At 36.8% G+C, this 72,089-nt stretch overlaps 1 protein-coding gene across 4 annotated transcripts; it reads left to right on the top strand.

The window, feature by feature from the left end:
* Positions 1 to 28,740: 28,740 nt before the first annotated feature.
* On the top strand, positions 28,741 to 54,055 carry CPSF6 (cleavage and polyadenylation specific factor 6). Of its 4 annotated transcripts, none has more exons than XM_063075828.1 (11): positions 28,741 to 28,869; positions 36,355 to 36,564; positions 38,144 to 38,247; positions 41,591 to 41,736; positions 42,646 to 42,819; positions 42,949 to 43,059; positions 43,502 to 44,006; positions 44,343 to 44,458; positions 44,934 to 45,087; positions 46,981 to 47,170; positions 53,895 to 54,055. In XM_063075828.1, exons 1-10 carry the CDS (start codon positions 28,810 to 28,812, stop codon positions 47,165 to 47,167), a joined length of 1,767 nt encoding a protein of 588 aa, XP_062931898.1. In that variant the 5' UTR covers positions 28,741 to 28,809; the 3' UTR covers positions 47,168 to 47,170; positions 53,895 to 54,055. The 4 variants fall into 4 exon arrangements, with proteins under 4 accessions (XP_062931898.1, XP_062931897.1, XP_062931900.1 ...); XM_063075827.1 differs by having other exon boundaries at positions 46,978 to 47,170; XM_063075830.1 differs by lacking the exon at positions 42,949 to 43,059.
* Positions 54,056 to 72,089: the final 18,034 nt, after the last annotated feature.

Raw genomic sequence — 72,089 nt, 5'->3', positions numbered from 1 at the left:
GGACCTGGGTATTATCAGCAGTGTCCTCTAACCAGTTGAGCTAACCAGCCAGCCCTATATAGCATTTAATAGAGTTTTAAGTACAGATACTCCACTATTACCTAATGGAAAAATTATCAGGAATAACATAATAGATTGGTAGTTGCCTCACGTTCTTCTCGGAATTAAACGGGCATAACTTTAAAAAATATAAATGAATCATAGAGTTGATTTTTCCTGTTTGTTTTTAATTTACTTCTCCTCTGCCTGTATCCCTGGACAAGAATAGCTCTAGGTTAAGCTGCCTGAGCATAGTATTAACTCCCAGGTATAGGTTCTTATGTAAAAGCTGCATTTTAACATTTTAGCAAGAGTCAGTACCTATATACTTACAAATCTATCTCCTAGTAAACCAGGCAACTATATTGAGGGGCCTAAAGCAGGACTGTGTTCTTTCTTGACTCACACTTTCTTTTTTCTTTCTTTTTTTTAATGGTAAAAAAACCCCACATAATCTTAAATTTGCTATCTTATTTTTAAGTGTACAGTTCGGTAGCATTAAGTGTAGTGACACTGTTGTGCAACAGATCTCTTAAACTTTTTCATCTTGCAACACTGAAATTCTACACCCATTAGTCTCCCCCTTATCCCTAGACCTTGGTAATCACCTTGCTACTTTCTGTTGCTATGATTTTGAGCACTTTAGATACTTTGTATGAGTAGAGTCATACAGTATTTGTCCCTTTGTGACTGACTTATTTTGCTTAGCATAATGCCCTTGAGGCTCATCTGTTGTTCTTACGCTTTCTTTTTAACTACTCTTTAAATGATAGAAAACCACTGGACGACCTGGGTGCATTCCCCCGTGCTGGCACATGAACTAGGAATGGCTTTAACATTGCTCAAAACTGAATTTTCATGGGACTATTATATGGCTTTTTCTATATCTGTTGTTGAGTAATCAGTAAAAACTTATTTAGGGCTGGCCTCTGGCTCACTCGAGAGAGTGTGGTGCTAATAACACCAAGGCCATGGGTTCGGATCCTTATATTGGTATGGCCGGTTAGCTCACTTGGGAGAGCGTGGCGCTGACAACACCAAGTCAAGGGTTAAGATCCCTTACCAGTCATCTTTAAAAAAAAAAAAAAAGTTAAAAATCTATGCTAAGTCACCTTGTGCATGTTCTAGAATAAAAAACTTGGGGGTCTTGAATTTGTTCACTTATTGAAGGCCCAGAGCCCTTAAGAACAATCTTAACTTGGTTATAGGTACTCCCTCAGTGTATCTTTGAAATGAGAAAGGTGTGGCAAATTGTATGTTACAAGAATGGTTGTAACAATGTGTCTGGTCTCACATGCTCTTCTGAACCTTGTCACTTCCCCATCAACACCTGGAGTCCATATCTCCTCTCCTTGAACCTGGGCAGACCTTTGTGTATGTCTCAATGAATAGGATGTAGTGGAAGTATATTAGTTTGCTTTCTGTAGCTGATAACAGAATACCTGAAACTGGGTAATATATAAAGAAAATGAAATTTATTTCTTACAGTTTTGGAGGCTGGGAAGTCCAAGGTTCAGAGAACACATGTGGTGAGGGCCTTCTTCTGGGTGGTGATGCCACAGCTATGCGGGGTATCACACGACAAGAATCACAAGAGCTCTCTCTTGTGCTCCTTATAAAGCCACCAGTCCACACCCATGATAATTCACTATTCCATGAAATGATTAATCCATTCATGAGGGCACAGTCCTCACAATCCAATCACCTCTCAAAGGCCCCACTGTTCAAATATCATAATCAGATTTCCCACTCTCTTAACTCCATTACAATGGGGATCAAGTTTCCAACACATGAATTTGGGGGGACACATTTGACCCATATCAAGAAGTGAAAGAGCATGACTTCCAAGATAGGTCATAAAAGGTAATATGATTTCCACCTGATTCTCTCTCTCTCAGGACATATGCCTGTAGAGTCCTGAGTCACCTTGTAAGAAGTCCAGCTACCCTGAAGCCATGCCGCTGGAGAGATCACATGCAGACACTATATAGAGATAGAGTTGCCCAAGGAGCACAGCAGTTTCAGCCCCTGCTGACTGAGTCTTCCCAGCCTGGCAGTAGACATGTGAGTGAGCAAGTCTTCAGTTGATTCCAGCCCCAGCCACTGCTTGACTGTAACTGCATGAGAAAAGCTGAGCAAGAACTGGCCAGGTGAGCCCAGTCAGCTCCCATGACCAGGAGAGTTAATAATAACCATCATTGTTGTCTTCAGCCAGTAGGTTTTGGCGTGGTTTGCCAGGCAGCCATAGATAATGGGAACAGAAGTCTAGTCATCCATCCTGAAGAAGGTTTTGGTTAGATGCCTCACTTTTCATAAAAGCTTGTAAAAAAACAAAAAAGATCTCATTTAATAATTAAAGTATACATTGTGACCCTAAAGCAACAACATAGAACTATGACCCTTTAGGCCTTTGAAAGACAATATAAACTCCAGTGATCTATGTCCAACCCTTATTAAAGGTCTGGTTCAGAGAGGTGATCTCAAGAGAGAATTGTTTGAAGGACTTGCACTCCTCTGGATCTTTTAGATGTATTCTTTGATTTAATCAAAATTTTAGAAATTTTCAGTCTTGAAACTTTCTTCATATTTCCTTGGTCTCTGATAAAAATGTTTTCAGAGGTATCAAGATGGCAGTGGCTGCAGCGGTTGGCACGGAGTAGCTGAGGTGGAAAAGGCGGCCACTGGGCCTCAGGCAGCTGGGAAACTTGTGGACCTTCCTCTTGCCATCTCTTAAGGGAGGACCGCTGCTGGTGGCCGGTCGTGGGGGCTGACCGCCACTTTGCCCTCAGCAGGAGAGGCTGCCTCATTTACAGACAACAGCTTTGAAGTATGGAGCAAGAAAAGAACTGTTTCTTAGCTGCAAAAGCGAGTCTCTAAACAGGGAACACGGCGCCAGGGCTGCTGTGGATGCAGACAGGATCTCGGAGGCCGGGGCCGCGCTGAAGGTGGCCAGCTGCCCTATTCATGATTCGAGGTTTTAGGCCAGCATAAAAGAAGATTCCTGGGAGCGCCCAAGCTGCGCCGCGGGACCGAGCAAGCAGCCCGAGGCGGCAGCGGCCGAGAATGGGGAAGGCAACAAACCAGAGGCAGAGAGTGAGCGCCCGACCTGGCACAGCCCTGTGAGTAACCCCTAGCCTGGCCCTGCTTGGGGGGCTGACGCCCACCCGGCTTCCACCTGCATCACCAGGCCACTCACCACCCCGGGGCTGCCTCCATTTTCTCAGGTGGTGGGGACTCTGGCCTGGCTCAGCCAAGCCTGTCCTCCTTGCCCGGCTCGGCTCCTCACTGAGCCTCCCCACTTGCATGCCCCGGCGTGGGGCTTCCCGGGGCCTGCGGGCTGGCCTCCCTTCCCACTCCCTCTGCGGTTCTCTGGCAGGGCTGGTGGCGTGGGGCATCCCTGGCCAGTGTCAGGAGGGCAAGGAAGTACAGGTGGGGCTGACTGTCACTCTACCACACCCTGGACTCCGGCCCCAGTAAACTTTCTGTTACTGGGAGGCAGATACCATCTCTGCAGCCATCAGTTTGGAAAAACGCCTAACCAATTTCTGGTCGGGAATAGTGTGGTAGGAGAGTTCACAAGTCCGCTTAAACCTGCCGGAGAGCTGTCTGCAGGCGGGCACTGGACTCGTCCGTGCCAAGGGGATACAAAGGTGAACCGTGTGCTGCGGGCTCCTCCCCCAAGGAGCTCACGCTTTGGTGTGGGAGATAAGACAAGTACACAAATAACGGTGATACCAGGAGGAAGGTGATAAGTCCTGAGAAAGATCTACACAGTGTTACAAAGGCACCCAGAGCGACCGGTCGTCTGTGCCTACCAGAAACCTGGTAGACTTCCTGGGCGAGGCGGTGCCGAGCAGGGTCTTGAAGGCCCAGCTGATAGACGAGGGTTGCAGAAGACACGCCCCAGCCCAGCACAGTGCGCACAGAGTGGGGAGACATGCGGCCAGGGAGGCGGAGACTCGACAGAAACCACACACCCTGTGTGGTCACCACTGCACGATCCAACAGCCCGGGCCAGAGCAAACGGAACAGGGAGAAGTCCTGCACGGGAAGTGAAAGCTCAACAGAGATCACACACCTTGTGGTACTTGATCCACCAGCCCAGCAGAGTCCAAGCTGACAAGAAAGGTGGCTCCCCGGAGAGGCCCAAGACCCGAGGCAACCATACACACAAGGCACTAAAGGCCAACTGAGGAGTCACGGAGGTAGCCATACCAAATTGGCAACCACAGCAACATCTTAGTCAGTCAGTAGTCTCAAACTGGTGGACTGTGAAACCCCCTGCCACAATGAATAAACACCAAAAAAAAAGATACCAGAAATACAAAAAATCAAGAAAGTACACCACCAAAAGTTAATAAATCTCAAACTCTAGATCCTATAGAACAAGAAGCTCTTGAAATGACTGACAAGGAATTTCGAGTGATAATTCTAAGGAAACTGAATGAGATACAAGAAAACTCAGCTAGACATCATGATGAAATGAGGAAAAGTATACAGGATCTGAAAGAGGAAATGTACAAGGAAATCAATGTCCTGAAAAAAAATGTAGCAGAACTTGCTGAACTGAAGAAGTTATTCAGCGAAATAAAAAACACAATGGAGAGTTTAACCAGCAGGCTTGTCGAAGTTGAAGAGAGAACCTCTGAACTTGAAGATGGGCTGTTTGAAATAACACAAGCAGACAAAAGGAAAGAAAAAAGAATCAAAGGCATTGAAGAAAATCTGAGAGAGATATCAGACAACCTTAAGCTCTCAAATATCCGAGTCATGGGTATTCCAGAAGGGGAGGAAAAAGGAGATTGCATTGAAAACATATTCAACAAAATAGTGGCAGAAAACTTCCCAGGTATAGGAAAAATCACAGATCTTCAGATCCAGGAAGCTCAACGATCTCCAAACGTATTCAACCCAAAAAGGCCTTCTCCAAGACATGTTATAGTCAAACTGGCAAAACTCAAAGACAAAGACAGAATCTTAAAAGCTGCAAGAGAGAAGCGTCAAATCACCTATAAGGGAGCCCCAATCAGGCTAACATCAGACTTTTCATCACAAACCCTAAAAGCTAGAAAGGAATGAGATGATATATTCAAAATACTAAAAGACAAAGATTGCCAGCCAAGAAACCTTTACCCTGCAAGGCTATCCTTCTGAAATGAAGGGCAAATAGTATATTTCTCAGACAAACAAAAACTGCGGGAGTTCACTACCATACGACCTCCCTTACAAGAAATCCTCAAGGGAGTACGGGGTTTGGTTCCTGAAAAATTACTACCATTGCCATAAAAACCCAAGAAAAATCAAAACCCACTAGTATAATAAAAATGGCATTCATGAAGAGAAAACAATCAAACAAAAATGCTATCTACAACCTAAGGAACCAACAAACACAGAAACCAATCAGTAAATCAGAAAGCAAGGAACAAAAGACACCTAAGACAACCAAACAACCAATAAAATGCTAGGAATAAATCAACACCTTTCAATAACAACTCTTGGGCTGAGCCCGTGGCGCACTCGGTAGCGTGCTGCGCTAGCAGCGCGGCGACGCTCCCGCCGCCGCAGGTTCAGATCCTATATAAGGATGAGCGGTGCACTCCCTGGCTGAGCACCGGTCACGGAAAAAAAAAAAAAAAAAAAAAATAACAACTCTTAATGTAAAAGGCTTAAATTCCCCAACCAAAAGACACAGACTGGCTGACTGGATCAAAAAGGAGGACCCAACTATATGCTGCCTACAAGAGACCCACCTTACCCATAAAGATTCACACAGACTAAGAGTGAAAGGATGGAAAAAGATTTACCATGCAAACAGAAAAGAAAAACGAGCTGGAGTAGCTATTCTTATATCTGACAAAATAGACTTTAAACTAAAACCATAAAAAGAGACAATAAGGGACACAACTTAATGATAAAAGGACTGATCCATCAAGAAGACATAACAATCATAAATATGTACGCACCCAATGTTGGAGCAGCCAGATTTATAAAACAAACTCTATTAGACCTAAAGAAGGAAATAGACACTAATACCATAATAGCAGGGGACCTAAACACCCCACTGTCAATATTAGACAGATCAACTAGGCAAAGAATCAGCAGAGAAACACAAGATCTAAACAATACTCTAGACCAATTGGAATTGGCAGATATCTACAGAACATTCCATCCAACAACCTCAGAATATTCATTCTTCTCATCAGCACACGGATCATTCTCCAGGATAGATCACATATTAGGTCACCAATCAAGTCTCAATAAATTCAAAAAAATTGGATATATCCCATGTATTTTCTCAGACCATAATGGATTAAAACTAGAAATCAATAACAAACGAAACTCTGGAAACTATACAAACACATGGAAATTAAACAGCATTCTACTTAATGACATATGGGTCCAAGAAGAAATCAAGCAGGAAATCAAAAAATTTATTGAAACTAATGAAAACAATGATACATCATACCAAAACCTGTGGGATACTGCAAAAGCAGTATTGAGGGGAAAATTTATTGCATTAAACGCTCACTTCAGAAGAATAGAAAGATGGCAAGTGAACGACCTAACACTTCACCTTAAAGAACTAGAAAAACAAGAACAATCCAAGCCTAAAGTTAGCAGATGGAAAGAAATCATTAAGATCAGAGCAGAACTGAATGAAATTGAAACCCAAAAAACAATTCAAAAGATCAATGAATCAAAAAGTTGGTTTTTTGAAAAGATAAATAAAATTGACAAACCATTAGCATAGCTAACAAAAAAAAGAAGAGAGAAGATTCAAATAACAAAAATTAGAAAGAAAAAGGTGATATTACAACTGATTCATCTGAAATACAAGGAATCATTCGAGACTACTATAAACAACTATACGCCAACAAGTTTGAAAATCTGGAGGAAATGGATAAATTTCTGGACACACACAAGCTCCCAAAACTGAACCATGAAGACGTAGAAAATTTGAACAGACCAATAACAATAAAGGAGATTGAAGCTGTTATCAGAAGGCTCCCAACAAAGAAAAGCCCAGGACCAGATGGATTCACAGCAGAATTTTACCAAACATTCAAAGAGGAATTGACACCGATTCTTTACAAACTATTCCAAAAGATTGAAATGGACGCAAATCTCCCAAACTCATTCTATGAAGCAAACATCATCCTGATACCAAAACCAGGTAAAGATATAAATAACCAAAAAAGAAAACTACAGGCCGATATCCTTGATGAATATAGATGCAAAAATCCTCACTAAAATACTAGCAAACAGAATACAGCAATACATACGTAAAATTATTCATCACGATCAAGTGGGATTCATCCCAGGGATGCAAGGTTGGTTCAACATACGCAAATCAATAAATGTGATACACCATATTAATAAACTCAAACACAAGGACCATATGATCATCTCTATAGATGCTGAAAAAGCATTTGATAAAGTTCAGCACTCATTCATGACAAAGATCCTCTATAAGTTAAGTATAAAGGGAAAGTATCTCAACATAATTAAAGCCATATATGCCAAACCCACTGCCAATATCATCCTGAATGGGTAAAAGCTGAAAGCTTTTCCTTTAAGAACAGGAACTAGACAAGGATGCCCACTCTCACCACTCCTATTCAACATAGTGTTGGAAGTATTAGCCAGAGCAATCAGAGAAGAGAAGGAAATAAAGGGCATCCAGATTGGAAAAGATGAAGTCCAACTGTCCCTGTTTGCAGATGACATGATCCTATATATCGAACAGCCTAAAACCTCTACAAAAAAACTCTTGGAATTGATTAAATGATTTCAGCACAGTAGTAGGATACAAAATCAACATACAAAAATCAGTAGCATTTCTTTTCTCCAATAGTGAACATGCAGAACGAGAAATCAAGAAAGCCTGCCCATTTACAATAGCCACCAAAAAAATAAAATACTTAGGAATTGAGTTAACCAAGGAGGTGAAAAATCTCTATAATTAGAACTACAAACCACTGCTGAGAGAAATTAGAGAGGATACAAGAAGATGGAAAGATATCCCATGCTCTTGGATTGGAAGAATCAACATAGTGAAAATGTCCATACTACCCAAAGTGATATACAAATTCAATGCAATCCCCATCAAAATTCCAAAGACATTTTTCTCAGAAATGGAAAAAACTATCCAGACATTTATATGGAATAATAAAAGACCACGCATAGCCAAAGCAATGCTGAGCAAAAAAAATAAAGCTGGAGGCATAACACTACCTGACTTTAAGCTATACTACAAAGCTATAATAACCAAAACAGTATGGTACTGGCATAAAAACAGACACACTGACCAATGGAATAGAATAGAGAATCCAGAAATCAACCCACACACTTACTTCCATCTGATCTTTGACAAAGGCACCAAGCCTATTCACTGGGGAAGGGACTGCCTCTTCAGCAAATGGTGCTGGGATAACTGGATATCCATATGCAGGAGAATGAAACTGGATCCATACCTCTCACCATATACTAAAATCAAGTCAAAATGGATTAAGGATTTAAATATACACCCTGAAACAATAAAACTTCTTAAAGAAAACATAGGAGAAACACTTCAGGAAATAGGGACTTCATGAATACGACCCCAAAAGCACGGGCAATCAAAGGAAAAATAAACAAATGGGATTATATCAAACTAAAAAGCTTCTGCACAGCAAAAGAAACAATTAACAGAGTTAAAAGACAACCAACAGAGTGGGAGAAAATATTTGCAAAATATACATCTGACAAAGGATTAATATCCAGAATATATAAGGAACTCAAACAACTTTACAAGAAGAAAACAAGCAACCCAATTAAAAAATGGGCAAAAGAGCTAAGTAGGCATTTCTCTAAGGAAGATATCCAAATGGCCAACAGACATATGAAAAAATGCTCAACATCACTCAGCATCCGGGAAATGCAAATCAAAACCACATTGAGATACCATCTAACCCCAGTTAGGATGGCTAAAATCCAAAAGACTATGAACGATAAATGCTGGCGAGGCTGCGGAGAAAAAGGAACTCTCATACATTGTTGGTGGGACTGCAAAATGGTGCAGCATCTGTGGAAAATGGTATGGAGGTTCCTTAAACAATTGCAAATAGATCTACCATACCACCCAGCCATCCCACTGTTGGGAATATACCCAGAGGAATGGAAATCATCAAGTCGAAGGTATACCTGTTCCCCAATGTTTATCGCAGCACTCTTTACAATAGCCAAGAGTTGGAACCAGCCCAAATGTCGACAATCAGATGAGTGGATACGGAAAATGTGGTACATCTACACAATGGAATTCTACTCAGCTATAAAAACGAATGAAATACTGCCATTTGCAACAACATGGATGGACCTCGAGAGAATTATATTAAGTGAAACAAGTCAGGCACAGAAAGAGAAATACCACATGTTCTCACTTATTGGTGGGAGCTAAAAATTAATATATAATTCACACACACACACACACACACACACACACACAAAAAAAAAAAACCGAGGTGGGGGAGAAGATATAACAACCACAATTACTTGAAGTTGATACGACAAGCAAACAGAAAGGACATTGTTGGGGGGGGGAAGGAGAAGGGAGGGAGGTTTTGGTGATGGGGAGCAATAATCAGCCACAATGTATATCGACATAATAAAATTAAAAATAAATAAATAAATAAAAAATAATAATAAATAAAAAAAATAAAAATGTTTTCAATGAGTTGAGCTACAGGTCATGCTGCAGGTTTCATGCTACAAGACACAGCTTTAGGAAAGCTCTATTGGATTTTCTGTGAGAATATTATTGAGGGTATTGCTTACCGCACCCTTCAATGTCCCAGATATAAAGCTCCATACCAGAAATTTCTTTTACAGTTAAATTCCAATAAAAACTTGAGAAAGTAGAATGTTTCATCTTTGGAGTCAAGATAAACATGATTGGCCTTCATTTCCTTTAGCAGAAAACTCAATACAAATCTGTGCTCAGCTTAGATAATCAGGTGGAGTCCTAACATGAGTCCTACCTCTTTCCACTCCACTGACTTGCTTTTGCCTAATATATGTTTCTTGTGATACTGGCTTTATTTATTATTTATATTTTTATTTGATCATGTGTATTATCGTAAGCTTTTTCTTTTTTAAAAAAAAGATGACCGATAAGGGGATCTTAACCCTTGACTTGGTGTTGTCAGCACCACGCTCTCCCAAGTGAGCCACGGGCCGGCCCTATCATAAGCTTTTTCAAATCTTTCGTAGAAGAAGACATAATAATAATTAAAAAGGAAGAAGTAGATGAATATGTAATAAATTATCCATCTGAGACCTCACCAAATTATAGGCCTTCCTCAGGTCTGGTTTAATGATTCATTCATTTTCTTTCAAATATGGATTAAACATCTACTGAGAGCCAGTCATTGTATTAGGGAGGGTGAGAGCTAAAAAGATTTTTTTTCCCTCACTTGTCAGTGATTTATTTTTTAAAAAGGTGAGGGTCCTGGCGGTGAGCGGTAAAGGGGAAAAAACAAAAATTGAATATGTGAAAGTGTAAACCAACGCAAAACAACAGGGGTGGAGGTGGAGGGTAGAGGAGGAGGGAATTCTGATTCAATGAAGAAAGGCAGTCCTTGCCCTCAGGGAAACAGAATGCCTGAGGGTGGTCCAAAAGTTTGGGATCTAGTTAGCAGCAGGCAGTGATTTCAAATAGTGACATCTTTGAGATCCCATAGTTGTCACAAAGCCAGGTCTCTTGATCTTTTTCATAAATAAGCTGGGGCAGGGGATTGATGTTAGATGAATACACTCTGGGTTCCTGGCCAGGAACTTCCAGAGGCTACCATCTCAAAAATTCCTTCCAGTTGTGGAGAAATTGTAGACAAGACTTGCCTCTCAGACTTGGATTGCCAGTTTGGTGCTGACCAATTCATTTATCTTCGACGAGGCCAACAGTTGTAACTCTCATTTGTGACTCGGCTGCTAGTTCTACTTGCATACTGATTCTTTGACTCTACTCAGGTCAACTGCAGTCTCTATTTGTACCAGTTGGTTAAACTTTTGCACCTGTCTCTCATGACACACCACAGTCCTTCATCCCTGGAAACTCTCAGCTTCTCCTCCTGCCAAAGGTGACGATAAATCTTCTACCTTGTCATCCTTAAACCTTCAAGTTCTGACCCTCATCATTATTTCTGACAGCATTTCTGTGAATGTTTCTACTGCCTTTCTTTGCTAGTCTTTTCCAGCAGGGGGCTCTGTACTCTTCTCTCCTGGAGTAGTTTCTACCACTTAAGATATCTTGTTCTCTTAGAAAAAGGGCTTCCCGTCCCCAACATTCCTGGGAAATGTGCTTACTAATAATATTACCCTAGAATCTAGATTCCAAAGGAGATGCTTGATTTGCTAGTGCTAATATTCATAAATACTTTGTAATTAAATAATAAGTCCTTTTTGGCTTCTCTAAATGCTAGGTCACAAGTACTAGAAAAAGCAAATAAGCCTGTCCTTCTGCAGTCCCCCGTCCACGCACTTATTTTTTTTTTTTTTTTTATTTTAAAAGATGACCAGTAAGAGGATCTTAACCCTTGACTTGGTGTTATCAGCACCGCACTCTCCCGAGTGAGCCACGGGCTGGCCCAAGTTTTAACAAACTATAGTACAATGAGCTAAATTTACATAGGTGTAAATTGCTTTTTTGAAGTCTTCATATGCTAATAAGAGATATGTGACTTCAGCTAATTTCCCTGGCAAATCACTTATTGAAAACTGTAATTACTCTTCCTGATAAACAGTCCTAAAGGCTGCCATTTTTCTAAATGGAACATAAAAAGAGAAAGAGATTTCCCTTTCCATATACAGAAAAATCATTTGGGGGTGACTTTAGTAATCACCCTTTGATAGACCCTCATCACCTGCCACTGAGCACAGAGTTGCTTGAAGTGTCAGTGCTGCATAATGAAACCACATTCAGTTGATGATGGCCTCATGACTTCCACTCAACCCTGAAGATTGAGGTCATTCCTCACCAATATGGTACATTTCATCTGCTCTAGCTCTCCAGTGACATCATCCAACCTCCCTTCCCTCAACATTTAGTCGAAAAAAATCCACTTCTAAGAGCTATCCACACCAGTTTTGCTGCTATTGTGAAGGATATAGTTCAAAAAGATATAATTTTGCATCCTCTTGTCCACTTGGTTGGGTGTATTAAAGCAATACCTCCATGCTGTGCTTCTACAGAGAATCAGTAGGTCTGTACCATAACCAAAGCAAATTTTATGCACAACTCACTGCATCTCTCTACCCAGAACACTCTCTTTCACAGAAACTGGTTTCACATCTGCTATTTCCTCATGTCTTTAAGCACCATCATTACCCCTGCAACTGGCCACTACTTGTAGAAGCCATAGGCCATTAGAGAAAGCCTGCAGGAAACCTGTCAAAAAACAATATGTCTTTATTGCTACCGAGCACCAAAGAAATATATTCAAGTGGGGGACATTATATAGTTATTTTTCTTAGGCAACTGTATCACTTGTCTATGCTAAAACTGTGATAACTGGCATTGGGGTTTCTCAAGGTTTCAAAAAACACTGACCCCATGACCTACTCTATCAGCCAGAACATTTCGCATTGCAAGTGACAGAAAATCCGTCTTCAAATGATTTAAACAACAAAGGCAAATTGTTGGCTCATGGCTTATATAACTTACAGGTCTAGAGTAGGGGCTGGCTTTAAGAGAGGCTTGAACCTGCAGCACACGGCGTATCACTAGGGACCAGTTTTCTTTCCACTCGGATTTGGCTCCATCCTCAGTCTCCATGCCAAGTCCCTCAAGTGGTTCTAGAATTTTCTCACGGTAACAAAATGGCTGTAGTGATTCCAGCACATTTCATCACACCACACCATCCAGGTAGACGCAAGTAGTTCCTGAAGAACTGAGTAACTTTCCTAGAAGCCTCAGCAGACATTTCTTTGGGTCTCATCAGCTGCGACTGAAATACATGACCATCCCTGAACAAATAGCTGGACCTAGGGAGTAAGATTGGAGCTGAGAATGGTCGTCCCCAAGGAAAATCCAAATGAGGAATAGATTTTGGGTAGTGAAAATAATGTCCATGAAATTTTCCTGCTTCATGTGCATTTACCCTATCTTTTACAACTTGCTCTACCTGAGAAACCCTTGCTCATCTAAACTGATGGAATTTCGTTGTTTTCAACTAAGGGAACCACTTTCCCTGGGTTACCTCATCTACTGCCAAGGCCTTAAATACCTGCCGTGTGAAGATGCCTTCAGGCCAGACTTCTGAGTGTTAAAGAGATATGCTTAATCATCTACGAGATATCTACATTTGTTTTTCTCATAAATATTTCAAACTCTTCTTTTTAAAAAAATCCTTGGTGCTGATAACAACAAGGTCCAGAGTGCTGGCCAGCCACAAAAAAAAAAAAAAAAAAAAAAAATTAGAGAGTACACCTTTTTTGGATCCCAGTACCAACCAACTGCCAAAAAATAAAAAAATTTAAAAATCCACTAAAAAAAAAAAGAATCCTTATCTTTTAGAGATACATGCTAAAATATTAGCAGAAGAAATCTGTAATATTTAGGATTTGCTTCAGAATACTCCAGTATATATCTCTTTAACGTTCAGTAGAGGCTGGCCAATTAACTCAGTTGGTTAGAGCGCAGCCTCATAACACCGAGGTCACAGGTTCAGATCCCCACACCCGGGCCAGCCACCAAAAAAAAAAATTGGGGAGAAAAGTCTGGCTTGAAGGCATTTTCACGTGGAAGGTATTTCAGGCCTCAGCAGTAGCTAAGATAATGCAGGAAAAGTGGTTCCCTTAGTTGAAAACAACAAAATTATAAGAAACTTTTTAAAAAGTGCCTCAAACGCAGCATGTTTGTCAAAGTTAAGATATACTCGACCACACAAAGGGAAACCTAAAATAACACTAGCTTTATGGGAGAAAAGATATTTCTCTTTCATGTCTGGTGTAGCACTCCACAGCGTCAGGGGCCATAGTTCTTGCTGTCTTATTGTTCCACTATCCCTATGGTTTTCTCTTGGTCTTCATGGCACAGATGGCTCAATATCATATCACATTTTGACCAGCAGAAAAGAGGAAGGGGATATGCCACTCCCTTTAAGAATGCAGCCCAGTAGTCACAAATATCACTTCCTCTCAGGTCCTATTGCCCAGGAATTAATCATGTGAATAATGTAGCTGTAGACAGGTCTGGGAAACATATTGTCTTTCTGAGTAGTCATGTGCCAACCTAAAGACTTCTGACGCTAAGAAAGAAGAGATACTGAGGGGCAACTAACAGTCTCTGGGCCCCTGTGTCTTCTTTGTCGCCCAAATATCTATGCGTGCCCTTCTTTCCACACATTTATTTTCTCTCTGGGGGCAGACAACACCAGAGTCCCATCCAGTTTCCGCATCCAGCTCAAAGTTTACAGTCTCTGGTTAATTCTCGGTCTTTTCTATAATGTCCACATATGATTTCTCATGGTTCAGTAGCCTATAAACTAAAACATGAGATACCTGCCTCCAATCTTCCTTTGATGAATTGTAGAGCAGGAATGGGATAGCCACTACTATATTAAAAATCTGTTTAAAAAAGAGAAGGACAGGAAACACAGCAGACTCCAGTTCATAGCAATCATCAAATCCTGCAGAGTAGTAATTGCAAAGACTCCCTGCACTGGTAGTGGAGTAACTTCCTAGGTTACTCCACCTATCAGTTGCTATTTCTGCTCCCTGCAGGGTGGGCAAGTGAGGGAAGTGAAGAACTCTCCTCTGAATCCTTGTCCCTTTCTCTCCGTAGCCCCAGATTTTGTCCTACGGTGGGTTCTTGTTCTCCATTCTTCTCTATGGCCACACCTGACATAGGCTCTGTAGAATATGCCCTTCTTGGGGCTGCTTAGTTATCAAAAAGATCTGCTGTGGTATAAGTTTGGTGGCCTTTGTACAAGTAATCACACAGCCAAAGTTTTCCTCTAGGCATTCTTTAAGTATGAAGATTGCTCTTTTTATGGAAAAGGCATGGGATCAGATTTTCCCCTAAACGCCCCAAGAGAGACACAGCCCTGCCAAGCCCTTGATTTTAGGCCAGTGAGACCCGTTTCAGAATTCTGACCTCCAGAAACCATAAGGTGATTAAATTGTGTTGTGTTAAGCCATTTGGTTTGTGATAATTTGTTTTGTTTCTTTTTTCTCTCTGTTTTTTTGTTTTGTTTTTGGCACCTGACCAGTACAGGATTGAACCCTGGACCTTGGTGTTATCATAACCACACTCTAACTAACTGAGCTAACCAGCCAGCCCTGTAATTTGTTATAGCAGTAGTAGGAAACTGATACAAGAGCCTTCTACTACAAGTTGAATATCACTTATCCAAAATGTTTGGGACCAGAAATATTTTGGTTTTGGATTTTTGGGGGGTTTTGGAGTATTTGCAGAATACATATCAGTTGAGAATCCCTAATCTGAAAATTTGAATCATGTTGGGACTCAAAAAGTTTCAGGTTTCAGATTTCAGATTTTTGGATTGGGGGTGCCCAATCTGTAGTTAACATAAGGAAGCTGTGATACTACTAAACCCAAAGAAGGAGGTAAGTTAAAGAGATGAGGAGAGACATACTTGTGAGAGCTCTGCCCCAACTCACTGAACACACTTTCTCATGCCATATGAAGGTAAGCACAATAAAGCCAGAAGTAGCAACTTCTAATCGGATATTTGGATAGGCCCAGACTCTGGACTCTTCAAATCTATCTTTTATCTCCACTCATACCCTTGGTTTTTATTCCTGGCATAACTCTCTACCAATATCTGCTTCTGCCTCTTGAAGATCTAGAATTCAGTCTGAAGATCTAGAATTCTCTTCTCCAGCTCACTCAGCTCAGCTCAGCATATAACTCAGTGCTTGGGGCCGAGCCTGTGGCGCACTTGGTAGAGTGCTGCGCTGGGAGCGTGGCCACGCTCCCGCCGCGGGTTCGGATCCCATATAGGAATGGCCAGTGCGCTCACTGGCTGAGTGCTGGTCACGAAAAAGACAAAAAAAAAATAAAAATAAAAAAATAAAAAATAACTCAGTGCTTGGCATGCTCCCTTGATTCCTGTGACATTTACAGCTTCATGCAGCAGACCTTCTCCCCCACCAGCTCTGGTGACACAGAACTCCTATCAGCCTGGCTGGTCCTTATGACTAAGAGAAGCAGAGATTCAAGGCTGACCGGTTAGCTTAGTTGGTCAGAGCACAGCCTTCTAAACACAAAGGTCAAGAGTTCAGATCCACGTACCAGCCAGTCTCCCCCTCCCCTAAATAATAAAAAGAAGCAGATATTCAGGGAAGAATGATGCTGTAATTGGGGGGTTGTGTTACCAAGGACTTTGCATTAAAAAAAAAACCACATATTTGACCCATGAAATATCAAAAAAGCAAAGAAATAACTGTAAAAGACTATAATAACTAAAAATTGTAATAAGCTGCTCAAGCCTTATAAAACAAAAATAAATGTCCTATCCACATAGATTTCCTATAGTATGAAGAATATAACCAGCACATTAAATTCAACATTATTAAATCATAAATTTGAATTACCTGGAGCAAATATACTAATTATATAAATATTAATTACTAATTAGACATTCAATTAATGCTTTCCTGGCAACTTCCTTGTATTTAGAATAATTTTGAGGGAAATCTAGGGAACCCAAGCCTCACTTAAAAGTTATTACGAAAAATAATTATTGTTGTAGCATCTATAAGTGAAAGTGTATGAACAACTTAAATATTCAAAAATAGAGTAATAAGTAAGTAAATTATGTACGGATATAAAATAAAGTATCATTTGGTCATTCTAATTTAGCTTTAGGAAAAATCTTAATAAAAAGAGACACTGCTTATTTTATAGAAAGTGAAAAAAGCAAGATGGAAAATTATACACAGTATTATTTCAACTTTGTAAAAATATGCATTGAGAAATAGTACATTTCTATTTTTCTTTCTTTTCTCTTTTCCCAGTTCCTGTTAGGTTAGCAAAAAATTTCTGTCACCCCACCTTTTATCTGATGTGAAGGTTATACATAATGTCTCTGATTTTTTTTTTTTTTTTTTCACCACGCTCAACCAGTGAGCGCACCGGCCATCCCTATATAGGATCCGAACCCATGGCCTCAGCGCTACTAGTGCCGCACTCCCCCCAGTGAGCCACAGGGCCAGCCCTTATGTCTCTGATTTTTTAGGTTACCTTTAATTTTTGATATTTAACTATATATTTTTTCTACCAATGCCTGAAATTATTCAAGAGTTTCATCAAGTCTTAGCACAGGCTATTTCTATCTATTCCATCATGTCTAGCATGCTAGTTTTACCTACACGTTTATTGCTTTGTGGTTGCAATATGGTTGCCATCACTCCGTTAAGTATCAAGTTTACATTCAAAGTAGAAAAAAGGGGATGTGGGGGTAAAGGTCATATTTATCCTATTTATTAAGAAAGCAAAAATGTTCTCATATGCTACTAGCAAAATTCCAATTAGGTTGCACCAGCCAGAACCTAGTCACATGGCTACCCTAGCTGCAAAAGGGGCTAGGAAAGGGAAGGCAGCAATGGTGTTTGTCAATAGATTAGAATTCCATTCCTACTTTAGGCAAAACTTGAAAATGGCTCTTAAAGAGGGAACAAAATGCATCCCTTCTAAGATCTGGAGCAAGTCACTTACCTCCATTGTAAAATTAACACATTTGATTAGATTATCTTTGTTGGTGATATATGGTGATGTGAACCTGAATCAAGATAGCAAAATAGAAAGTACTTTAGAGCTATTTAAAGGAAAACTCAACAGGTTTGAATCTAAGTCCAGGTTTTTCAACAATTTGAGCACCACACTCTCCCAAGTGAGCGAACCGGCCATCCCTATATAGGAATCCAAACCTGTGGCTTTGGTGTTATCAGCACCACACTCTCCCAAGTGAGCCACAGGCCGGCCCTTGCCATTTTTTTTTTTCAACACTACCTAGTGAACACCTATATCTCAGTTTCAATTGCTTCTACCTGTCAATTCAAAGATTTGTGTGGTGGGACCAGTACTGCTCTGCACCCAACCTGTTTAGGATTCAGTTTCTCATCTATGATAAAAAGGATTCGTAAGTCCTTTCTAGCTCTAAAGTTTGTTCATTCTTTTAAACAATTCATTCAGACAACATTCATTAAATACTTCATACAACTAAAGTATTCTTCTGGACACTATGGGTATATAAAGATGAATAAAATGTGCTACCTGATCTCAAGGAGCTTATAGTATAAGAGTGTGGTATAAGGGTCTGTCATCATCATCATCATCACCTATGTTCTTTTCTTCAGGCCTGCTTGCTTTCAAAGCCAATCTTAACTTTGCTGGAGCCTAGTGCAGAGATAGTTTGTAATTTCACCGTAGGTATTTCCATTACTGGCTCCATATCATTGGGGTTAAGGGTATGCTATGGTCTGAATGTTTGTCCCCTCTAAAGCTCATGTGAAAGTTTGATCCCCAATATGGCAGTGTTGAGAGGTGGGGCCTTTGGTGGGTGATTGGATGGTGAGGGTTCTGCCCTCATGCATAGATTATCTATTCAAGGATTAATGGGTGAATAGGTTATCATGGGAGGGGTACTGATGGCTTTATAAGGAGAACAAGTGAGCACATTAACGCTTGCTCTTGCCCTGATGCCATGTGATACCCTGCACTGTCTCCACACTCTTCAGAGAGTCCCCACCAAGAAAAAGGCCCTCACCAGATGTGCCCTATGACCAGCCTCCATCCAAAACTGTAAGAAATAATTTTTGTTTCTTTATGTTACCCAGTTTCAAGTATTCTGTTATAAAGCAACAGAAAATGGACTAATACAGGGTTTCTTGGAAGAAGGGAGACAACATACAGAAAAAGAAATCAACTCAGCTTCATTTTGGTAGGGTCCATAAAAACATGGTGAAGTAAGGGTCGTAATTGCTCACTAGTCAGAACTTGTGCTCTATAATGCCTTTCCTAGCTCTTGAGAAGAAATATTTCCTGACTTTGAGCAGGAGGAGACATTTTGCTTTAATTGGTTTGAGTGCTCACTGTTGAACAATTTAGTCACTAAATAGGCCATGTCAAGATTTACCCAGAGTTGAGCAAAACACTTTAATCCCATCACTCCCGAGCTATGATACAGAACAAGGCAGGTACTGAAATAAACCCTAACCTAGAATGAGTCCTTCTCTAAAGTTTCTGGTCTTCAAAAAAGTGGATTAAAATTCTTTGATCTCACAAGTGGACATACATGGGTGATAACATTTGCTCATTCCTACACTTTCTGTGCCAGATACTCTCCTTTGTCTCTCCAGATACATTTTTCACCCTTCTGCACCCTGCTTTCTGCCCCAGGGGGTGACTTTTATGGGCTGTATCAATGATGCCTTTTCCCTTGTGACTTCCAGTTGGGTTCAACCAATGGGAGGCCCTATCAGGAGACCCAAGATCAGGAGGGGAATAATATCAGGTATTTATTCCCCAGGCTTTCTCCACTGTGTGCCTCTACCGAAGGCTACAGCTGAGTCAGGAGGCCCTCTCCTTTGGTTACGGATCTCTCCCTGGGTTTTCATAACTGACTACTCCCTTTGTTCCTTCAGGCTCCCACCATTGGTTGCCCTGCACAACTTTGTCATCCTTTATTAGTTTCCCTTAACCCTGTCCACCCCCTCATAAAGGTTTACTCCATTAAATTCTCCTCTGTTTTCCCTGTTGAGTACACCACCCGCTTCCTGCCAGCTTCTGACTGACACAACTTCCCAGGGAATTTCAAAGGAATATCTGTGCTTTCAAGGATTACCAACTCCCCCGTCTTCCACACTGTACATATAGATTAAAATTTGAGTTGATCTTGTGAAGCATTTATTTCAGAGGCAGGTAGGTACGTATTACTATGTATTCAATAATTGTTGTTCCTACATGAAAATCAACTACATTGTATATTGATAATTTTTTTTTAATGTAAAAAAAAAAAATTGTTCCTTTCCATTCCTCTCATCCCCAACCTAACACCTCATTTGAGGTAGGTATTATTATCCTTATTTTTTTTTCAATGAGTTCCAATGAGGCCCAAAATGGCACAATAAGGAAGTGACAGAGTTGGATCTCAAACCAAGACCTATCACATTGTATCTTAACACACCTCTTCTTACTACATCATGATGGATCCCTCAGCACTGCCTTCTATAGTGGCCCTCAAAAGAGTAGTTGCATTAGAAATCTTTGTTGAATAGTGGAAGTAGTAAATTTTGTCATCACTTACACATGTATTTAATTGCTATATATGAGGGGAAAAGTAAACAGTATGAGTACTAATTTTTAGTCCCATTAGCTCATAAAAAGTGATTGTTGATGCTGAAGAATACTTCTACTCATATTAGTGTTATTGTATTTTGCTGATATACAGCCCTTCACTCGGACTTTACATTTCAATTTCACCTTCAGTAATTTCCAGAAACAAATCATTAAAAACACAACGACAAATATATTTTACAAAGTACAAAATAAGACCACTTGTAACAAGCAACACACTTTAAAACCATGGTGAGATCTGTTTATTCTTCAAACACATTTTTATACACATGTTGAAAAATAATTTATGACCAACTACAGTGTAGCCTTCAGATTTTTAAATTTATTTTTTAGTCAGGTGAGTGGCTCATTATGATCACAGGTTTCTAAATGCCAAGCTCCATCTTGAGTCCAAATGTATGGCTATAATGTATAATAAAATCCTAAGTCTATGCTTTTCTATTTATTTAGCTACGTATTTATTTTTTTTACTTGTGATAATATTTTGGGTATAACTTTTCTATTTTTAAAAATAAGGTTGAAATTTTTCTTGATTATAAGATCAATAAATATATGTTGTAAAAATATTGAAAACACAGAAATGTGTAAATATAAGAAAATAAAGCTGCTCATAATCACACTGCCCAAAAACAATATTTACATTGGGATGTAGTATTTTTATCCAGTATTTTATTTATGCGTACTTGAGATGACCTTTTTTTTTTTGGCCAGTATGTGATTACTCTCTGGTAGTGTGTACATGAACGTGTGATATAGGCTTAATGTTCCAGCCTCTGACTTTGAATCTGGAGGGAATGTGCAAACAAACTCACTGAGTTGTATGTATGAGGTGGCTACAGCTGTCAGAGGACAGCTCTAGACTGCTAGAGAGCACTCTAGCAATGAGTGACCACTAGTGATGGAGCACATCAAGTGTCCAGTGGCATGATACTAGTGGTAGCTTTTTTATTTTTTATTTTTTTCTTTTTTGTGACCGATAAGGGGATTGCAACCCTGGGCTTGGTGTCGTCCGCACCGCGCTCAGCCAGTGAGCGCACCAGCCATCCCTGTGCAGGGTCCGAACCCACGGCACGAGCGCTGCTGCGCTCCCAAGCGCGGCACTCTCCCGAGTGCGCCACGGGGCCTGCCCCTAGTGGTAGCTTTCTAAGCAGTTTATCTATGTGGCATAATCTTGACTCTATTTTGCCTCCTTTGGTTTCTACCTATTTTCCAAGTTTGGTTCTCAAGCTGTTTAGTTAATTTTGTGATTCCACTGATAACCTCACAATAAGTTTTCTTATTGTTTATTTCAGTTTGAGTCTTGTCTCTTTTACTTGCAGCTGAGTGCATTTTAGATGATATATTAGGGTGAATGTCTGAATTTGCCAATATTGGACAACTTTTACTTTTATTTAAAAATTTTTTTGGTGGCTGTAAGGGGGTCCAAATTGATTTATCATTTTTGACTTACAAAAACTGCAATCTCATATGGTTCAACCTAATAGAATCTGGTAACAGGAAATGTAGTGTTTGAATTGTAGAACTGACTGATTCAAGGAGGGACAGTAGAGAGTGTGATACACCACTTTCCTGGGCTTGGGATAAGTTTTTTCTTATTTAGCCATAGCAAAATAGCTGGTTTAACCAATTGTCTCTGAAGTGAGGTATACAAATCTATTCACAGGGATATGGAAAGACATTATTAGATTGTGTACTTTTATAATTTTTATTGAAAAAATTGAAAAATTAAGCTTAACTAGTATTTAACATATGGATTGACACTGGTATCCTCATTCAGTTCACATGTCAAATGGTTTCATGTCACTAAGGTATGAGGTAGACATAAATCTAGGTTTTGTGGGATCTGATAGGTCTATATTTTGGGAGGCTTTCTTAAAAAACAGGAATAAAAAATATGAATACAAAATAAGGAATAGTTTTAGTCTGTTTTCTGTCGTTTATAACAGAATTCCTGAAACTAAGTCATCTGTAAAGAAAAGGCACTTACTTCTTACAGTTTTGGAGACAGGGAAATCCAAGATCAAGGGAGCACATCTGGTGAGGGCCTTCTTCTTGGTGGAGACTCTGTCTGTAGAGTTCTGAGGTGGCACAGGGTATCGTATCGAGAGAGTGACCAAAGCGTGTTCATATGCTCTCCAGTCCACACCCATGATAACCCATTTATCCATTAACCTATTAATCCATGAATGGGGCTAATCCATTCATAAGGGCAGAGTTTTTACAATCCAATCACCTCCCAAAGGCCCACCTTTCAAATACTGTAGTCTGATCTCCCACTCTCTTAACATTATTACAATGGAGATCAAGCTTCAATATGACTTTTGGGGGGACATTCAATCCATATTAGGTATGAAAGTAAATAGTTATTTAGAAGAAGAAAGGAAACATAAATTCCAATTACACATGAATTCCATGTGATTTCCTCATAAAGAGAAAAAAATATATGGGGTGTTGATAATTTTAAATGTCTCACTATTTAGTATATTTCTGCCAGTAGAGACCTCTATTATGATTAGGCATTAATGAGAATCAAATTTTCCGCTTACAATTTTGCATGTCTCATGATTAAACTAACTTTCCACAGAATAGTATCTTGCTCCAGACATTTCAAATTTTGTTTCTCTTCCACAAGGCACATATTTCTAGTGCCTGGCATGGCTGGACACATTCAGATCACAATATGACCTCTGGCCTTGCATCCTTGTATCACACCAAGTGTTAGTCGGCACAGTGGCAGTAAAAATATTCCTGGAGAGCATTCCTAACCTGGGACGGCTAACAATAACTTATACATAAATATTCCCCACTAAACCCAAAGTAAATGTATCCCTCATTCAAATTCCACTTAGAGGGGCCAGCCCGTGGCTCACTTGGGAGAGTGTGGTGCTGATAACACCAAGGCCAAGGGTTCAGATCCCTATATAGGGATGGCCAGTTAGCTCACTTGGAAGAGCGTGGTGCTGACAACACCAAGTCAAGGGTTAAGATCCCCTTACCGGTCATCTTTAAAAAAAAAAAAAAAAATTCCACTTAGATCCAAAAAGATGCCCATTGCCACTCCAACACCACTCCAACTCTGCTCAGCATGAAGGGATGTATGACTGAGGGGAAAGTGGAATGGAAAGAAACAGTGGTCTCAAACAAATTGTGGAAGGAACCCATGAAAGTGAGGGGTTTTGAATTACTAACAGCTTTAGCTTCTTAGTAATCCCTCCTCTGGTATGTGGGCAATTCTAAGGGAAGAGGAGTAGTTCCACCATGCTGAGGATTCTTAGGTAATTCCCTCACACAGGCGCATAATACACTTCACTTTCTCTGTATTGTGGTACAAGGGAGTTTATGAGAGCCCAGCTACACAGACTTAAAGACTGTATTTTTAGCTTTAATTAACCTCACCTTCACAAAATGCCCAACCAGCTTAAAGAGATTCCTAAGAAGCCAGGTTTCGTAGCTAGTACTAAAAATGAAAGTACAAGTGAAAGACAAAAAAATGGCAGAGCCCACACCTGTGCTACTTCTAGTATGAGTTTTTGTCAGCCACATAGTGAGATGAAAATGATGTAATCAGATTTGACGAGTTGGCCCCAAAACTACAAAAATTTCAAGACGACTTTTGGAAATATGGACTTATATCCACTAATGAGAATATGAAACCATTATGATTGGCAAGACATTTAAAAATCTTGTTTATTTCATCCTTTAACTTTTTATATTTGTATTGAGTTCATGATGTAAAAATGTTAATATAAAATGCCTTAATAAAATAATATTTAAATGTACATGTATTATGGCTGCATGTTTTAAAATGCTATACTGATAGGAGTATTTTTTAAAGTTTGGGGACCACAGGACTAACCTATGGCCTGTAATATATTGAAACCCAAGTCATGTCCCTACAAAGATTATGGCATTGATTTATTTGGAGTAAGCTGGAATGATAGCAAGTGTATTAGTCAGTTTTCTGTTGCTTATAACAGAATACGTGAAACTGGGTAATGTATAAAGAAAAGCAGCTTATTTCTTATAGACCTTAGGCTGGGAAGTGTAAGGTCCAGTGGTGCATCTATTGAGGGTCTTCTTCCTGGTGGGGACTTCGTGTGTGTGTGCGCGTGCGCGCGCATGCATGTTTCTGTCTTTTTACAAAATATTAACTGGTGGGTACTTTCTAAAGAGTCCCAAGGCAGCACAGGGAATCACATGACGACGGAGAAGAGAGCATTTCCACATGCTTTCTTCCTCTCCTTAAAAAGCCCCCAGTCTACTCCCAGATAACCCATTAACCCATTAATCCAAGAATGGATTAACCGATTCATGATGATAGAGTCTTCAAGATCCAATCATCGCCCAAAAGCCCCACCTTTCAAATATCATAGTCTGATTTCCCACCCTCTTAACACTTAATGGAGATCAAGCTTCAATGAGTTTTGGGGGGGGACATTCAAACCATAGCAGGAAGTGTTAAATATTTATGTATTTGCATTTGCTTTCCCTAGGCATTACAATGCCTTGTTTATGTGTTATCATCCAGTAGATAGAATATGTTAGACATTCTTTCTGCCTAGCTCAAAGCAACCATCTTTCACTGAGAATTCACCATTGCCCAACTCACAGGGTAGGGTTTATCAGCCATGTTTTTACTCTGTGACTACACCCCCTCAGAAAAACTTGATTGGTATAGGAGTACATTCCTATAAAAACTGAGCTAATCAGTTGCTTTCTCCTTAGCTTTTGTAATTGAAACTAAGACAGCTGACCATTTTCTTGAATGGCGGTTATTCGAAACCTGGAACCAAGGTTGCCATGTGCATGGAAAAGGAGAGAAAGCTCTTCCATACAGAGAACAGATATACAGAGAATCTTAGAATATTATTTACCTCCTTTCCAACCTCTTTCCTGTTCTTCTTAAATATTTTGATTTTATATTGTTTATATTATTGGAGTGATGCAATTGCAGGAAGCGGGTCACAGCCAAGGAATGTGGGCAGCCTCTAGAAGCTGGAAAATACAAGATAATGAATTCTTTCCCAGAGCCTCCAGAAGTAACACAGCCTTGCTGCTACCTTGATGAGCCCAGTGAGACCTATTTTAGACTTCTGACCTTCAGAATTGTAAGATAATAAATTTGCGCTGTCTTAAGCCACTAAATTTGTAGTAATTTGTTATAGCAGCCATGGGAAACCAATACAGGTGGGATAAAAGGGAGTTTCTCTGCAACATTTACTTTACCCTTGTTGAATTACTTCCTAGACAACTTGGACTTTCAATTCTATGCAGATATGAGGAAAAGAATTTCAAAACTGGGAGGAAACTTCATGAAGGAATTGAAATAAAGGAGTTGTCAGAGGTTACTTGGCTAGTCAGTTGAAAAATCAGGATAAGAACCCAAGTCCCAAGTTTATCTATATACATTAATTACCGACTATAAGATGTCTAACAAAGAGGCTGGCATGTAGAAGGTACTCAGTAAGTGCTAGAGTTTGTTGTTGCTGTTGTTATGCATTTTCCTTTATGATCTATACTAATATTTCATTTTTTGAAAATTGCCAAGTAAAGAAGTATCCTGCAACCACATTTTAAAACCATCAAACAGCTAACAAGACTGTGAGTTAGGAATCACCTAGATAAGAAGCAGAAGAGGATAGGGTCTATACATTCAGAGTACTTTTGCTCTTGGGGACATTTTCAGAATGAAAAGAGATGGCTGAGATGCTCAGCTGCACTTTTAACATCTAGGTGAAAAAAATATGGAGTCTAGGACCTGTCAGAGTGATGACGCTGGTAAACCATGTTTTGAGCTAGTACTCAGGATAGCACCCTTGGAGTAAAAGCAAACCAAATTAAGTCATCACCTTCCTCCCAAGTTTCCCAGACATTTGGATTAGGGTGATCCTGATTGTTGGTGCCCTGTGGTACCTGCCAGAAGAAAATGAAAATCCTCTCAGAAAAAAAAAAATATCATCATAGGTCTCACATTATTTCTTCAAATGTTTCAATTGTGACATCCGACATGATAATTTCAATTATGATAGTGAGGAGACAAGACAACACAAGTGAGAACCAGCATAAACAATAGACACACATACCTAGGACAAAGAACTGACAACAGACCCAGTGGAACTCCAGCTATTGGAATTATCAGAGACCCCAGATGGTAAACCAACGATGCCTACTATATTCAAAGAGATGAAAGCCAAGACTGACAATTTTGGCAAAGAATTAGATGTTATAAAAACAAACCTAGTGCTGGTCGGTTAAATCACTTGGTTAGAGCGTGGTGCTAATAATACCAACGTCAAGGGTTCAGGTCCCCATACTAGCCAGCTGCACCCTCCCACCCCCCGCAAAAGAACCTAATAGATTCTTAAAGAAATCAAATAGAAATTCTAGAACCTAAATTTACAAAAACACAAAATTAACATGTCAATAGATGAGTTTAATAACATAGGAGAATTAGTAACCTAGGAAATATGTCAAAAAAAAAAAAAAAGCAACCCAAAATAAAGCATGAAGAGACAAAAGGATGGAAAATAAAAAAAGGGAGGGTAAGAGAAATAGTGAAAAGAAAAGATCTAGCATACATTTAATTGGAATCACAGAAGAAGAAGAGAGAGTGGGGGAGGAAGCAATACTTGAAGATGTAATGGCTGAGAATTTTCCAGGACTCATGAAAGACATCAATCCATATATTCGAGAGGTTCAGTAAAACCCAGGCATTGTAAATAAAAAGAAATTCACTCCAAACACACAAAGTAAAAGAGCAGAAAACCAGGCTAAGAGAAAAATCTTAAAAGCAGCCAGAGAAAAAGAATCTTCAAATAAGCAGAAGCCACAATCACAGCTGACTTTTCACAGGAGACAATAGAAGTCAGAACCTTGGAATCATTTTTAAGCACACTGAAAGAACATAAACTGCTTCTATCCTTGCATCTTCTTTGATTCCATTGCCTCCCTCTTTCACTTATAAGGATCCTTGTGATCACTTTGGTTCCACTGGGCAATCAAGGATAATCTCCCTATCTCAAGATCCTTAACTTAATCATATCTTCAACATCCCTTTTCCCACGTAAGGTAATATTCACAAGTTCCAGGGATCAAGACATGAACATCTATGGTAGGACATTATTCACACCACCAATCTAAAAAATGCTCTCACCCTTTAACTTGATTGGCTATTTTCTTTTATAATGTTTCACGGAAGAAAGCAAATCAGTATTTCCAAGAAGCAGAAGAGGATAGGGCACTTTGCATAATATCTCATTTAACGTATCTTCAACCTTGGTGAAGTAGATATTATCACAACCTTACAGATTCTGAGATTGAAGATGAGAGTAGATAACTTCAATGAGGTCATCTAGCTGGTGAAATGTCTGACTAGAAATTGCCATCACCAGATTTGTCTCTATGGTTGTGATAGCGTTTGGGTGTAAAAGAAATAAAGAATGAGGGAAAGACTTCAAACTTGAGAGACATATTTGAATAAAGTACTGGTGGCAAAAGGATCCTTTTACCTCCTTTACCTCTGTTGACCAGGTGATAACCAGTTAAGTCACTTAGATTCTATTAGGCCTCAGTTCTCTCGTCTGTAAAATGAGATATTTGGACCTAATGACACCTTTTCCAGTTCCCTTCCCACTCGGACGTTCTATGGTTCTAAGAGAGAAGCGCCTGGCCTCAAGACACCACCACCTTGTTGGGTAGGCTCTAAGATGAATATATTCAAATCAGAAGCATTTGAACTATGCCAGAGAAAACCTACTGCACATCTAAGGAGGAAATAATAAAGGGCAACGGACGGGAGAGGAGAGGGAGATGGAACTGACTGGAGACAGAGATGGAAATATAAAATAGTATGCAAATAACCACCAACTGGCATCTGGCGTTTACGATGCATATAAAACCCTGCAGATCTTTGAAGATGCCGGAACAAAACACTGTTGTTAGCCTCAAGGCGCTCGCAGAATGCCCGGGGGTTACACTTTGTATTTAATCGTGGATTTATAACTCCCACCTCTAGAAGCTCTCGATGTGAGAAATATAAGAAAAACCGAAAATGTTTTTAAAAAACGTTTGTGTATGCCAGACGCAACGTGAAAGGCAGTCTCCGGAAACAAGTGGGACCCAGTGGTATGGCAGATGCGCGAGTAGGACAAGGAAACTGTCCCCCCACCCCCTGCCCCTCGCAGACACACAAAAGAAACGGCTTCAGCTCTCAGAGGCTCAGCGCTTCTCAGCCAGCCCAGCGGCGGAGCTGCAGGGCCCCAGCCACCCCGGCCCGCCCCCGCCACGGTCCCTCGGGCCTCGGAAGTGACGCAGGGCGCCCCGCCCCCGCCGCTAGATCCGCTGCTGCTGCCGCGGCGGGCGGACCTGCAGGAGGTGGCGGCTGCGGCGGCTGCGGCGGCCGAGGCCGAGGGAAGATGGCGGACGGTGTAGACCACATAGACATTTACGCGGACGTGGGCGAGGAGTTCAACCAGGTACGGGAGGGCCCAGGCCCACGCCGCCCAAGCGGGCGGCGCTGCGGCCCGGAAGCTGACCCGGGGCCCGCCGCGGGCCGCGAGCCGGCGCGGCTGCAGACCGTGCGCCTTTGCCGCCTCTGGGCCGCGGCGCCCCCCCGAGCCCTTCGTTCTACCGCGTCTTTTAGCGGGCCGCGGGCGCTGCGGGCCGCCGTGGGGTCCGACTCGCGGACGCGGGCCTCCGTGCAGCCGCGGCCGGCCCCTCCCTCGCCGCCGGCGCCTGGCTCCCATTGTTGGCGGCGACCGTCGAGCGCTTCCCGCCGCGCTAGGCCCGGGCGGTGGGGCCGCGTGTGCGCGGCGGGGAGAACGGGCCGCGGCGCCCCCTCCCCCGCCGCCTGCTCGGAGGGAAGCCACACGGGGCGCACGCCCTCCGCCACCTCTTCACCGGCCCTGCAGCTCCGGCTTCGAGTTCTCCCGTCGCTCCATTTTGTCTCCCTGTCCGCGCACGGTCGCGCTTGGAAGGCCGCATTCACGGCCCTTTGTATTCCGCGCGCCCGGTCTCCTGGGCTCTCCTGCTGGCGTTTGCGACAGGTTTCGGCGTGGCACCTTCCTCCCCTTCCCTCTCACTTTCTGAAGGTGGCTTAGGTATGGGAACGTTTGCAACAAGTCCTGTGACTTTTGGACCCCACAGATCGTATTTAAAAGTCGGTGCGTTGGCCCTGCCTGGTTAATCGAGGGCTTGCAGTGTCTTTGAGGCCCAGTGGTTCTTGACCTTTGTGATGAAATACCGGTGAAGACAAGTGGCCTGGCCCAAAAGCAAGAATTGAAAGCGCGATGGTTGGATGGAACAAAAAGATGGTAGCTCACCAACAGATCAGAGTGGTGAAAATAAAAGAACGTTCACCCGAAAATTCTTATGGTATAGTTGAGAAATAAGGAGTTGTAGATAAGACCCTGTTTTCGAAAGCAAAGTGTTAAATTTCTCCCGAGGGCTCTGCTTTACGTTTTTGAAAGGTTGGAGAAAGTGAGAATGCTAGGTTTTCCGGTATCTCATCGGCTACGATTGCCTGGAAGAACTAGCTGTGGAGCTGTGATGTCTGATCGTGGACATCCTTGCAGATTTCGTTTGTTGCTAGAGTAGTGACGATTACTCCCTGAGCTTGCTGTTCACATCTTTACTGCGTTTTATGTAGTAACACATTTTTTAAAAGATCAAATTGTGCGTAACTGCAGTGCACCTAAAAGCTTTATTTTTTATATCTTCCAGGTCCGTATGAGAAGCTTAATAAAATTTTCCTAGTTAATGTGGGTCCTCCCCATCCCCCATTAAGTATCTTATTTGTGACTAGGGGCTCAAGATTTTTAAAGATCCGGAAACTCAAGTCCTTACTGTTCTGTTTTTCAGGAATGACTATGCCTCTGCTTTAAATATTAGAAAGAAAAAAAAAAAAAAAAAGATTTCCAATTGGCTTTAAATGCTTTCTACACCTTTAAAGGCTGGCTGGATACGTTTAGACGTTGCCCATTGTAATCAAACGTTTTAAAATCTGTTTTTTTAATTGTGCTTGTATTTTGAATATATGATACTAGAGTTATGTCGGTTACAAATTAGGAAATTTCCTTGAGTGCTACACGGATTCTGATGTTTTAAAAGATCAGTAGAATACTCCTAGGAAATTGCTTTTCTTTTATTTATTAAATGAGTATAACATTGCATCCAAAAAGAGGGCCATAGTTGCAAGTAAAGGGACAGTTAAGTGTTCAATACTGTCTTCATTAGCTTTCTTACAAGAGAATATATTGCTTCACCTTTCTACACACAATAAAGGAAGAATTGGGGCACAATTTTTTCTTCAGTATCTCTTCGTGAAATTGCATGATTAATTTGGGAGGGACATCTGGATGGAGTGATGCTTTCTTATCCCTTTGCGGTAACTAGTGCTGATTGAGCAGGTGGTAAGGAGATTAAATTTTTGTGGATCCAGTGAGAAACTACTTTTTAGGTGTTTTTTTTTTTTTAACGTAACTTTTCACTGACTTGTACCTACAGCATTATATCTAACACATACTTGTATAATTTTATCAGTAAAATTGTATACGTTTGAATTGATTATTGGTGAGATTAAATAGAGGCATTGTTTTTGTTATTTTGCCTATTGTTGGCCTCTGTAATCTGCTTGCTGTGGTAATTCCTCTACAAAAAATTGGCCACGAAAGGATAGTTCGTCATTTTCAAGGTTCATCCTGTTTTTTAAAAATGCTACTATCATCGAAATATTTTTCTGCAATTTTATCACATTGGAGGCAACTACAAAACTACTACTAAGTGATTTAATCAGCACTGTTATTACTTGGTTACCTTATTTCTGTTAGTTGCTGTAATAAACTATGACTCTTATTGTGTAGTTGAGTAAAATGTTTTACTTCGTTATTAGCCAGTCTTGACTTATTTTGGCTTCTGAACTGCTGTAAACATTTTAAAAATCTTTGGTTTCTTTGTTTTGGTTTTTGTATTTTGGTGAATCATAGTGTTAACTTATTTCAAAAAGTGTGAGACATCGAACAGTCTTAGAAGAAACAAATTTGTTTGAGGATGGGGTGAGAATAAGTGAAGCTCTAGTAGGGTTCCTTTCTTCACCAGATGAATTCAAGAATGGAGAATGAAGAGAAGGTACAAGAAACTTGGCTATTCTGTATGGGTTCTCTTTAGTTCTGAAATCAAAGGTCTTTGAATGTCACCAAATTGAGAACGGTTGCTTCAGTAGAGAGTTTGAACGACTTCCAAATTTCTAAGTTATTTGAATTTGTAGTTGAAAAGAAAGTGTTTCTGTCTAACATTCCAGAGTGTATCATCTGTACAGCTTGAACTGGGATTTGTACTCAAGTCTAGTAGTTACTAACCCAGTATTTAGTAATTATTATAGACTTTTTTATTTTGACCAAAACTAAATAATAATTTAAAAAATTCAGTTGTTCAAAGTCCATTTCTTGAGTATCTGTTACATGCCAACGGAGAGGGATACAAAGTTTAGATAGTCTCTACCCTTAGAGTGCACTGTTGGTGAGGGTGAGATACCTGCATAACTATAACATGCTGGACTGACAGGTCCTATATTGTGGAAACTACTCCTTTATGTATATCTTTATCTGTAGAATTTTTGTTTGTTGATGGAGAAGAGGAAAGTCAAGAAAAATTCTATGAACTTCAGGAAAATGTATACGGTGTGCATTGAAGTAGTATGTATTTTGCTTGTTTGTGGCTCAAAAGCTCTTAATGTAGATGTTCATTTCTGGTCTTTGAGGCTGTAGGTCACTGATAGCAGTACTGATTTAGTAATCTGACCACCCAACTTTAAAATGAAAGTGTATAGAGGTAGTAGCTGGAAACAAAATTCATTTAGGTGGTATGGACCTAGACATCCTCATAAGTCAGCTTTTATTTCGTGAATAATTTTGCTTTACATTTAATCATTATATACTCTAGCCAATTGTTTAGCCAATTATGGAAAGTAAATTTATTGGAAAAATGTCAGTGAAACGTATTGCTGATAAATTTATGTTTACTAGAAAACCATCTAAGATAAAGATGTAAGGTTGAGAGCGAAATAGATAGAGATGGATTCAGAAACATGGATAGAATTGTTTAGGGGAGCCAGAACTCTTCTCACTTGATTTTATTATTTATGAGCATAGTTAATTTAGCTGCCCATGAATTGTCCACTTTGTGGTTTATGTGGCATATTTGTAGTACCAAGTTGGCTTCCTTACCATTTAGTTGAGCTTTTTACAGGGATTTCAAGCTAATTTTATTATCTACTCAGAGCATAATTAGAGAAAATCAGAAAGTGATACGTTTTCTAAAAAAAAAAAAAAATGTCAACATCGTGGGAATGATGCACCAAAAATAAATATATATTTGATTATCTACTATTGGATTTTGTGTGCTAGTATTTAGTTTCCTTGTTATAGAATAAGTTTTGTAAATGCAAGATGTAATTTTTTTCCCCTGCTTGTATTTCTCTATGTGGGAATGACTATTAAATTTCTTCCTTTTTTCTTATTTTTTAAAAATAAATAGAACAGTTTTGAAATAAATGGCCTTTGCTGTGTGTTAATGGTAGTATCATATAATGCATGAATGAAATGGTGTTACTATAATTTTAGGATCACTAAAAGCAGTGTTGGGCCCGTCAGGGATAATGAAAAATACTTTGACAGCTATACCAAGATCATCCCAATAATGGTATACAGTATATACAGTATTTCTGTGGTATTAAAATTTTAAGGGGGATAATTAGGGGGAAAAATGCCTAACAATAACTCCTTGGAGGTAGGGAGATGGGAATAATGAAAAAATGGTTGAGAAACATTGCTGTAGGGGAACTAATAGGATTTTGGTCACTTTACTTTCCATCATATTTTTAAATACTTTCTCTGACTTGGCAATAGCTATTTGTATATCACGTAGAGCATAATATTTTAGTGTAAAATCTTGAGGGGGATATCCTTTAGAACTATTGTAGCGATTTAGAATGGTAGGGAATGAAATTCCTTGAAGTTTTTAACAAACTCTTAAGAGCTGTTTCTTACTGGAAGTTATATATAGTTTGCAGCTTTATTGATAATTTGCTAGCAACTATGAAAAGTAGGTAAGATTGTTTAGTATTTGGTGTCTAATTAGAATGATGTTGATGTTTTCTTGTTTTTGAATGCCATTGAAATGAAAGGTAATAATTGAAAAGACCCTTCACATAGTAGGACTTGACCCTGTTGACTGTTTCTCTTTGACAAAGTAGAAATCATTTTTCTAGTTTGTTCAGTAGGCTTTCAGAACTCACTTTGACCAGTGTTAAATTTTGCATGATTTCAGAATATGCATATTTTCTCACTTTATTGAAGTGGGAACAAAGTTGGATGTGTTCTGTATTTTTTTTTTTAATGTGGAGGATAGGTGTGATAATGATGAAGCTGAAAAAGGAAGGTTATGTACTCTACTGATACTACAAAAGAGTGTGTATTTTGAGTTGCATTTTTAGTAATGGTGGCAAATGTATTCAGATTCATTAATATTTTTCAACAAATCCAAATGTATACCGTTGGGGCTAGCAGTACAGGCTGTGGCTTTGGAACAGAGTGAAGCTAACTAGTCCACATGGAGATCAAACCCCAGGACCATGGTCTCAAATAGCATCATACTTCAACCAATTGGAAGCAGTCCAACTACCAGACAAAATGGCTGATCCTAAATATTGGTAGAATCATATCAATATGGAAAGTTGGTTGATGTCAACATAGGAATTCATGGACGGACAAAAATAGTAAGTGATTGTGATGTACCAGGTTAGTGTAGCTGTAATTATGCTTGTAAGTTATTATCTACTTATGTAAATATTTTCATAAATTAACAACTAATGAAAAGGTCAAATAATGTGTTAAACTATTTGTGTAAGTGAAAATGTAAATTTAAATACTTTTAGTTCTCTAATGGATAACCCTTGAATTCTTTTTTTACTCTCCCTCAGACCATATATTGTGACTATAGTCTCTGCTGAGGAGGATGGAAACACAACTCCCTTTGAATAATAATAATAATTCTCCTTGATGTACAGAACTGGATTGCAAGAGAGTTAAAGTGCCCACTGCCCTTTGTGGGAAGCTTTTTAGTATCTTAAGTTTATGGGACCACTGCTGCAACCACACCACCTGAAGCTTCAGCTACACTGAAACTTCCTAACAAATCTTACCCTCTTTTATTCTCATTTTTACTGTCAGTGCAATTTGAGCATGTTACTTTGTTTAACAAAAATTCATTTCTTAAAGATTATTTTGGTATTGCTGTACAAACAAAATAAAATTATGGCATTATTTAGTGACTTGTGGTCTTAGTTTCTGCCCATTGCTAAAGATGGCTTTGTTGTCTGACTTAACCTTGAGCTCTTGGGCTCCTTATTAAATAAGTCTTATAGACATTCTACCTCATAACAAATAAGATTGGTATGTAATGATTCTTTAATTACTAAATTGAATAACTCTTTAGTTATGTGGAAGATTATTTGAAGATGGCTCTACAAATTTGAGGTCCCTTTGGCTATGTGTGTAAATGGTATTTTCCCTTCTAGGTTTTTTTTTTTTTTTCTTATAAAAAAAATCATATTCTCCCTTCTGCATAACAAAGCAATAGCTATTTTGGGGTCCATATAATACCTTGTTGATCTGTTTACCGGCATTTGTATAACAAATGCTTTCTCTGGATCATTCTTTATCCCTGAAACTATTATTAGTTCCTGCATTTGTATAACAATTCCTTAATAAATTGAATTAATGGGGGAGGCCATGAATTATGTCCGAAGTTTTGTGTTGTCTTATAATTGTCTCTCTTTTTCTTTTATTATTGAAAATGTTCTACCTCATAAGAATGAAACAGTTCACACTAATTTAAGTACTTTGTTATGGACAGGGAGGGAGATAAAAATGGTTCTTTTCCTCTGCTACAGGCTTAGTCAAGCTTGTGGCCCAGTAATGGTTACCAAAGGCAGTTAAGTGGTGTCAAGTGTTCTGCTGATACCTACATTTCATTTTTCTTGTGCTTATTTACAAATTGAATCCTCTCTTCCATTTTTCTCATGCTCTCATGTATGTTTCTTTTTCGTTTTCCTCTTCCTTCTTCCCTGCTTATCATTTAGGCATGTAAGTGACCTCCACTAGCTTTGCTTTAATACTGCTTGTGACACTGAATGACAAAGCTTTACTAGATTCTTATTGATATCACTTTTCTCTTGCTAATGTACTTGACTAGGTATCTAAGAAGTCAGGTAAGCATTAGCTCTTTGTTGACTGAGAATATTAATTTGGATAGTTTCACCTGTGTTTCATTTATTTATCTTTTCCTTATTCATTTGTTAAGATATTTTGAATCATTTTCATACCTACCTTTCCTCTTCCTTTTCCTCTGGCTGCTTATAATGCTTTTTTCTAAAACTGGTCGTTTTCTCAAGGTTGGGAAACAAGATCTGAATACCATAGAAAATAATAGTTGTGTTTTTCTATGGTCAGATATTACAGAGTTGTAATGGTTCTGTTTTTTGTTTGTGACACTTATGTTAAGTGTATTTTTTAAACCCATTTATTTTATTTGTGTACATGTATTGCTCACCCCCACCCATGTTTTGTTACTTTTACTTAAGAGTACTTTACTTCCAAGGAAAGTTTTATGTTCTTACTTTATTTTGCCTCCATGTCATTCTTTTCCCAGAGGGATGTTATTTCCTATATTATAATAAATATCAGTGGGAAAATAGGATTTATTATGTAGAAATTCACATTATAGGTACTGTTCAAGAATATATCTATTCCATAAAGTGAGAAAAGATTCATACTGAGATCTTTGGACCTTTTTCTATTTTCTGTCAGGTTTTTGAAACAAAAAAGTTGAGTGAATTTGTATTCATATCTATTTAGTAGTGTTCTGACTATTACATAATCTAGAGCATTATTTCTGTATCTCAGGAAGCTGAATATGGTGGGCATGATCAAATAGATTTGTATGACGATGTCATCTCTCCATCTGCAAATAATGGAGATGCCCCAGAAGACCGAGATTACATGGATACTCTCCCACCAACTGTTGGTGATGATGTGGGTAAAGGAGCAGCACCAAATGTTGTCTATACATATACTGGAAAAAGAATTGCATTATATATTGGAAATCTGACATGGGTAAGTAAAGTTAACGTATTAATTAAATTACTGGTTATTGATTTCTTTTGTTGGCTGGCCAGTACAGGGATCTGAACCTGTTACCTTGGTGTTATAAGGCTGCTATCTACTGGTAATTGATTTTGAACAGCTCTAGTAGTTAATGTTTTCCTTCAGTTTTTAAACATAAAAATTTGAAGTTACTATATTTGTTTTTCTGTATTTTTGCTTATGCAGTGAGAAGGGAAATAACAGGTACCTTTAAAGCATCATTAATTCCAGTTCTGGTTTTAAATTTTGTAGTCATTCAACTTATCTTTGTAGAGATATCAGTTAAGTATAGTTAAATTATTTTTGTCTTCAATTATTTTAATTTACTACTCTTAACGTAACTTCAGATATTATAGTTTTACTAAGAGAAATGCTCACATAAAAGCTCAAGCCTGGACTCAGAAGTATAGAAGACGACAGAGACACTATATCACTCCTGGTTTAAAAATAGTGCTCATTTTTTGATTCATGTTACAAACTTAAGGTTCATTACTGCTCTTAAATTTGAAATCTAATTTATAGAAATGCTGCTGTATACATTGTAGTTTAATTTGGGTTGTTCAAGACAGATTATTGTTTGAGCTATATTAACTACATGTTCAATATATTTATATTTTTATTAGTATTAAATCTTAAGTATTTACTAAAATAGTTCTGTAGAATTTTTACATCTTAGTTATTACATATACTTGAAAGTTTAAAAATTGTATATTTAAGAATCAAAATAAAACTTGGTGCTCTTCCCCTTCCCTTATAACATTTTATTTTTAAATATTTTATTTACATTTCTTTTAAGACTAATTGTGACCAATCTCCTACCACCCAGTCTGAGCCATCTTGACAATATTGGAGACAATAGCAGTGTAGTTATGAGAGAGTGGTTGCAAAGTAAGAATTTGAATTTTAGCTTCACCATTTATTAGTTTTGTGACCCTGGGCAAGCTCTTTAACCTCTCTATTGTGAGACTTATACGGTTAAAAATTAAATAGTTGGTTAAAATACATGGTAAGTACTCAATACATGTTAGTTTTTTCTCTTTATTTTATATTCAAACATAAGATGAAATTTATTTCACTAAGTATATTCCTTTAATTTAAAGGGAGGAAATGACAAGTGAGATTGTTTTTGTTGTTGTTTTGCTTTTTTGTTTTGGTGGCTGGCCTACAGGGATTAAACCCTGGGCCTGGTGTTATCAGCACCATGCTCTAACCAGCTGAGCTAAATGGGCAGCCCAATTGGTTTATATTGAAAACTTTAAATTATAGCAGTTTAAAGCTGGAAGGGACCAGAAACTTTATTAAGAGTGAAAACTTATCTCCCAAATATACCTTCTAATTTCTGAAACACACTAATCAGGGAAAATGAAGTTAGGTTCTCAGATGCTTTTGAGTTATTTAAAAATTGGAGACTGACTGATAGTAATTATACTTAGATTTGCACTAAGCCCTAATTTTCTCTTGTTTATTCTGAATTTACCCTTAAAAACTAAATTGAAACAAAAATCTTGGATATGTTATAATGGTTAATGAAGGTTATTATGTCTTACAGTGGACAACAGATGAAGACCTAACTGAAGCAGTTCATTCTTTGGGAGTTAATGATATTTTGGAGATAAAGTTTTTTGAAAATCGGGCAAATGGCCAGTCAAAGGGGTAAGAAGTCTCTTTTTTTTTTTTTTTTGCCCAATATAAGTTGGTAACTAGTGATTACAGCTTACAAGTTAACTTTCCTTAAAGTTTATGCTAATTTATACACATGTGAAGGACACATGATTATTTACATTGGAAGGAGGTTCTTGGCAAAGATTCATGCTTTCATTTTACATACCTTGCTATCTAATGCACTAAAATTCTAGGGGGTTGAAGATGTGGACAGGTTAGGTCTATTTTCTGATTTTTCTGAGTTTTCTCCCTCTGGTTGAAATGGTTATTGAAATAACAGTTTTAACAAGAATTACTCTCTCTGTGATTGGGAGATGCGGCACTATAGGCAACAGGAGAATAATGGGAGTAACATGGATATTTTGCTTTATTTTTTTTTTAGTTGTTAAACTATACAAGTGAGATAGGATCATTTTGGGAAAATTATAAAATACCGATATCCAAAAGTAAGAAAATAAAATGCTGCTATCTCACCATTCACAGATTATCACTTTTTACATTTTCGTGAGTATATTTTCACATTTTTTCCCTTAAAATAGGATTACAATTCACATGTTTTGTAACATGTTTAATTCAAGGAGTAGAACAAATATTTATCAGTAAATATACATCCACTCTAATATCTGATTTTTTTCTATCATAGCTTGCATGCTACTGTAATTCACTTTACCTTTCTCGTTTACGGTTATTTTGGTTGTTTCTACTTCTGCCTATTACAAATGATGTTGCAGCAGGCATCATTTTCTATAAATCTCCAGGTGCAGATAATTGTTTGTTTTTTTTTTTAAGATAAATTGCTAGATGCAGAATAATAAAGAATATGCTTATTTTGTATTGTTTAGTTCTCTAAAAAGATTATGCCTGTTTATACTAAACTAAGAATATTTTCAAAGTATATGCAGTGTCTCACTACTTTTCACCAACTTCACTTCTCCCAGCTGGTCCAATTCACCATCGTCTCTCACTCGAATTCCTACCTAGGACCTTTAGTTGTTTCCTCTCCACGTTTACTTTTCCTGCCATATATCTATCTGGCTTACTCTTTTGCTTTATTCAGGATTTTAACTGTTTTTAAGAGTTTTCTTCCCTGACCACCCTGTGCAAAATACCAACCTTCCTATCATGTCTCTGTTCCTTTCTTTTCTGTTTATTATATTTTACTTGTTTATTGTCTTGCCTCCTTCCTCTAGACTAAGTTCCAAGAGATCAGAGATTTTGTTCTGTTCGCTGTTGTATCCCCAGACCTAGAATGGTGCCTGGCATATAGGAGGTGGTCCTCAGTAAATATTTGTTAGATGAATTATATTGTTTCTAAATGTTGTGAACCAAGATAATAATCCTGGATGAAACAACAGAATTTGTTGACTAGAACAAGAGATCTAGTTAAGGGACCACATTGAACATTAGGCAGAAAAGGGATCTAAGCTCCTAAGAATGACTCCCCCACACCCAAATAATTTAGAATACCACCCACAAATAATTTAGAATATCCTGTAACTATACAACTTGGTAATCATTCTGTTTTGTTTTGTTTGTTTTTGATAGCTGGCTGGTACGGGAGTAGAACCCTTGACCTTGGGGTTATAACACCATGCTCTAACCAACTGAGCTAACTGGTCAGCCCAATCATTCAGTTTTTTTTAAATTTATTTTTCTTATTGAGAATTTATTTTTCTTATATACCATAAAATTCACCTTTTTAAAGTACACAGTTCAATGATTTTTTTAGTATACAGTCAGCCTTCCATGTCCTTGGGTTCTGCATCCATGGATTCAGCCAATTGCAGATGGAAAATAACAGATTGAAAATATTTGGGGGTTAAAGAAAAAGTAAAAATACAACAATAAAAATAATACAGATAAAACCAATACAGTGTAACAACTATTTACATAGCTTTTACATTGTATTTGGTATTGTAAATCATCTAGAGATTATATAAAGTATAGGGGAGGAAGTGTGTAGGTTGTTTAAAAATATGCCGTTTTGTATAAGGGACATGAGCATCTGTGGATTTTGGTGTCCATGGGGATCCTAGATCCAATCCCCCTCGGATACCAAGGGACAACTATGTTTACAAAGTTGGAACAACCATTGTCATTATCTAGTTACAGAACGTTTCATCACCCCGAAAAAGAAACCCCATGCCCATCAGCAGTCACTCCCCATTCCTTCTCTCCCTTTCTGCTGGCAACCACAAATGTACTTTCCATCTCTGGATTTGCCTATTCTGGAGATTTCATGTAAATGGAGTCATACAATATGTGGTCCTATGTGATTGGCTTCTTTCATGTAGCATAGTGTTTTCAAGGTTCATCCATATTGTAGCATGTATCAGCATTTCTTTTTATGTCTGAATAATATGTCATTATATGGGTATAGCACTTAAAAAAAAAATTCATCCGTTAGTTGATGTACATTTGTGTCCTTTCCTCTTTTGGCTGTTAAGGAAAATGCCCCTATGAGTATTTGTGTACCAGTTTTGTATGAACATATATTTTCAAATTCTGGAACCTAGGAGTAGAATTATTTGGTTATATGCTAAATCTATGTTTAACTTCTTGAGGAATTGCCAGATTATTTGCGAAAGTGGCAACAACGTTTACATGCCCATCAGCAACATGTGAGGATTCCAGTTTCTCCACATCCTCACCAACACTTGTTAATTATCTTTTTGATTATAGCCATGCTACTGGGTGTGAAGTGGTTTCTCATTGTGGTTTTGATTTGCACTTCCCTGATGGTTAATGATATTGAGCATCTTTTCGTAGAGTTCAAAAAGTGGGAACAACCCAAATATCCATGAAATGATGGACGGATTTTTTTAAAATGCGGTATGTCTATAATGGTATATTATTTAGTTGTAAGAGGAAATTAAGTATTGATACATGCTACTATATCAGTGAACCTTGAAAACATTATGCTAGGTGAAAGAAGGCAGTTTTAAAGGACCATATATTGTATGATTCTGTTTGTGTGAAATATCCAGAACAGGCAAATCCATAGAGACAGAAAATAGATTTAGTGCCTAGGGTTGAGAAATGGGAGTAAGTGGGGAGTGACAGCTTATGGGTATGGAATTTATTTTGGGGTGATAAAAATGTCCTAAAATTGATTATGGTGATGGTTGTGAGACTTTGTATATGTTGAAAACTATTGTACCTTTTAAATTACTGAATTCTATGGTATGTTAAAAATAAAACATCAAAGTGTGAACTTGGATAGCTTTAATAAAAAAATTTTTGTAGGGACTTTGGAACAAATCATTTCCTTATTAATAACAATAACACTAATCCTTCTTCACTTTCTACCCTCACTGCTTTAAACACCTTTTAGGTTTGCCCTCGTTGGTGTTGGATCTGAAGCATCTTCAAAAAAGCTGATGGATCTGTTGCCTAAAAGAGAACTTCATGGTCAGAATCCTGTTGTAACTCCATGCAATAAACAGTTCCTGAGTCAATTTGAAATGCAGTCCAGGAAAAGTAAGCAATCCCTTAGAGGCTTTTATTAAAAGATGTGCATTTTAACCATGTTGCTAGCATTTTTTAGGTGTTATGCTGAGGAAGTCATCTTAATATTTAGTTCATTGGAGAATCCATTTTGGAAAGTCCATGCATTGAATTTGATTTAATCACTGGTTATGACTGTGGGCCCATATACTGGAAACCTACTCCCATTCCATTTTTCTCTAGATGTAACAGACCCTGTACTATATAACAGAGTGCAAGTCCTGTAGTGTTGCCATTCTTATCCTGTCATTCCCATTGGAGAGAAAGGAAGAAACTATATTCTTATCCTTAGATTGAAGGACAGGAAAGCTATGTGGATATGTGTTATGGTGGAGAAGAGACCACTGATAACCAGAAAATATTTCTTGATTTCCTACTTGGCACCAAGACCTTTTAGCACTTGTTAAAGTGAATATAGAAAAGATTTGCCATCACACACTTAGAATGTTATCATTTAAAGAGATACGATGCATGATCATGTAATTAACAGAAATTCAAGTGGTGTTTTTTCTTTTAATGTTTTAGCACTTAAGACTTAACTGAAGAATATGTTACAAAATTTAAATGATCTATGCTACTGAAATTAAGATTTCTGTTGAAGAATTTTGGTCTTGGCTACTGCAGAGTCCTGGTATTTTGAAAGTAGTTCATATTTACTCATTGGAAATACATTTAAACTTGTATATTTTGAGACATCAAAAGAACTTAAACAAATGTGAATGTTTTCCTAACTCATGTAGTTTGCCCAGGCCCAGGACATCTATCTGCAAATTAATATATGTATAAAATGAACTCTGAAATACAGTTGTTTCTTATAACAGTGGTTGCATTTCAGAGAACTATTTTAATAAGTGCTATTTATGAGTATTTGGATATTTGCAGCTACACAATCAGGACAAATGTCTGGGGAAGGTAAAGCTGGTCCTCCAGGAGGCAGTTCACGTGCAGCATTTCCACAAGGTGGTAGAGGACGGGGACGTTTTCCAGGGACTGTTCCCGGTGGGGACAGATTTCCTGGGCCAGCAGGACCAGGAGGGCCACCCCCACCTTTTCCAGGTAAAACTTTTCTTAAATTACCACAGATAAAACATGTCTACCTAATACCTCTTTTCCTTTTCTCTCTTTTTCAAGTAATGCATTATTAATGTGACTTACTCTCCTTGTTATGCTATTTTTGGAATCCAGGAAATTTGATCAAGCATCTTGTTAAAGGAACTCGGCCTTTGTTCCTGGAAACTAGGATTCCATGGCATATGGGGCACAGCATAGAGGAAATACCCATTTTTGGCCTAAAAGGTCTTTATTTTTCTCCAAACTTGCTTGACTTATATATAGAATATTTACATCCGTCTTATTTCTTACCTCTTAAAAAATCCTTTCAAGAACATTTTTCCTTGTTTCACTTTCTAGCTTGGCATCAGAGTAGAATATAAGGTGGGTGATTTCACTGTAATAAGCGTGTGTACGCTGAAAGATGGAAATATCTCTAAGTGTTGTAATCTTTTTTATTAAAGTTTTTGTTTCAATAATTTTTCTCAAGCATAAATTGAGACTTAAGTTTGTAAGGATATGCTTTACCTTTGTAGTTGTTAATGTAGCATTTACCATATGGGTTTCATTTAAAGAGAAAGAATTTTGGTCTATGAGCTATGCATTAAAAGTATAATCTTGGCATATAAAGGTTAAAATATCCTATTATTGAAGTGTTTTTTTTTTTTCTCTCTCCTTTATTCTATAGCCGGACAGACTCCACCACGTCCACCCTTAGGTCCTCCAGGCCCACCTGGTCCACCAGGTCCTCCACCTCCTGGTCAGGTTCTGCCTCCTCCTCTAGCTGGGCCTCCTAATCGAGGAGATCGCCCTCCACCACCAGTTCTTTTTCCTGGACAACCTTTTGGGCAGCCTCCATTGGGTCCACTTCCTCCTGGCCCTCCACCTCCAGTTCCAGGCTATGGCCCCCCTCCTGGTCCACCACCTCCACAACAGGGACCACCTCCACCTCCAGGCCCCTTTCCACCTCGCCCACCTGGTCCGCTTGGGCCACCCCTTACACTTGCTCCTCCTCCGCATCTTCCTGGACCACCTCCAGGTGCCCCCCCACCAGCTCCACATGTGAATCCGGCTTTCTTTCCTCCACCAACTAACAGTGGCATGCCTACATCAGACAGCCGAGGTCCGCCACCAACAGACCCATATGGCCGACCTCCACCATATGATAGGGGTGATTATGGACCGCCTGGAAGGTAAGTTAGTATGTATCTATGAACATATTTGATCAGTAAAAAAGATAGGAACAATGACTGAAAAATACTGTGTTGTAGGTACGTAAATATATCATTTCTGCCCTCCAGAGAGATGAGGTTTCTGAGCTGCTTCTTTATTTCGGCTGAAAGATACTGGTGTAAGAGAATTTTGCTTAGACTTGTTCTCTTTTTAGGAAAAATAGTGTGCTTCTGTCTGGAGAAGTAACTACTGTCTCAGGCTCATGTCAAAAGCAGCTAGTATGAATTGCTTTACACTATTATGACTAACTTAGGAAATCTGTTGAGTGTGATTTAAGGTTTATTTTTATTTTATAGGGAAATGGATACTGCAAGAACACCATTGAGTGAAGCTGAGTTTGAAGAAATAATGAATAGAAATAGGGCAATCTCAAGCAGTGCTATTTCAAGAGCTGTGTCTGATGCCAGTGCTGGTTTGTATATTTCTTCCTGTGTTAATATTTCTTATTTATGTTTTTTAGTAATGACCTGAAAACTTAAGTGCATTCTTGGAGATAGGTCATTTACATGTAATAGTTCTTTTTCTATTCCCAAATTATTTCCTATCATTTATTTAAAAAGCATTGAAGGAAGCTATATGTCACAATAGACTTGTAACTTGAAGTTATTAGGTGTAAGTTTAAGTTGTGGCCTTGACATTTATGGTTCAAGGGCCTTAAGGCAGCTCATTTATTCTCCAATTTGCAAAATGATAACTTTCTTCACAGAGTTATAATAATAGTATCAATTTCATGAGCATGAAAAGCCTTTTCAAAAGATCAAACTCTAAAAAGAGACGTCTTCTGTAGTCATTTTAAATTATACTACTTTTGTAAAATGTTCTATCACTCTTACCCCAAGTGGTTTGATAGTATTTTGAAAACAGAATTTGACTTCATTCCTCCTCAGGTGATTATGGGAGTGCTATTGAGACATTGGTAACTGCAATTTCTTTAATTAAACAATCCAAAGTATCTGCTGATGATCGTTGCAAAGTTCTTATTAGCTCTTTGCAAGATTGCCTTCATGGAATTGAGTCCAAGTCATATGGTTCTGGATCAAGGTAAAACTTTCCTGTCTCATGTCTATTTAAAACTTCTAGTTTACAAATGGAAAAAATACTGTGTGGGGGACTTTATTTTTTTATTTTTATTTTTATTTTTTTTGTGTGTGTGTAGGGGGGACTTTAAAATAAGGCTTTGATACTTACTGTTTACTCAGCAGCCAGAGTGATTTTTTAACTAAATCAAACATTAGGTGTTTTCTTAAAACCCTTCAAAGGCTTCCACTTACTTTTAGAATGAGACTGTAAACACTGAGGTGCTACTATGTAATGTAGTCTCTGCTTATCTTTCTAGCCTAATTTGGTGTGTCTCTACCTACTTACTATACTCCAGCCATATTTATCTCCCTTCTTTTTCTCTGGACACATCAAGCATTTGACCACCTCACTGTTTTTGTACTTTATATTCCTTCTGCTGGGAACCCTTTTCCCTGGCTTTTCATGTACCTAGCTCCTTATCCTTTATGTCTCAACTTAGTCTAACTTCTTAGGAGGGGTCTTCTCCCAGGTTAGTCTATCATTTCGTTCTGTTTGTTTCTTTCATAATACTTACTGGAACCTATTCTTATTTGTTATTAATGCACATTACTTCCAACTAGAACACATGTTGGGTGATGACAGGGACCTTACCTATCCTGTTCATTAAAATATTTCTAATGCCTAAATGGTATCTAGTACAGAATAGGTGCTAAATAAATATTTCTTCAGTGAGGGAGTGAATGAATGAATGAATGGTCTATTTCTTTTTGGTTTTTAAGTTAGGTAGTTCCTATTTTTATTGTTACTATTAACCTTGAAATTTTACATATTTTTGAAAGGTAGATCTTTAGTCTTCACATGATATTCTTAGATCTGTCTTTAATGTACTTTATCTGGTGGTAGAGTTTTCTTAATTAAGTTAAGGGAAAGGAGCTAGCCTTTGACATGGTCCACAACTTAAACCTTTTGGACCCAAAGAAATGATCTCTTTGTCTGAAAAATTTGTCATTGCTAAAGACCATATCTTGTATCATTTTCTTTTTAAGTTTTAAGTCCAAAATAAGAACTACCTTGATCAATGAGCTTATAGCACCTAGTAATATTTAAATCTAGCTGTCTAGAGCAGAAATAAAAGATAAAAATATATTCTCATTTAAACTGATAGACAGTTATTATTTCCTTATTATAAATTTAGCAGAATTCCTAACTGTCTTTTAGGCAGTAAACGTTGGTTAATTTTTTTTTTTTTTTTAAAGGCAGCTCATGGAACATTTCTACTTATTAAATACAGTGTGAGTGCTATACCAGTCCTTTGTTTTCTACTGGTCATAATTGTTAGGCTTCTCCTCTGCCTCCGCTCCTTCCCCAAACATATGTATATTAGAAAGTTTCTTAGTGGATAATGCTCCTGATGAAGCATATTTTGGTTAGCTAGAAATATAAAATTGATATTTATATGTAGGTTTAGTAACCTATTTTAATATGTGGTAATTTTTATGTACTTAAGCCCAATTGTATGTTGAATGATTTCGTGAATTTTATATCTAAAAAAACTATATTCTAGATGTTCTTTAGCTTAAAATACAAGTACTTTGAAATTTTCCCTCCCTTAACTTTGTTTATTCAATAAACACTGTGTGTCTGTCTGAGGCTACTAGTTTAAATAGATGATGTGATGTATTTCCATGGTATGCCTGGTTCCCAGTTTTTCAGTGAATATTCTAAAAAATGAAATTTCTGGTTCATGCTTATTGGTGAATTGGTAAGTCATTATTGGCAGGTCAATATAGTGAGTCTAAACTAGGATTACACAGAATTTTTTGACTTCTTAGATTTTTAAAGCACCAAAATATTGAATGTCTTTTTGAGTTATCCATTTATGGAGAGCATTAATCCAGTAATTTCTTTTAGAAGACGTGAACGATCAAGAGAGAGGGACCATAGTAGATCACGAGAAAAGAGTCGGCGTCATAAATCCCGTAGTAGAGATCGTCATGATGATTACTATAGAGAGAGAAGCAGGGAAAGAGAGAGACATCGGGATCGTGACCGAGACCGTGACCGAGAGCGTGACCGAGAACGAGAGTATCGTCATCGTTAGAAGGTGGGTATTCCCTGTTCTTGTTACATTTAGCATGTGTATTATTAACAGTAATTATAACTCCAAGGCTGTTGTCTATACAGTATATACCTACGTTTTAAATGGCCCAACTAGTTCTGAATTTAATCTTCTAAAAAAACATCTGAGACAACAGGTAAGTAAAGACAGGTAAAAATTTTTACCTTTTATCCTTGTGTATTGCTGAGTTGTCCCTTCTAGGTTTCAAATTAATGGTCGTAAAGCAGGAAAATAATCAAGAGGACTCATTGTGTACTTCTAAAATCTAAAAATTTGGATTCTCATAATCACAGTTTGCATGTGATTTAAACTGGGAGTTATTTCATATATATGCATATATTATATGCTTGGATTCTTTAAAGTTTCTCTTTTGAACTAACTTCATTTGTCCCTAAAACTTTTTAAGATACTCTGTAACACTATAATATTTTATAATACAGGAGGATGTTTTCTCAGCATTGAAAGAGATTTTTTTCTTAATGTTTTTTAGAAAATACACTATTTTCCTATTACCCAGATTTTGTTTTTAAAAGAAAAGAAACAGTATCCTTTAATTTGCAAAGATGTAAAAGTTACTGAATTAAAGTGGGTTCAGGGTACTTCATATCTAAAAATTTTAAATTGTGTCAAGCCATACATCCCAGGTTAGAATAATCTTGAAATAATTTTCTTTGATGTTTCATTCATAAACCATAATCATTGTCTTTTTTTCTGTATTTTAAAACTTTCTTGTGTACATTTTCGTAAAATGGGAAGAGTTGTCTGTTTATGCTTCATTTTCACATGTTAATTTTATTTTATATCTGTGAACAGCATTTATTCATGTGAAGAGTGGGGGGATGGCACTGTAAGACTGTGCGTGTGACACAAAGGTTTTTCTGTAAACAAAATATTTTTTCTTTATATGTTGGTGGTATATCCAAATTAAATTAAGCTAAAACCAACCCCCCCCTCATAGGTAAATACTCTTTATGTGATTATTTCAGTAATCATAGGAAACATTGAAAATACAGTCGTGGTAATTGTTACTATTTAATTTGTTATGAGCAACATCATAAGCTTTATTAAGTGTATGTAATTCTGTGACAGAAAGCAGTTTCTTTAACAATAATGGACATATTTTAGGAGATGAGATCCTTTTCAAATAATGCTATTTAGAAAATAAGCATGTAAGTCTTATTTTTATGGAACACAAATAAGCTGTTACACTATTTGCAATTTTAAGGGCTTTTTGAAGTGAAAAGGCCGGTTTTAATACTTTTTCTTGCATTTTGAATATGCAGCTCGAATATTTATCAAAACTTTAATTTTTATATAGTTCTCCATATATTGTGTATTACAAAATTTAAGATAAATAATTCTCAAAACATTCCTTTAATATGAGACAAAGCATCTTTTATTTTTAAAACTGAGCTTATTGAAATTGATACTGTTTTTGGATGTAAGAATTGAATGTTGTATTATGTAAATCTAAACACTAAATTTTAAAGATGTAGTGCTTTTTTATTTTACTGAGTTGAAAGTATCTGATCCTGTCTTACGAAAAAATTCTCAGCGCCCATCAGTTGCTTAAGGTGGATTATAGTCAGGTTATTACTTGAAATACTTAAACTACATCAGCCATTTCATTTATAGAAAGGTACATTTTCTACGTGTTATGTATTTATTAGACTTTGTGAGTTATTAACAAGCTTCTAGTTACTGAAGGCATGATGATGAAACTTGAATACATTTTTAGTCATCTCCAAACTTGGATGTGCCTGTCAAGGGGCCTCTAAAACAATTTACATCCAAAGTTAGTTAACGACAGTTTTCATACTGGTTTTTGTAAAACTAGTATAGTCAACTAAGAAAACTCTTTCTGAAAAGTCCATGGTTAATTTTAAATACTTTGAATTAACTCAGATTACATTTTAGTAATGAGTACACCTAAATATATCATGACTTGAGTTTCATTACATTCAGACATTAACTATGAATTCCTAATGTTCAAACTGTTGTTGACATTTTTTCTTAATCACTGATGTATCATACCAAAATTCCCATGTTTTGTTTGTACATTAATCAGAATTGAGTTGTAATATTGTATGTGCCTTCATCCAAGCAAAACTTTACTTAAGCATTTTCAGTGCAAAAAATTCTGTTGTCCTGGATTATTGTACCTTTGGCATACCAAACAGTATTTATTGTGGATGTAGACATGAACAAAGAGGTGGGAACTGGGATTAAATATATTCAAGTGAAAAAATTTTTTAAGCTAGAAACTATCTACAAATTTTATCACCATTATAATAAGGTCTGTTGTTGACCTCTTTAGAAGTTTTTAAATATGAGTCCTTTTGAGCTTTCATGTAAATCTTAAATGGACTAAATGGAGTAATGACTTGAAAGCTAATATGAATGTCAGTAGTAAGTCTGTAAACAAACAAAACGATAATGTATTCTATTACTAAAGTGATGGTTAATGGCTAAAAGGGCAAGTTCTTTAACTGGAAACTTAATGATGTTGGCAAGCTGTTAATGTCTGTCCCATCTTAATTTTTTTTGTGTGTTTGAACTGTTGGTAATGTTAATTGCATTCTCTCATTTTTAAAATGTATTAGGTTTTCTAAAAGCATCCAGTACCTAAGTTCAAATAGATAATATTTTAATGGAAAATATCAATATTGTAAATTTCAGTATGTAAATACATTGTGCTTAATATTCTGTAATTTCTGCCTCTATTCTCAGACCACCCTGAGCAAAATAAAAGTAGCTCATTGCTTTAAGATTGTACACTTCTTACAGAAATAATTTCACTGTCATAGTTGAGTATGTTCTTTTAGGTTGTGTTCCTCTTATTACTTGTTTGGAACAGCCGTAATCAGCAAATTTCTGTTACCAACAGTTTGTCTTTGTGTACTGAATAGTAATGAAACCAAATTATTTTTTAAAATACTCTTTTTCAGGCTTTTCCTCTTCCTGATTTATGAGGTTTTACATATGCTCAAGTCGTTATCCATTTCTTTGATAGAATTTTTAAGCATTGGGTATAGGCTCTGGATTACATTACTATACTTTCCTTTGCTGTGTGTTTTATTTTCTTCTACCATAAATATTATGATCTTAGATTTTGTTCTTATTGTGCAAGATTTAAGATGCATAGCATTACTTATTCAGCTTATAACATTCTGTTAATTTGGGAAAAACCAACAAAGCCAAAAGAATAAAAAATTCTTTCTCGCCTGTTACGATATTTCGTCTCCTTAAGAGTTAGTGTTGCTTTGAGGCTTATATGAAAATTAAATTCTCTTAATTACCTGGTGAATGATACTGGTTGTAATAAGATTTAAAAATTATTTCTGCAACTCTTAGGTCATCTGAGATCTGCCTAATATTTCCGAGCCCCGTGTTTCCTTGTATTTGACAATATATCCTAACTACTCTGCTTCATTTGTATATGCTAGCTCTCTTTAACTCTAATTTCCCATGGCTCTAGTATTATTTGCAAAACCTGTCTGACTACACAGCTATCTTATTTAAAGTGACAAGAGAGGGTAGGAAGTGATCTCTTGAATGGGTGTGTAGTGTTTTGCTCACTGTGGTTTAAGAATATGTTTACAAATGATTAATGTTCCCTGTTTAAAAAAATCCAATGCCAATGTGTCACCTTGCTCTCTCACCTTCATCTCAGTGTTAAATTTACTACCATTGTTTTAGTTTGTAAATTAGATTGTTTTGAATAAATAATGTTTTGAATGAATATTTAGTTAGCATTGTTTAAAGAAAAGCTCATAGCCAAAAAGGAGTAAGGGTGCCATTTATGCTATCCAAATTTATGAATTTGCTTTCTGTGGTAGCATGTTTTAATTCTCACAGTGAGTTCTAAATAACAAACAGCTTATTTTGAAATGTCCGTTTTGTGAATCTTTTGGAGGCAGAGCTGATTTTTCTTTTACTGTGATGAAGTTTATTTCTACTTTTCAGTGCACTGCCTATAGCAACAATTATGTATGTTTTATAGAGTAATAAAATGCTTTAGTTAAAATGAGGTAAGTACTATGTTCAGAGGTAGAAAGATAAAAATATGAAATGTTTTGGTAGCAAGGAACTTTTTGTCAACATCTACAATAAAGAGAGTTGTTTTTGTATAATATGTTCTAGTCAACATAAGGAGGAATTTTGATTTTAAAAATAGTTAACTTGTATTCAGATACTTGTCTTGCCCATATCATTTCCATTCCTGTCATTAAGGAGTTTTCAGATAGAGAAAAGTGAGTTTTATTTCATTGAGTTAATAATACTGCAGCTCTAAAATTAGATGAGAATCCTTTTAATTCACTATATTAATATGAAAATGTATATAATATGTATATATATATATAAGAGCCCTATCAAATATATATTTCAATCTTTAACCTAAAAAGTGAATTTACCATGAGTTTAAAATATTGATGCTAACAAATTTGCATAGATAAGTTTCTAATAGAAGTACTCATAATTTGAGTTATTAATAATAATGGCTTGATTTTACATTATCTCAAAATGCAGGTACTTCTCTGTATTGAAATTTTGCTTAGTGCTCACTTTAACTTACAGACCTTATTAAAGAGCTGTAGATTCCTTTTGTCTTCTTAGTTATAACAACTGTTGACATAGGCCTTCCTTTTATAACTGATAGCTAAAGCAAAGTAATTGTGTGGCTTTGACATTACGGATTTGACCAAATGGTATTCTGAAAACATGAGCATTGAATGTATTTGTCACTTTTAAGCTTCTTTTTGATATTTTTGTTTATGTAGATGTCTGAGACATTTGAGACTATCTTATGGAATTGGATTATTGGAAATGGGTTGTATTGCTTTCAAATTTGCTTTCATTTGAGATTGTAAATTTCATATTTCCAAGTGGATAAATGTAAAGTGTTTAAAAATAGAAATAAAAACTGCCAGACTATCCTCCAGATTTTATATTTCTGTATGGTAAAAATCAAGTTTATTAATAGTAAAGGTCTTTCAATAAAATATATAAACAAAAGATTAGTCTTGGATAAAGATGTGTATTGTAATTTCACAAACAGGATTCTCTATATAAAAAGTAGTAAAATTTTCCACTGGAATTGCAATGATATAGAGTTTGCAGTATATGCAATATGTTTTTTGGAAGGGTTGAATATTTTTGTTTTGCTCACTATGACTTTAAATAATTTTTCCCTGTTTATGACCCCAATCTCTCTTCTTCATCCTTCCCAGCACAACAGAAAAATTTGGGGATATAGTATTCTTTTGCAGTAACATTTATGAATTTCCCATTAATTATTTTCTCAGATTAGAATAAATGCCTTGGCTCTTTTTAATGCTTTACCAGATTTCTAAAAGTACATTGCAAATAATAAATAATAAAACATTTGAAAGCTGCCATTTTGGGTTTTTTTGTTAATTAATTCCACTAAATGGCTTCATCAACATACCATAAGATGAAGGTGCAATAAAAGGTAAAATTAGGAATGGCTTAAGTATCTCTTTCAAAAATACGGGCATATAGAAACTATTTAAAAGTGAAAGTCCAAGGTTATAACATCTGTTTTTTTTCCTTTTGCAGTTGTTAAAATATTTTACTGCTAGGCAGTGTGAATGTATATGTGTAGTGATGCTCTTAAGATGCTTACAACGTAGTTGGGGAAGAAAGGACGTAAAAGATAAAATTTATAGTTTCAACAGAAATTATTCTTAATTGTAGAGCATAAAGCATTTTCGAATTATTTTTATGGCGAGATATCACTAAACATTGTGCCCTTTTGACTCCAAAGTCACTTTATTGTTGAAATGCTCTCTTGGAGTTTATATTATGAATATATGGTGTTTCATGATCACTTATGTCCAAGTTAATTGAATATTTCTTTTGTGAACCTCTACCTGAAGTTTGCATATATATGTATTCTTGAAATTTTAGTTTATCAACTTTGGTTTTTTGGGGGTCTTTTTTGTTTTTTTCCTTTGTGAGTTTTCAATGAAATTTATCTTTGTAGATTCCCATTTAGCTTGTTTTTGGTTAGTTTATATATATTAGATATTTCAGTATAGGTGGAATAGAGTGAAAGTAAAGTAAATGCTTTAAATTTGTATTATGTCTAAAGATTTGTATGTGGATGTCATTTATTTAAATGTCCATACTGAGCTACTTATAAATTTTATTTAAATTTTGTAATATGGATCAACATTTGATTTATAACCACTGCAGAAGTTCCTGTATCCTGTCAAATAAATACAATTAATTTGTAAAATAAGTTATTGCATTTTATATTCAGTTCAGCATTTAATTGTTAAATGAGTTAATATAGAATTGATATGTGGGTGAATGAAAAATACATTAAAATCATCCAAGCATTTTCTCATTTATTTTTGTAGTATGCATATTTTAGAAGATGATTTATGAATGTTTCATCATCACAGAAACAGTAGCTGCTATATTTTCCTTTGTTTCAGTCATTAAATTTAAAAGTCAGTAATATCTAAGAATGAAATCAGAATGTCTCAATTTTCATCATCAGATAAATTGGGAGCATTTCTCCACCACAGATGCAGCTACTGTTTCAGTTAATTCTTATTTTGTGTTAGAATACATAACAGTGAAGTAGATGCACGACATGTGTATGTATAGTTAAGCCAGCATTTTTCTGTGTATTATGGGGAATAGCAAAATCTACATCACAAATTTTGACACATTACAGCTGAAGGAAGAGGAACACCTTCCAAGACAAAACAGTCTTCATGGGGGAAAAATGACGCTTGTCCAGCAGTTTACTTCTTGTGATTGAACTGAACCTGTAAGGATTCATGGATAAAATGAACAGGAATAGATCTGAATAAAGCAAATCTGCATAAATGGTAACCAGTAGCTCTACTTTTATTTTTTATGTTGCTTAACTGTTTTATTTGAAGGAAACCTGTGTGATTTTAGAAGTTATAGCTTTTGCAACTTTATTACTGGTTATATACATTTGGCCATTATAATGTGCAAGCAATTGGAAAAAAAAAAAGTCAAGTAAATGCTTGTTTTTATAGTAGTTTGTTCTTGTTAAAAATGTTCATATGATAATGTCTGTAAACAGCACCACTTTGATTACAATAGATGTAGTGTTGTAATAAACTGTTTAATGGGGCTGATGTGTAAAGCTGTTCAAGTTATTTGATGTTTACACCTCAGGGAAAGTCTTGTGTTCAGCAATATCTAAAGATAATGTTACTATGACAACATTTTTACTGTCCTTTAAAAAAGCATTGCAATAGCATTTTTAGATATGCATCAATCTAATCTTGCGTTCAGTGAATTAAACATACTAATTAAGTGTCTCTTGCCCTTGATTTTGATATTAGAATAGGTGATTACGTGGATATTTAATATTTCTATATTCTGCTTTTCTAGCTGTTTTTACCTAGTTAGCTTGTGACTTTGCTGAATGTTATGTAAACTTGTAAAAATGGAAATTTGACAGCAATCCAGTCAATGTGTTAGGGGTCAAAAATTTGAGGTTTTAACATTTTAGTAAAAATTCATACCTTATTGCTACCGTAATGCAGCTTAATTACAACACAGATGTACTGAAACAATTGTGAACTATTAGCATTGAAGAAATATTTTGACAATTCTGATTTGATGCTGCAGTTATTTCCTGTTTTTTTATTGATGGTGCTTGTGGTTCATTTTGAAGCCACGGGCAGTGTAAATACAGCTGTGCAGCAGGTAAATGTGAGTAGAGAGAGCCTTAGTTTTATTTTCCAGTTGGTGTAGATTTCTGAAGATGTGATGTTTATTAACATTAAGTTGTATTCTCCAGTATGTGTAATGGGATATTACAGGTTGTACCCTGTCTCCACAGTTTAAGGAATTCTGTGTATATTCATGCAACCTATTGATTCATGGTAAAGTTAGTTAAGTTAATCAAAGGTTTTTTGTTTGTTTGTTTGTTTTTCAAACTACCTTACATATAGGCCCACATTAAAAAGCACCTGGCTGGCATGTGTTCTTAATTTGCAGAATTAGCAGAGGCAGATTGTCAAACTGATTAGATATTTTTATAGGAAGGTAGTTTTAAATCATAACTTCAGAAATTTGAGTTAAAATCCTCAAGCAAGTTAATTTGTTTTTAATATATTTTTAAGATCTGATTATATTTGAAAGATCTTCTGATAACACACACTGGTTTTTAAAGTACAGCTGAACTTTAGGACAATGAGTAAGGTATTTAGGTATCACAGATGTTATGTAATATACAACTGTAGAAGCCCTCCAGAGATTTCCACTGCCGTTCTTCAGTTTCATCTTGTCTGCTGTCAGACTACTTCTCACAAAATTAGCAGTTTCGAATTATCCATAGTACTGCCAGTTTTATTTTAAAACATTTTGTGATTGGAGTATTTGTGCATGGGAACATTGATGTTTACCAGAACTGTGCTCTCAGAATGATTTTTTAAGTGTTTTATCTTGTTGAAAATGCAGTTGCCTTTTTAACATTGAGAGTTGTATCAAAATCAATTTTCTTGTTTTGTGTATAGGCGGTGTTAGTTTTTGTCATTTTTAAAATCTTTTTTATTGTTTTAATTACAATGCCCTAATGTGAAGAAGTGTGGACATAAATATATTACAAGGGAAATTAGTTAATATAGTAAGGTTAAAAGGTAAGTAAAATGTCCACGAAAATAAAATTTTCTCTGAACAATTTTAAAATGGAATCACAAAAATCTAACTGCACTTGAACTTGAAATGGAACTGGAAATTTTATACGAAGTAAATCCTTCATTTACCTTTTCCATTTTTTATCAGTGGAACCCTTTAATTGCTCCTTCTATAATACTACTGTTCTCCCTGCTTGGCTGATCTCGTTACATGACTTTTGTTGCAGACAATGTGTGTGCTAGAATCATTTGCTGCTATTGTAAGTGTTGTCAGAAGGAAATAACTTTTTGGATTGACCAAGTAATTTTACAAAGTCTTTTTCTACCTGATAACACATGAATGTATAGCAGTAAAGGTGAAAATTGCAAGCCTTGTTTTATTCTCTATACCCCCTTTGTTGTTTATGGGCTGGTGTTATTAAAAAAAAACAAAACAAAACAACAAAAAAACCACCTTTTTAAAATGTAACTGTATAAAAATAATCCAAAGACATAAACCCTTACATAGACACCAAAAAAAAAGTGTCTCAGAGACTGTTTTTGTTTTTTCTTAATTAGTAATAACTGTAGTGGATATAAAAATAAATGAGTCCAATTTTAAACCATAGCATTTGTTAGTGCTATGCAGTCACATTCCTTTCAGCCACTAGTAAAGTTATGGATGAGTGGTACAGCACCTGAATGGTATTGCTTCTGAAGCAGCACTTTAAATTGAATATGCTGCTTTTGGTTAAAGGAGGTATGTTGTAGAAAGGATATTCCAGTATAAATTTGCAAGTGTTTATTTTGTCAATTTTCATAAGCAAGATATGCAGTAAGTTGCAGGGCTATTAATCATAGTTTAGCCCATTTAATGGCCTGTTTACCTAAATGTTCTTAAGCAGCTAAGGTACAGTTTGGAGTTCACAAATAATTTGTAGCTTAAGATATTATTTTTATTTAATTCTCCTGTGGAGAACATTTTTAATTTTTTACTAATTGAAGGTCAGTTCTTAAAATAAACATGGAGGTTTTAATGAATGTTGTATAATATTTTATAATGAAAGGGGAAAATTATTGAAAGGGGAAGGACTTTCTCTTTCCCTATGTGTTTAAATGTGCCAATAACCTAAATACATACTGTTCTTACAATGAGATGCTACTACAAGACTTTTCTGTTGGAGTGCTCTTGACATTTTGGTTTTCATACCTGAATGATCATTGCATTTTCTGTATCTTATAAGATAGCTCCAATTTTGTGTTTTAAACTTCAGCTCAAGAGGTTTATGTTCTAATTCTTTACTGAGAATATAGTGTTGAGATTCTCACTGTTTTACAGATCACTGCTTTTTAAATTTTATTCAAGTTCATTTGCATCCCATAGCCCTCTGTAAATGTTTCCCCCAGTTGTATGTACTTAAATGCACGCTTTGTACATATTAGACATTTTTTGTGCTAAAATCTATTAAGTGGGATTTTTGTAGCAAAGCATTCTATTTTTCTGTTCTTACTGTGTGTGTGTTTAACATTAACCTTCAGTTTAAACACTGGTGTATTTATTTTATTTTTTAGCAACTTGATTCTTAGAAGCCTTAGACTAATTTTTTAAATAAATAGTGAACCAAAAATTATAAATTTATTAAGATGTGGCCTTACATGTGGCATTCCTTGTGTTCATAATGTGAAATTTTCAATTTAGAGAAACCAGGATTCAGGATTAAAGTTTCATTGTAAGTTGAAATAGAAAAAATGTGTTAAAATGTCTAGGCTTCTGGGAGAAAGTTCTTATGCTCTTCTTTCTTGGCATTAGAAAGAAGCAATGTGAATTTTTATGAATATTCAGAATATTCAGCCAGTTGTATTCTGTTCTGATTGATTTAGGTTTGTCTTAACCAATGTTTCTTTAAAATTTCAGGTTGTTGGCATTCACTATCTGGGTATGCAGCTACTGTGGTTTTTTGTATGGGACATACAACACTTGGTTATATACAGACAGATTTTAATGTTTTAAAGACTTCCCTGCTATATTAATTAACATATCATAATGGGGGTCTTATAAAGTATTAGGTAGAAATTAATTGAAGTAACACAAATCTTGAAATGGTATCTGCAGATAGTAAATACTACCAAGAGTTTTTCATGTGGGAGTATCCTAAAACTCCACCATGGGTGTAAATGTTTTACATTAATTTCATAGATAGACCTTGCATTTAGTAAAAACGTTTCATTTTGAAGGTGTGTTCTTTTTGTCTCACTGTTACTGCATAACACTTCTCAGCATTCTGTAAGTTAAATTATTTAAAAATACAGTGGTGAATTCATGTTTGTTTATTTTTTTATTTTGAAAACTGTAGTACTCAGGTGGTATTTAATGGGAAAGGATCCTTTGGGGTAAATCATAATGTATTCTAAGGAATGCATCTATAACACTGATGACTTTAGCCTTAAAAAAAGGTCTATTTATTATTCCTTTTTCCTCTGCATCCCATGGTATATTAGCAAAGTAGTTTACAGCCCTGTACAGCCTTACAAAGTTGTTTTACAATTTTTAATGGAAAGCCCTTAACAAAAAAGTTGTATCATATTACTAGTATTCATGAGTTACTTAATCATAGTTTGTAAATTATTTGTCTAATATCAGAAGGCCAAAGAAAGTCTTAAATTTTTAGCTATTGATTCTATGGTGACTCCACAGTAAGATTTCTGTCCAAAAGGTAAGGTGATATTTGATCAAATAGACATCTTTTTGATGTCCGCAAGAATTAGACTTCCATATTAGCTTCTATTAAAAAGCTCATTCCATTTTATTAAAATGTTTGTAATTGCGATTTGTGTTTAATGTTTACTTTGTCTTTTCTTTCTTTAGCATTTAGGTGACTGTTCAGCAGTTTGCTATATGGCCATTGTTGGCCTTAAACTGCACTGGTAACAAGCATGGTTATTTATCTTGTATTGAAAATAAAACAAAGTTTTTATAAGACTTTGTAGTTTGTCTTTTTTGTTTGCTTTATAGCTTGTTAACCATTGCGTATCGTTTTGAATAATTAATATCTGTTGGCAATATGCAGTATAACAAATTGGAGTGTTGTCAGTATTTTTTCTTTAAGCCACTCTCTTTAGATGATGGCTTTCTTATATCTTGGCATTTTGATGCTCATGATATCTGGTTAAAATTAGAATTGAAGAACCTGAAGGATTTTGGGCTGTTTTTAAATCTAGGATTCAGAAAACATTTGTCTAGTTTTAAGGAATTAATAACCTTATTAGACTTATATCAAGTAAAAATGTTTTTAGATTACAGCAAAAAATATTTCATCAGCTTAGAAACATTATAGGGTACACTTTAAACAGTAATAAATTTGTGATTTCAATAAATATCTGTGTGCTGGGTGTTATATCAGGCTCCTGTTTTCTCACCTGCAAGCTTCAGTGTATGTTAAAGGTAACGATTCTAAACAATTAAAATAACCATATGAGAAATAATAAGCTACTATCATGGATCCCTTTCCATGCTTCCATTAAAATTGTGGTTCAGGCTGGCCAGTTAGCTCAGCTGGTTATCACAGCCTTGTAACACCAAGGTCAGGGGTTTGGATCCCTGGACCCGTCAGCCACAAAAAAAAAAAAATCGTGGTCCAGGTTTTGTTAGGTTTCCTCTTACTCTTTATTATATGTTTACATGCATTGATCCCCACTTGTGTTGTATTAATTGAGACTTATTTCTGGCGTGTACAGGCAGAGATCATTTAACTGTGCCTGTATGCACTGAGACTGCCTACCAGTAAACTTCTATGGCTGTAATGTCCTTAACTTACTAAATGATCTGACTATATGAATAGGAACTAACGGGGAGGAAGATTAATGGCCCGCCTCCTCTTTTATCCCTATTCAGAATACCTGGGCAGTAATTTACCTAAATTTAACTAACCTTCTGCCACTTTTCCCCCCTGCTTACATAGTAAGGACAGAACATGCCCTCTTATCAGACTTGGCTAGGACTGGTTGTTGATCAGTTAATGGAAAAAGACAAGTGAAAGCAGGGAGTCATAAATGAAGATTTAAGTTTACATTTATTCCTTACACCTTTCTTAGTCTCCTTTGCTATTGTTCTTCCCTAACCTTTTCATTTTGGGGTATTCCCAGGAGGCTTAGTCCCCCCTACACTCCTTGGTGCTGTTATCCAGTCTCATAGTTGTAAGTAATACATATATGCTGTCACATTCCAAATTTATATTTCCAGTTCAGATCTTTCTCTGGAACTGGAGTCTTAACTGCCTAATGGACATCTCTACTTGGATATCTAATGGACATCTCAAAGTTAAAATGCCACAAATGAACTCTTAATTTTTCACCCTCCCACCTCCCTACCTGCTCAACCTGCAGTCTTCCCCAGCAGCAAATATTAATACCATAGTTTCAGTTGCTCAAAACTAAAACTTAGTCCCAAAACTAAAATAATTCTTGACTCTTCACACCCCACACATCCAATGCTTCAGGAAATCTTTTGTCCCTACCATCAGAAAATACCTAGGACCACTTACTACTTCACTGCTTTCTGCTCTTGCCATCCTGCAGTCTATTCTCAGCACAACTGTCAGTTTATATTATCTGTTCAAAACCCTGCAGTAGGTTCCCATTTCTATCAGAGTAAAGCCTCAGCAGTCCTTAGAGTTTCTCCATGATTTGGCCTCTCTTTCTGACCAGATCTTCCAGTACCTTCCCCCATGCTCCATTTCAGCCACTGTGGCCTCCTTGATTTTCAAACATGCTTCTGCCTCTGAGCCTCCCTGCCTAGAGTGCTGTGGATATCTGCATAACAGGTATCTTAATGAGGTTTATTTTCATCATTCTATTGAAGATTGGAACCTGCTGCTTCCTTTTACTGTGCTTTATTCTTTGTTTCCCAAGAATATATTACCTGACACATGTTGTCCACTCAAATATAAAGCCCCATGAAAGCAAGGATCTTGTTTTATTTTCTGTTAAATCCAAGTGCCTATATCAGCGTGAGGCATATAAATGTTCAATAGATGTTCAAATGAATAAATGTCCTTTACATGTAATTCTACCACATTATTTTTTTTAGCATGAACTTAGAATTGTAAGAGCTAAGTCAATAGCATTTTTTAGATTGCAAGATATACATAACGTAAAGTTTGCCCTTTTGACCATGTTTAAGTGTCCAATTCCATGGCATTAAGTACATTCATGATGTGATGCAAAGATCGCCACTATCCAGAACTTTTTCATCATCTGGAAACAGAAACTGTTAAACACCTCCCCATTCCTGCCATTGCTCTAGCCCCTGGCAAAATCTGCTACTTCTGTCTCTGAAATTCCCTCTTTTTCCAGCTACCTCATATAAAAGGAACCATGCAATAGTTGTCCTTTGGTATCTGGATTATTTCAATTAGCATATTGTTTTCAAGGTTCATCCATGTTGTAGCATGTGTCAATTTCATTCCTTTTTATGTGTGAATGATATTCCACTGTGCGTATATATACCACATTTTCTTTTCCATCTGTCAATGAACATTTAGGATGTTTTTGGCTGTTGTGAATAGTGCTGTTTTGAAGATGGGTGCACAGCTATCTTCTTTAGTCCTGGTTTTTAATTCTCTGGTGTATATACTGAGGAGTGGAATTGCTGGATCATATGGTAATTCTATGTTTAACTTAAAAAAACAACAAAAAAAGTGACCGGTAAGGGGATCTTAATCCTTAACTTGGTGGTGTCAGCACCACACTCTCCCAAATGAGCTAACTGGCCATCCCTATACAGGGATCCGAACCCATGGCCTTGGTGTTATTAGCACCACACTCTCCCGAGTGAGCCATGGGCCGGCCCTTTTATGTTTAACTTTTTGAGGAATTATGAAACTTCCACAATAACTATCATTTTACATTGTACCTTCTCAACAGCAATGCATGAGGTTTTCATTGTCTCCACATCCTTACCAATACTTGCATTTCCCTTTTTTTTTCTTCTGTTATTAGCTGTTCTAATGTGTGAAGTGGTATCATGTTACCAGCAGTTTTTAAAGTGATTCACCTTTATCGAGTGTTTCCAAAGTGTTTAACTCAGTTTTCACTGAACCAATTCTCTTCACACCCACCTGTTATTGGTTTACATAATATTAAGTTATGACATCACAGGAAAAAGTACTATTGACATAGTTGAAAAACAGCTGACTAAAAGTAAACATAACTCAATAGGAGCATAAGTTCTTGGATACATGTGTTGCATGAACAAATCAGTTTTATAGAGTATATAGGTTATATGGGGGACAGTTGAAGGCTTCTAGAGTATCAACATTTTCTTATTAAATGGTCTAAAAGTTTGTTTCTAAAAGTGTGGTCTAATTGTTATCCTCTCAGATGAGAAAAAACGTAGTCCAAGATTAGCAACATTGGCATTACCTGGGCTGGGAACTTGTTACAAATGCAGAATCTCAGCCCCAGTTTGCACCTATGTACTCAAAGAGTCTGCATGTGAACAAGATCCCCAGGTTATTTGTATGCACATTAAGATTGACAAATTGTACTTTTAAGCTACTTTTAATAGCTAGCTGATACTTCAACTTATACCATAATTTTAACTAGTAGTTTGTGTATTCAGGTCATATCACTATTTTTTTGACTAGTAGTAAGGATACTGCAACGAATATCTTCTTCTTCTTCTTTTTTTTTTTTAAAGATGACCAGTAAGGGGATCTTAACCCTTGACTTGGTGTTGTCAGCACCATGCTCACCCAATGAGCTAACCGGCCATCCCTATATGGGATCCGAACCCGGGGCCTTGGTGTTATCAGCACCGTACTCTCCGGAGTGAGCCACAGGCCGGCCCCCAATGAATATCTTTATAAGTAAATCTTAGTGCAAATCTGTTTTCCAGAAAGTAGTTTCTTGGATTGCTTGATTCAAAGAATATAAATATTTCAGGTTTTTGACACATTAATTTGCCCTCAGTTTACCTTCACCCCAGCTGTATGTGATTCTCCACATCCTTTTCAATAATGGATGCTTTAAAAAATCTGTCAATTTTGGAGGTGAAAGCTGGTATCTTAGAGTGCCTTAAATATTTTTAAATGTTAGTCATGTGCTGCCATCTAGTGATAGGTTAATGTAAGAAATAAAAGAGTAAGTTGTGTTTGGTAGTTCTATTTTATAGTTGAGGAAACAGTTCAGTGCATGTATTCAGCCCCCAAATAATACAGCCAGTAAAGGGAAGGCACAAGAACTGAAAGATCTGTTTCAAGCACCAAGATCTCAAAGATTCTTTTCTAATCCATAGTTTGCATGACAGAGCAGTACAGTCAAACCATAATGAACCTAATAATAATACCCTAACTGTTTAGGAGAAATCAGCTAATCATCTCCATCCTTATACTGAAAATATTTCTAAATTTGCTCAGTGTGCACATTGAGTCATTTAAAAGGAAGGTATTTTGCACTTAGATCATTACCTTAATTGGAGAATACATTTAACATTTGTTTGAAAAAGTTCATAATATCCTAACATTCTGAATAGAATTCTCATGGTAGGTGTAAGAAAGTGGGCTTGATTTTACTAAGCTGTAAGAATGCTGTGGTTTTTTGTTTTTGTTTTCTTTAGCCCTAGATGAAAGCCTATCATTTTTAGCATTTGAGTGTCTACTCTCTGTATATGGAATTCAGGAAGGGGATATAAAGCCAAGGGATATTCTTTCTGTCCTTTGAGAACCAGGAAAAAAGAATTTTCACTCTGAATACTCAAAACAATTGCAATGTGCAAATTAAGCACACAAAGAAAGGCAACAGTTGGCAATTTGGAAGAAAGGGATTAAATATGCTGGTTACTTTTCCATTTGTTATTTCATGTAACCATTAAAACAATCATTGGGGTTCCTTATTTTACAGGTGAGGAAACATTTAGATTCAGTAGCAAAGCAGTGATCCACTTCGTCTTGGAGTCAGAAAAACGAACTTAGAGAATGTGACAGTAGGACTGATTCTTAGTGATCATTATTTGCAGATGATATAGTGTGAAAGAATCTACAGATAAATTATTAGAATTAAAAGTTTAGCAAGCTCAATGAACAAAAAATTTCAAAGCCACATATAATGTAGCTAGTGTTAATTTTAGTATAAGGTATGCAAAATCTTAGAAAGTTTTAAAAGTAAAACATAATTCAATCTATTGGAAGACATTAAGACAGACCCAAATTAATGGAAATAACATGTTTATGAATAGGAAGAGTCACTATTGCAAATATTACTGTTCCTCCCAAATTGTACTATAGCATTAATGCAACTTGAATTAAAATCCCAAGGGGAGCTGGCTGGTTAGCTCAGTTGGTTAGAGTGAGTCTTTATAACACAAAGGTCATGGATTTGGATCCCTGTACCAGCTGTCAGGGTAAAAGAAAAAAAACAGAAAAACCCTCAGGGTTTGTTGTTACTGAATGTGACAATCTCGTTGTAAATTTTGTATGGAAGTTCAAAGGCAAAGGGTAACAAAGGAGGAGGAGGTAGGACAAGACTTGCCCTAACAGATACCAAGATCTATAAGATAGTACAGACCTGGTGCAGGAATGGACAAACTGACCAAGGAACAGTATAGAGAGTCGAAACCACATGTATGAAAATTAGATTTGTGGTAGAATGGGAATTGCTATGGACTCTACTGTGATGGCAGAATTAAAATATGATTTAAACCTCGTGCTATAAATAAATATAAATTCTAGGTGGATTAAATGTGGACTTAATGTAAGGGGCAAAGCTAGATGATTTTAAGAAGAAAATATAATAGGAAATAATTTTATGACCTTGGACTGGAGGAAGATTTTTTTTGAGACATAAAAACAAATAATAGAGGGAAAGATGGTACATTTGAATACATTAAATTAAGAACTTGCAATCATTAAAAGAGTGAAAAGTCCCAAACTGGAAGAGTATACTTGAAGCACCTGTAACTGACAAAGGATTAACTTAATATCAACAATATTTAGTAAACTACAGGTCTATAAGATTGACAGAAACTCAGTAAGAAATTGGGCAACTGACGTGAACAGACATTTCACAGAAGAAACAGTTCATAAATAAATGAAATAAAATTCAACTTCATGAGTAATCTGGGAAATGCATATTAAAATCACAGGCGCCATTTTACGCTTACAGGATTAGCAAAAAATGTTTAATTTGATAAATGAGTTCTAAGTATTGGCTAGAATATCTTGTACTGGAAAATAACTTCTGGAAGGGCTGTAAGTTGGTACAACCGTTTTGGAAAGTAGTTTAGCATTACTTTGTGTAAACGTGCATGGACCCGAGAGAAACTCTTGTATCTTTACGCTAGGGAACATTTACAAGAATGTTTATAGAAACATTTCTAATAGGAAAAACTAAACAGCTCAGATATTCACCCATAGAGTAGATAGGACATTTAGACAATGAAATACTACATAGCCTGAAAATGTACGAACTCTAGCTACACACATCAACATAAACGGATCTTAAAATTCTGACTGGAAGAAGCAAGACAGAAGAATTCACACAGTATTATTCCATTTTTATAAAGTTCCAAAACAGGCAAAATTGTGACTGTGTATTAGACATTTCTACATTAGGGAAATAATAGAAAAGCAATGCAAGGAAATCATTCACAGAATTCATCATGACAGTTCTGAGGGCCAGGAAGCAATAGAATGCAATCAAGAAGGAGGTTTCACAGGGGGCTTCTAATGTGCCATAATGTCGACCAGAATGGTTGGCACCCATGTGTTTTTACTCTTTGGACTGTAAATACACATCTAAACACGTGCATCGTTACAATTATGCCCTCACGAATGGATTAATTCACTCATGGACTAATGGGTTAATGGCTCGGTGGGTAGTCACAGGAGTGACACTCATGGCTTTATAAGGAGAGCCAGTGAGCATGTTAAAGAGCTCTTGCCATCCTCACCATGTGACTGCCTGCCTTGCCACAGGATCCTGTAGAGAGTTCCCACCTAGAAGGCCCTCGCCACACGTGCCTCCTGGACTGTGGACATCCTAGCCTCTGAAATTGTAAGAAACAAGTTTTGTTGCTTTATAAATTACCCAGTTTCAGGCACTCTATTATAAGTGACAGAAAATGGACTAATACAGACCACAGTGGAATATAACTAGATATTAATAGCAGAAGAAAAAACAGGAAAGTCCACAAATATGTGGAAATTAAACAGTGCACTCTTAAACAATCAGTGGGTCAAAGAAGAAATCACAAGGGAATTTAGGAAATATCTGGAAACAAGACAAAAACATCAAACTTACAGGATGCAGGAAAAGTAGTACTAAGAGGGATATTTATAGTGGTAAATGCTTACATTAAAAAAGAAAATCTCAAATCAACAACTTAAAGAACTAGAGAAGAACAAACCACCTCAAAGAACTAAAAAAGAACAAACTAAACCCAAAGTTAATAGAAGGAAGGAAATAATAAAGATTAGAGCAGAGATAAATGGTATAGAAAATAGAATTACAATAGAAAAATATCAATGAAACCAAGAGTTGTGTTTTTTGAAAAAAATTAACAAAATTGACAAACCGCTAGCTAGCCTTACCCACCCCCCCAAAAAATACTCAACTGAAATTAGAAATCTAAGAGTTGATATTACAACAGATGTTACAGAAATAAAAAGGATTATGAGAAAAAAGGATTATGAACACATGGCAACAAATTGGATAACCTAAATGAAATGGATAAATTTCTAGAAACATATCACCTGCAAAGGCTGAAAAATGAAGAAATGAAGAATCTGAATAGGCATATATCTAGTAAGGAGACTGAAGCAGGAATCAAAAACCTCTCAACAAATCAAAGCCCAGGACCAAATGGCTTCACTGGATAGTTCTACCCAACATTTAAAGAAGGATTCATACCAGCCCCCCTCAAGCTCTTCCAAAGAATTGAAGAGAGGGAACAATCATAAACATTCTATGAGGCCAACATTACCCTGATAGCAAAACCAGACACAGACAAAAGTATAGACCAATATTCCTGATGAGTATAAGGGTACCTCGAAAAGTTCATGAAAAATAGAACTGAAAGATACAAATCTTTTTTTGATCTTTTTGAAACATTTGTATAAATGCAACAAACTAGGTACATAAAGAATTTACTTCAATATAATAAAGGTTATATATGATGAGCCCACAGCTGACATCATGTTCAGTGTTGAAAGACCGAAAGCTTTTCCACTAAGATTGGGAACAAGGTTAAGGATGCCCACTCTCACCACTAATATTTAACATAGGAAGTTCTAACCAGAGCTATTAGACCAGAAAAAGAAGTAAAAGCCATTCAAAGTGGAAAAGAAGTAAAATTATCTTTATTTGCAGACAATATGATCTTATATTTAGAAAACCCTAAAGCTTCTGCAAAAAAAAGCATTACAACTAATAAGCATTTTTGGCAAAATTGAAGGATACAAAATTGATGCACCAAAATCAATTGTGTTTCTGTACACTAATAATGACCAATTGAAAAAGGAAATTACAGAAACAATCCCATCTATTACAGCATCAAAAAGGATAAAATACTTAGGAGGTGAGAGACTTGTACACTGAAAACTACAAAAAAATGCTAAAAGAAATCAGAAAATACAAATAGACATCCCATGCTCATGGCTTAGAAGACTTAGTGTTGTTAAAATATACATACTACCCAAAGCAATCTACAGACACAATACAATCTCTATCAAAATCTGAATGCATTTTTTGCAGAAATAGAAAAAATTAATATGGAATCTCAAGGGACCCCAAGTAGCCAAAACAATCTTGAAAAAGAAGGACAAAGTTGGAGACTCACACATCTGATTTCAAAACATCGTGCAAAACAATAGTAATTAAGATGGTGTGATGCTGGCATAAGGATAGCTATACAGACAAATAGAACAGGAAAGAGAACCCAGAAATACACCTCTGCATACATGGTCAAAAGATGTTTGACAAGGGTGCTTATATGATTCCACTCATGAAGTATCTAGAGTAGTCAAAACCATAGAAGCAGATGATAGAAGGGTAGTTTACAAGGGCTGGGGGACAGGAGAGAGGGGGAATTAGTGTTTAGTGGGTTTAGAGTTTCAGTTTTGCAAGGTGAAAAAGTTCTGGAGATCTGTTGCACAATAATGTGAATATACTCCATGCTACTGAACTATATGCTTAAAAGGGGGTTAGATGGTAAATACAGTATTACAATGTTTTGAGTGTGGTTTTATTTTTATTTTTATTTTTTTACCACAACAATAATAACTGTATTGTTTTAAAGAAGAGCAGAGAAATGGGAAAGTAGCTGAGAGGGGATGTCATTAAGCAATGGATGTTTGGGATCTTGTACAAGCCAAGAGTCATGATACATTCAGAATGTCCAACATACATTTGAAAGTCTATCTTCCACTTCTAGCCTTTCCTGATATAAAGTTGAGGCCCCAAGAAGTACACATTTTAGCAAAATATTCACTCTCCTATGAGCTGCTCCTGGCAGGGAGTAGTGGGAGTGCAGACAGGTCTACACTGAGACCTCCACAGTCCTAACAATGGAGCTCCCATTCTTCTGACATAGCAAGCCTCTGTTTCTATATGGGACTGGGAGGGCATAATGGATTTGTACCGTAACTTGGTGTGTGTCTACTTGCAGAGAGCCTCTGTTTCTAACAATGCAGACACTTAGCAAGGACACAAAAAAACCTCACAACTCAAAAGCCTTACATATTGCAGTCATACTTATGCTATGGAGAAGTTCAGTTGCCCTCATGGATGAAAATACTCCATATGTATATATTCAGAATTCTTTATGGGTTAGCAGATAGAATAGCAATCCATTCCTTTGGGGGCAATCATCTAGGCAATTCTAGTTACATAATACTTTGTAAAAGTGGAGAATAGTGGACAGTATGAACTTGGTGACACCTTAGATCCAAAGATTCACCTTCTCCTAAAAACCAACCAGAGCAATAAGTGGGGTAAAACACCCTGGGTGTTAGTTTCCCGATGCTGCCATAACAAAGTGCCACAAAAACAACAGAAAGTCATTGTCTGTCCGTTCTGAGGCCTGCAAGTCTGAAATCAAAGTGTAAGCAGAGCTATACTCTTTCTGAAACTGTAGGGGAATTCTTCCTTTCCTCTTCTTGGCTTCTGGTGGTTTACTGGCAGTCTTTGGTGTTCCTTGTCTTTCAGTTGCATAACTCCAATCTCTGCCTTTGTCATAACGTGGAATTGTCCATGTTTATCTCCGACTTCGAATGCTGTCTTATTATAAGGACACCATTCATATTGGATCAGAGGACCACCCTACTCCAGTATGACCTCATCTTCAATTATATTTGCAATGACCCCATTTCCAAATAAGTTCACATTTTGAGGTACTAGGGGTTGGGATTTCAACATAGCTTTTATTTGGGAGTGGAAGGGAACACAACTCAACCCATAACACCAAGCAAAACTGGATTACTTATCAAAATCCTCAATGCCAAAATATGTAAGTAGTATTGAAAAAAGTGTAAATGGACAGAGGACTGTTGAAGTAGAGGGGGAGGAAAGATTTTGATTACTTATCAAAATCCTCAATGCCAAAATATGTAAGTAGTATTGAAAAAAGTGTAAATGGACAGAGGACTGTTGAAGTAGAGGGGGAGGAAAGATAGGTAGCAGCTCCTAGAAAGAGCCAGCAAGTATGTATAGTCTGAAATGTTTGGCATTGCACTGATACAAAGACAGTAAAGAAAAAAATGTGAGAAAGATCAGTAAAACTTGGCATTACACAAAGAAAAGTAACCAGAAACACATCTCAGAGAAGATGAAAAAAGTATGACCAGATACCGGTACCTCCCTTAGACCCAGACAAAGGGGCCCCTGCTCTGGGTCCCACACTTCAAAGGCACAGATTTCACAAGCACACAGGCAGCTCTGTCACTTAAGATCTGATGCTCAGTGCCAGCACAGCACAACTAATAACTCTAATCTTCTGTTCTTGTGAATAACACCATCCAGGCCCCAGGGAAATGTCTCTCCAAATCTTTTGCCCAGTTTCTTAAAAGATAACTGTGTCCAAATATCATTCAGGTTTGTGGGTTGTTGTGCTACTGACACTGCTGCATACAACAAGGAGGATTTGGGTGTCAGAAGTTTTAGGAAACAAATGACAAATTAATTAACCTGATAAAATTTTTTCTCTAAGCAGAAATGCAAAAGTTTCTTACATAACAAAGTATTGCTTCCCACTAAGTGCCAAGCATTGATTTTCTTGCTTCTCTTTGTTTTCACAATGTACCAAATTTGTACAAATTTGAGTAAAATTATGTTTAAGTTTGTAATCCTTCGGATCATTACTATCAATGGAACACAAATTATGTGAAAATAATACAAAATTCAGGGAATATTATAACTTATGAAATGTATGTGGGGCTGGCTGGTTAGCTCGGTGGGTTAGAGCACGATGTTATAACACCAAGCAAGGTCAAGGGTTGGGATCCCTGCACCAGCCAGTCACCAAAAAAAAAAAGTGTTAATTTTATTTCTTATGCAAGCATTACTGATCCATGAACAGAACACAGAAACAAGTGCAGTAATGATTAAATTTAGTTATCTTTGATGTTTACTGAATTTCAGTCATATAAAAACTATAGCTTTATGCATATTTTAATTTTGCTGTTATAAAGGTATGTTTGTCAAGGTAGAAGAATCGGGCAGTGGGTTAGTTCAGTTGGTAACACCAAGGTCCAGGGTTCGATCTCTGTTACCGGTCAGCTGCCAAAAAGAAAAAAAGGTAGAAGGGCAGAATATATTTTACTTAATAGTTTTAAAGCTTGATTTATAACTTTTAAATTTAGACATATGGTAGGAGTTCGCATTTGTCCTCTTGCGCCAGGCCCTGCAAATGTAAGGAGGGGGCTTCCAAACATTTTACCATGAATTAAAATCAACAGATGATGAAGCAGTTATTGCTATGGTGAAAATACAATGCAAAAATGTAAGAATATATGAGGATACTTCAAACAGTTCATGGGAATATTTGTATTATCCTTTCAATCTATTTTTCCACAAACTTTGAAGTACCCTCATAGATAGTCATATAGAAGGAGATGAAGTATGAAATGACAGACTGAGAAAAGTAAGAAAAGAAAAAAAACCATCATAGAAATGAAAATAAAATTGAAAAAACATGTGAGATAGTTTTTTGAAAAGGCTCAAGAACTATTGCTTTGAAAAAGTGATTTAAAAATTATAGAAATGGAAGGCAAAGGAAATCTAACATTCACAATTGAAATTCTAAGTAGAAAACCAAAACATAATTTTGTGAACTGAAGACTCAAATATATACATTGAAAAGGCACACTGTGTACTAGGAAATATTGGCCCAGAATAGTTGCCACAAAGAGAGTTCTATTCCAGCAATGGTAAAATAGGTGGTTTAGGCTTCCTGTCTCACTGAAAACAACCAGAAAAGCTGGAGAAATTATGTATCTGCTTGAAAGCATCTGTAAAGCAAGTAATGCATGAGGAATTGTGGGGTTAAGATCTAGGAAAGAAGGGAAGCCCAGAGATATGAGTCAGCATTTGAGGCCACCTCTCTTTGCCAATTCTGAAAGTGGAGGCCAAGAGTCTAAACTAAACTAAACTAAACTAAACAGGTTTTTTTTTTTTTTAATTTTTATTTTGTCGATATACATTGTGGCTGATTATTGCTCCCCATCACCAAAACCTCCCTCCCTTCTCCCGCCCCCTTCCCCCCCAACAATGTCCTTTCTGTTTGCTTGTCGTATCAACTTCAAGTAATTGTGGTTGTTATATCTTCTTCCCCCCCCGTTTTTTTTTTTTTTGTGTGTGTGTGTGTGTGTGTGTGTGAATTTATATATTAATTTTTAACTCCCACCAATAAGTGAGAACATGTGGTATTTCTCTTTCTGTGCCTGACTTGTTTCACTTAATATAATTCTCTCAAGGTCCATCCATGTTGTTGCAAATGGCAGTATTTCATTCGTTTTTATAGCTGAGTAGTATTCCATTGTGTAGATGTACCACATTTTCCGTATCCACTCATCTGATGATGGGCATTTGGGCTGGTTCCAACTCTTGGCTATTGTAGAGAGTGCTGCGATAAACATTGGGGAACAGGTATACCTTCGACTTGATGATTTCCATTCCTCTGGGTATATTCCCAACAGTGGGATAGCTGGGTCGTATGGTAGATCTATCTGCAATTGTTTGAGGAACCTCCATACTATTTTCCATAGAGGCTGCACCATTTT

This window comes from Cynocephalus volans, chromosome 12 (genome assembly GCF_027409185.1).
Source record: "Cynocephalus volans isolate mCynVol1 chromosome 12, mCynVol1.pri, whole genome shotgun sequence".
Lineage (NCBI taxonomy): Eukaryota > Metazoa > Chordata > Mammalia > Dermoptera > Cynocephalidae > Cynocephalus > Cynocephalus volans.
This window is presented reverse-complemented; position numbering and strand designations above follow the sequence as displayed.

Bases quoted from the DNA above. Each gene is read 5' to 3' on its own strand.
- CPSF6 (XM_063075827.1), top strand. From the start codon at position 28,810: ATGGCGGACGGTGTAGACCACATAGACATTTACGCGGACGTGGGCGAG. The intron at 28,870-36,354 runs GTACGGGAGGGC...TCTGTATCTCAG, and splicing joins TGGGCGAGGAGTTCAACCAG to GAAGCTGAATATGGTGGGCA. The intron at 38,248-41,590 runs GTAAGAAGTCTC...AACACCTTTTAG, and splicing joins GCAAATGGCCAGTCAAAGGG to GTTTGCCCTCGTTGGTGTTG.